The following is a 52121-nucleotide window of genomic DNA, read 5'->3' as shown; positions in this document are numbered from 1 at the left end:
TCTTACTGGAACCTCCTATTTTACTTTTAATCCATTCTTCGTCAATAGCATTTTTCTCTTAATTTGTATTACTCCTTTTCTGTCTGTTTCATTCTAGTTTATTGCTGTTGATTTTGAAGAAATTAGCGGTCTCTGGTATATTATATTATTCAGATGTTAGCTAGGTTTTAAAGAACTGCATAATTAGTCTAGAAAGTAACATCCCACCTTCCCTTGCCAAGAAATTAACATTTGTGCAAACCATTTTAAAGATTGGGTTTAAGGAAACACATAATTTTTATAAAATAAAGCTAATTATGAAGAGAATAAAGAAATGAAGAACAAAAGTTTAAAGAATAGAAATCAATTTGTGTTCCTATTGTTCGAAGAGGGAGAAATGTATTTGGTTTTTATTTGGGGGGTTTACCCACTTTTGGTATTTCACCTACCACTTTCTTAGACAAATTTGTATCTTCTTCTCTCTTCAGACACTCTGCGAAATTAAATATAGAATTTCTTCCACTTTTTCTAAGACCTGTCTCATTATCTATATTTACTCTAATTATATTTCAAACATGCTTATCAATCCAAATTAATTTTCTGCTTTTATTTTTACAATTAGATTAAAATAATAATGTATAAAGAAGAAAAAAACATTGAAGATTATTATTTCTTACATATAGTTATGAGAGAAAAAAAAAAACTAGTGATTTTTGAAGATTATTAAAATTATTTTTTCAATCTCTTTGATAAAAGAAGTTACAAGATTTAGTACTAAACTATAAATACTTAACTAGATTAATTGCAATTACTTTTATTTATATTTGTGATCGCATTAAAAATATTCCATGTCAAGGACTGAAGAAAATATTAAATTACAAAATAATAATAAAAGATATATCCATATGTTTTATCTCTTAACTATATAAATATAAATTATTTATTATGGCTATTGTACTACGATACTGAGATTAAGGATTTTTTAGCTCCTTTAAATGAAAATGAAATTTAGATAACAGTGTACAGTAATAATTAAAATTATATAAAAGTATATATATATATATATATATATATATATATATATATATATATTTATATTTAAAATATTTCTATATTAATACATTATTGACTAATAAGAATTTAATTAAGTAGAATGTGTTAATGTCTTTAATTTTTACTAATCAAATAAAATATATTGTTGATCTGGAAAATTAAATATAGGTCTTGTTTTAAAATGGTCAGTTTCAACCTTTTCAAAATAACTAAATAGAGTAGTTAATTGAGTAATAAGATAGTTGTTAACGGGTTAACAGTTTATTATAAAATAATTGTTAATTGTTTATTACTACGTAACTTATTTATTTAAAAGTATTTCTTAGAGAACAAGTAAGTTAGTTTATAAATTATATAATTTTTATTATATGTCAAATTTATTCTTTTTTTATTAGTTATCTTATCAAATACATGTTTTTAAAATTCAAATGTCTCACAATAGACTAAAAAATTATCTCTGCTAAATAAATTCATTTTAATAATTTATAGGTGGTAGACATTTTTTTTCTTAAGTTAGCGGTTCTCAAGAAAATAAGGTTTTAGATAAGAGTGATAATATGACCTGACTTGACAGACTGGTCCACATGCCTGCAAAAAAAAAATGTAAGGTGGGTCAGGTTATTGAGCCCGTTAATACATAGAAGTCTGGTCTATAAAATTTCTCAGTTCGTGCAAGCTGGCCTACGGTTTGTATGAAACAAAAAAATAATTTGCACTTGTGTATATCAGTTGTTTCCGTTATGGACTTAAGTCTTTCAATTTGTTGAGCATTGAAAGTTTTATTATCAATTTTTTTTGGTTAAAAAAAAGAGTAGGATGGTCCACGAACCTATAGGCCCGCACTTATGCAAAACGGACCAAAATTTTCAATCCGTATTGAAAATATGAGACGGGCCAAGTGCGGGTCGAGGCCCACATTGCCATCCCTAGTTTTAGATAAGAAAAAATATTTTAACTAATCATAATTAACGTAGACAATATAGAGTTTTGTTCTTTGATGAAGGTCTTAATGACATAATCATTTGTTGTTTGTAATTTTAAAACTATTTTATTAAGTGTTAATGTTATATGTTATGAATAATTTTGATGTCCTTCGTTTATATATGAATTTGAATAACGTTAGTTGTACGGTAATTGATAATTGGTATTATTATGTCTTATTTTATTTTATTTTTTATCTTTTATTGTTATTTTATTATTGTCTCTTTAGATATTTTAGTTTTTATTTATTAAATTTAAAAAAGATAAATATTTGGTTTACACATTTAATATTTTGTAGATAAGTGGATATGTCAAAGAAATTCAAAAGAATATCAACTGAATTCGATTATCAAAGTTAACAACAAGAGAAGATTATAATTCTTTTGAAGAGAATGACCTAGAAGGAGAGGATCAAGAGAGGCACATTTTGAAGGTTGAGGGTATTTTGTCTTTATTCTTATTGTAGTATTCGAAAGGTTCAAGAGTACTTAATTCTCTTATTCATATGGATTGAATGTAATGTATTATTAATTTTTTGAATTCCACTATTAAATATGGTTTTTTTCCACCAATCTCGTGTTCTATTCTTATTTTAATTGCATATTGTAGATTGATTGCATATTTGTGAGTACTAATTGAAAGATAGTTTGGGAGGTGTCGCAACCGAAATCGCAGCAGGACGATGAAAATAATTTTAAAAAAAGTAATCGCCACCGTAGTTTATTATGGAAAATTATAGAAAAACCTTAATAAAGAATAGTCTTCGAAACCAAATTTGGATTCAGGAGTCGGTTACGTGTGGGAAAGATATTAGCACCCCACAACGTCCGTCTTAAGATAGTTTCCTCTTTAATTAAGTGTGCAAGATAAAAGTAGATGTTTAAAATATTTGTTGTTCCCAAAAAATCAAACAAAATAAAAACACTTACAAAATAATAAAGTTTAAAAACAAAATTATTCTTTTATTTTATTGGTCCGACGAGGATTGTACCTTGCTCTTATATATTTCATTTGGAAAATCAGGCATAACGTAGTTCTTTAAAAAAAGTTGTTTGATATTATTATTATTATTATTTTCTAAATTTTAGATTTATATATATTATTAATATCAAAAGAATCCGAGATTCTACATGATACAAAATTTACTTATCAAGCAAATTTGAGACTTGACATGATATTCAAAAATAATTTTATAATTTTTATTTATTATTATTATTAATTAAATAAAAGAATTAAAAGCCTATGAAGGAGTGTTTTAATTATCAAACAAGGTTGAAACTTGACATGGTTTTCAATACTTATATAAACAAAATAATATAATTTTTTATATATTTATTTATTTATTATTTTTTTAAGAGAGAATTAAAGCCTAAAAAAAAAACATTCCTACTTACCAACTAATGAAATTCCAAATAAAAGGAAAAGAGATGGGTTGACCTTAAACCCAAACCCAAAATCATCTAAGGTTCGAACCCCAAACACATTTAATCATACAACAGGTCAATCAAAGTACATGAATAACATTAGGAGCTCTGGTGAGGGGTTTTTTGGGTTTTTTTTTTTCTGTCTTGCATTGGAGAGGTTTTGTGCTTATATAAACACCTTGGGATACCACTGAAATCCTAATCTTTAATTATAATAAAATATATGAGAAAGAATTGGTTCTGATGAGACATATTATAGAAATTAAATCGTTGCATAATATGCAGATATTGATTATAATTAACAAAAGATTGTTTGTAATTACTAGAATCATATATTTTCCGGTACATGAAATCCTGATCCAATCATAACATATTATTCATATAATTGATTCTAATTATTACCAGAAATATTTTCTTCCAATTACTAAAAACCTACCATTCTCTTAAAAACATTATTATCAAGAATATTTGCTTCTAATTATTAAAATAATATCTTCTGTAACTCTGAAAAATCAATGAGACACATTACATAAGCATAAATTCAAGATATTTATTATAAATATTATGAAGAATATTGCTTCTAATATTATACCCTTCCCTAAGAAACAAAGATTATAAAATGTTCTTCTTTTGTGACATGTCATGTTGGAGTGTAAATAGGCAAACAATGGGGTGAAAGGATATGCAAAACATTTGGGTTCATGAAAAGGGGTGATAATTAAAGACAAATTAGATTCTCCCTTCTTTTTCTTCTTTCATGGTAGAATTAAAGTTAAAAAAACTACCATCAATCAAAAACACATTTTTTATTTTATTTTTTTAACAAAACAAATGCATTTATCCAGACGAAATTGAGTGTTGACAGGAGTTCTGCTTAAATATGGAACATTTAGTCATTCACAACATCAAAATCTTAATTATTAATGCGAATTTATAATAAAAATTGCCAGACATGGAGTTTTTATTATGCAAATTTAGATTTATCGGTAAGATAGTACAATTTGTTACAAAATGTGTGAATGCTAGAGAAGGAACTAGAAATATATTATTTAGTGTTTTGGCTTTGAATTGAATATATTATGAAATTCAATCCCAATGAAGTCTTTATCATGTATTGTTGCATACCGTATGTTTGATAAAAATACAAAAAAGAGTTTTGTTTTATTTATAGATATTATATATCAATCATATGAGTGATTGTATCAAATCAATGGACGACAATTAATTCATAACACTTCCCCTTAGGTGTCCATGATGAAGTCTAATTTTGTGAACCAATTGTTTAAAAGTTCTTCTTGGTAAAGACTTTGTAAATAATCTGCTAGATTTTCACATGAGCGAACCTTTTGGATCTCTATATCACTATTTCTTTGAAGATGATGAGTGAAAAAGAATTTTGGTTGAAGATCATGAATGAAAAAGAATTTTGGAAGAATATGTTTTGTTCGATGTCATTTAATATATCCTTCAATTGAGCAATGCATGCACTATTGTCTTCATATATGATTGTTGATTTTATATTTTCAGAGGATAAACCACAAGTTTGTCACATATGTTGAATTATATATCTTAACCAAACGCATTCACGACTTGCCTCATGCAATGCTAAAATTTTCGCATGATTTGACGATGTTGTTTTTATTGTTTGTTTCACAGATCGCTATGAAATCACTCTGCCACCACATGTGAACAAATATCCTATTTGTGATTGACCATTATGACGATCTGAAAATAACTTGTATTTGCATAACCCATTAGATCTGATTTTGAATCATTTGGGTAAGCTCATATTTATAGTACCCTTAAGGTAACAAAATATATGTTTTAATCCAATCCAATGTCTTCTTATAGGTGAAGAATTATATCTTGCTCACAAATTTACAACAAATGTTGTATCGGGTCGAGTGTAACTAACAAGATACATTAATGCTCCTATAACACTAAGATATGATACTTCAGAACCAAGAAGTTGTTCATCTTTTTTCTCGAGGTCTAAAAAGGGTTTTTATTAACATTTAACGACCTCGTTATCATTGAAGGGCATAATGAATATGATTTGTCCATATAAAACCTTTTAAGCACTTTCATTATAATAAGCTTCTTGATGTACAAAAACACATTTGTTTAAATATTCAATTTGTACTCCCAAAAAAATTTTGTCCTTTCAAGATCCTTCATCTCAAATTCTTTCCTTAAATAATCAATTGCATCTATGAGCTCATTAGGAGTTCCAACGATGTTTATCTTCATAAACAGGAATTATGGCGAATTCATTTTCGGATCTTTTCATATAAATACAAGGAGAAATAGGATCATTTTTATACCATTCCTTTAACAAGCACTCACTAAGACAATTATACTATATACGTCCTGATTGTTTCAAACCATAAAGGAACTTATTCAATTTTATTGAATAATCCTCTTTAAAATTTGCTTTGTTAGGCAAATTAAATCCTTCAGGAATTTTCATATAAATATCATTTTCAAGAGAATCACACAGATAGGCTGTAACATCATCCATTAGATGTAAATGCAGACCTTGTTGTGCAACTAGGATAATCAAATATTGCAATGTTGTTGCATCCGATACCATTGAATATGTCTTTTCACGAATCAATATCAGGGTTTTGTGAAAAACCTTGAGCAACCAATTGTGCTTTATATCTAACAATTCCATCATTATTAATTTGTTTTTGCGCAAAAATCCATATGCACCCAACGAGGTTTCACACCTTCAGGTGTGCAAACTATAAGTCCAAAACATTTCGTTTAGTAAGCAAATCTAATTATGTTTCTTTGCATATTTTCATTTTGGCCAATCATTTTCTTGTCGGCAATCTTTAATGATAATTGATCATTGGTTATTGATCATCATTTTCATTCATAGCATTCATCGCTATATTATATGTAAAAGTTTCGTCAATATTGACTTTATTTTGGTTCCATATTATATGATTGATGACATAATTTATTAAGATCTCATCATTTTCAACAATTTCAGGTACTTGATGTTCTTCTGGAACCAAATCATTAATTATGTCAAATGAATCTTTTGGGATTTCTACCTTTTTTATCAGGTCTTCTTGCATTTTAGCTCCCTTTCTCATTCAAGAGTTTTTATCTTTGGAACCAATATGCCTACCACGCTCAAACGTGTTTTTGGAACTAACAGGCCTACCACGCTTTAGGCGTGTTATGAATTAATATCAAATATCTTCGGAGCATTAGCAGTTGATATTAATTACCTTTTTTCTATCCATAAAACATAAGGTAATTAATTGACTAATTTTGTAAATGAATTATCCTTTAAACTTCTAGTTCACATTCTTTTGTACAAGGATCAAAATGAGATAATGATAATTCATTCCAACCAATACCTTTTTCCAATTGTTTTATTTCTCCCCCTAATGTTGGAAAAACTTATTCATCAAAGTGACAATCGAATAGTCGAACTATAAATAAGTTTCTTGTTGGTAGTTCAAGATATTTCATTATTGAGGGAGAATCATTTCCAACATATATTGTCAATTGTCTCTAAGGACCTATCATATTCCTTTTTGGTGGGGAAAATATATACACCACACCAAAAAAAAAATTCTTACATGAGAATATTAGGTTATTAACCAAAAACCAACTGCACAATAGAATATTTGTGATAACTTGTTGGTTTGATGTGAATCAATAACATGCAAAATTGCATATCCCCAAGTAGCCATTGGAAGATTAGCTCTCATAAATAATGATCTTGCAACCAATTTTAGATGTTTTAATAATGATTTTGCAAGTCTATTTTGAGTATGAACATGTGCCACTGGATGCTCAACTTCAATTTCAATTGATATACAATACTCATGAAAAACATGAAATGTAATTTCATCAGTATTATGAAAACAAATTTTCTTAATCAGATAATTTGGGAGGTGAGCTCTTAACTATACTAATAACAAATACTTGATTGCAAGTTGATAGTAAACAAAAACGTGACTATCTAGTTGATGCATCAATTAAAACCATGAAATATATAAATAATCCACATGGTGCGTGTATTGGACCACAAATATCACTATGTATTCGTTCTGAAAATGAGATTGACTCATTTCTAATTTTTCTGGTGATGATCTTATTATCAATTTTGTGAACGTATAGTACATGAGAAGTCATTGGTCCGAAGAAGGTTCTTGGCTCTTAAGTGGGTGTCTACATGAGTTTTTCAACTATTTTTTGTATCATGATATATCAAGGATGACCTAACCGATCATGCCAAAAAAGAAATTAATTTCTATTTATAAGCTTCTAGCTTACAATGATATGCGTCTCAATTACATTACAATATGTGTAGTATAAGCCATAACAATTTCTTCAATACACATTTTATATTCAACTCATTCGAGTAATATAAAGATATTCAATATCTCCTTCATTATTTGTCTCAATATGATATCCACTAAGATGAATATGCTTGAAACGTAATACGTTTCTATTAAACTTAGAAGAATAAAATGCATTTTTAATATGCAATCTTGTACCTCTTGGTAGAAGTACAATAGCTCTTCCGGAGCCTTCAATTGTATTTGTAGTACCAGAAATAGTACTAACATTGACTTCTCGCATTACAAATAAGAGAAAAATTTATTACTCTTGATAATTGTATGAGTTGTTGTACTATCAATAAGACATATATCTTCATCATTCGTGCTACTGCCAACATTCATTCTTTTTACAAACATAAATATCAATATGAGAAAATCTTTTTTTTAACACTCTCATAACTAATGAGGTGATCAATGCTTCCATTTGGTTTAGCAAAGAAAATAATAATATCAAGAGGAGTAACATCCATATGGCTATAATCAGAATCACCATCTTCATAAGCAAAGTGTGTTTATATGTTCTTCTCATTATTTGTAAGATGCTTTTGTATACGAAATGTACAACTCAAATGACCTTTACTATCGTAATGATAATATATACTTTCATCTTATTTGCCAATATTTTTACAGTTTTTCCCTTTTTCACATTATTGTGCTACTTTTGGTGACAAAATATGTCTTTGAAATTTCCTTTATAATCATGTCCATAATCAATATCACGATCATGAAAATATAAATCAAATGTTGGCACATTCACTTTTGGGAATGGAGCATAACCAATTGGACAAGTTTCATGATTTTTTATCAAAAACTCATTGTTTTGTTCAACCATACAAAGACATGAAATAAATTCATAATATTTATTGCTGCATTCACTTTTAGGAATGGAGCAGAACCAATCAGACAATTAGACATGTTTCATGATTTTTGATCAAAAGCTCATTACTTTATTTAGTCATACAAAGATATGAAATAAATTCATAATATTTATTGCTGAATTCACTTCTGGGAATGGAGCAGAACTAGTTGGACAAATCTCATTATTTTTCATCAAAAGCTTTATTGCTTTGTTCAACCATATAAAGGCATGAAATAAATCCATAATATTTGTGAAATCTTTTTTCACAATATTGTTGTTGTAGGAGCAAATTAGTTGCTCAGATACTTTGTTTCTTTCTTTAATGGTATCACCAAGACCTATTGCATATAAATGTATTTCAATATTTAAAATCCAATATAATTAATTCTTTCTTATAATATCAAGGGTCACAAATTCAAACATAATAATATAAGATAAAATTGTAAATTAAGAAAGGATTAGAAAGAGCCTGGATTGAGACACACATCATTAGAGAGGAAAAATGTTTCACCAACGTTCAATTGGTTAGAACATCATGCTGATAACGCTTTATAAAATAAAGTTAATAATAAAGAGCAAAAATAAATGAAGAATAGAGAATAAGGAGAAATGAGAAAGAATCTATTTATAAACACAACATGCTAACCCCAAAAGAAAATATCAATCAAATAATTAATACAAAATGTTACATAAAGAGTTAAAGTGTAAAGATTAATGAATTATATGAGTATCATCATGTGAGTAATATCATCAAATCAAATCATTAGACGACCATTAATTTATAAAAATAATATAATATGATTATGAGTGGTTATTAAATATGTAAAAAAGTATGTAATCAGGAGTTAATCCTAACAGAATACGTTCTCATTAACCAATCGTGATATCTTAAATTTTAATTTTTTTCACCTAATCCTTGAAATTACAAATTTTTACAGTATTTTTATCACCAATTTTTATCTTTTTTATCAATTAGAATTAGAGTATCACGTATCAATAACTATATCAAGCATGAATCCCCAATCAATTGTGATGTGTTCCCAAGAATAAAATAGAACTCTAATATCATTTACCGGATTTGCGTCAAGATTCTTCTAAAAACAAAATAAAAAACTCAGCAAAGAATACAGGAACAAATTTGTTTTTCTCATTAACTATAGCTGTTTTATTCACATAATATTTTACCTTTCCTTCATTTTTTTTCCTTTCCACTCTACTTAATTTTAATCCAACATCTTAACCTTTTACTCATTTCTCCTTATTTTTTCTTCCACCTCAATTTCTTTCACTAAGTAAGACTTGCAGTGTATACTTAGAATTCAACTAAAATAAAATATCATAACACTCCTACATAATTAGCTCTACCTACATTGAGTAGCATGAAATAGAATGGACTACAAACTGCACCTTTTGTATTGCTTCCTATCCATTTTTATGCTTCTTCAATTCTTTTTATGACGACGTTTCTTGAATTTTACGGCTGAGTCACTAAACCAAAACGTGAAGGATTCAATTGTTATAGGTTTTGGTTAAATATAATGGACATGAACCACTTTTCTTTATATCTCGAGAACAACAATTACCAGGATCTTCTAATAAAACGGCTATCTTTGAAAATGGTTCCCGTATCTCATACATGCTCAAGTTTATACACCATTCACCAACACTCTCTCAGAGATGATAACGGGTAAGTTCGGACATCAATAGTGTCTACCCGCAACGCAATCCGACAAAAAAAAAAAAATTGTCCACTACCTGCTTGTTTACCTGTCGAGTATCCGTTTAAAAAATATTCGTGAATATTTTTAAAACATGTATGTACATGTGAATATCCGATACCCGTAAATATTTAAAAAATATATATTTTATAAATTTTTTAATATAAAATTATAAAAATAAAATATAAATTAAATTAAATTATAATTATAATTATAATTAAATTTGACATAATAAAATATACTGTTAATTTTAATTTTAATTAAATTTGACTTAATAAAATATAAATTAAATTTTAATTTTAATTTTTTGCGGGTAACGGGTATCCACACGGATAGTATAATACCCACACCCGATCCATTTATAAGTGGATATTAAAATACTCACTACCTGCGAGTAATAAAAACTCGCAAGTATTAACTATTGGCCGCAGATTTCACAGCAAACGCGAGTATTTTTACCATCTCTACTCTCTCTCACTCATTTCGATTTTTCCCACACATAACAAAATTCATTTTATTGCCAATTCCTAACATCACATCCTCTATTAAATTTTCACAATCAACCATCATATTAAATAACCAAATAATAGCAACAATACTGCAAGCAATTATAACCAATGTCAATAAAATCGAAAGCATATCGTTTCTTACTTGGTAAATTCCACGTAGAAAACAACAAAGACTCAGTGAAAATAAAGGAACAATATATGAGTTTCATTAGTTGCATTTAGGTCACATAATAATTAAGTGGAAAAGGTAAAATGTACAACCATTTTTTCTTTCATGATCTCATTGTTCATATTGATGCATTACATAGTCCCTAGTGACATAATTTTTAACTACTTTTGTAATATTTCTTTTTATCTATGGTTAATTAATGACTAATGGGTTTATATTATAAAATAATTAAAGAGTTAGAATAACGAATTAATGTTTTGAATATAAAGTTGAATCAGAATATAATTTCTTGACGGAGTTTTACTTTATATTGAATTAGATTAGCTCAACACCAAATACTACTGAAACAATGGTAGTGCTTAGAGAAAAAAGTTTAAAAGACTAAAGGCAATAATATTAATTAGTTTTATTGTATGTATATTGTAGATATACTTGAACCTATAACTAAAATAACATATTCAAATTAAACTTAATTTTAATGTTTAATATTTATGTAAAGTCAATAACATTATTTTTGAAAGGTAATAGATTATTATTATTATTATTATTTATGAGATATGAATGTAGTATATAGATACGGTGGAAGTTATAAATATAATTTATAGTTTTTTCAAGTGAACGAGGATATAATAATAATCTATATTAATATTTCATGTACTGTAAAAAAATATCCTTGACCGATAACAAAAACGACAATCTAGACTAATACCATTTACTTTTAGGTTTGAATGCAGTTTTCATTTTTCAAATATCTTAATTATAGAATTTGAATCCCTCCATCAATTTTTACTTTAAAAAATTAGGAAAATTTTGTTATTTATGTGACAGACAGAAGGAAAGTTCAGGAAGTGCTTCTCTTCTGCAACAGCTAGTCATAGCTTTTATGCATAATTCCTTGCTCCCATCAATTTCCAATATATGTGTACCCATTACCATTGAATACCACTCTATAATGATTCAAATTTTCTTTTACTTGTGCAGGTAAATATTGAACATTTGAAATATTAAACACATACACAGGTAGGATTTCTTCAAACAAATATTTTTAAATTTGATTTGGCTTTTGATGCTGGTAGAAATAAATTTGGTGTATGGGTTGAGTGGGTCCTATGGTTTAAAGAACTAAAATTACACTGTTCATAATGAAGGTAAAAACAAGACGTAAAGTTGTTGCGTGAGTTGTTTAATTAGTGAATACTCTCTATAGGGTTCATTCCCAAATCCCAAAGACATGCCAACTAATTTAATTTATGACTTGCTGCTTCATTTCAAACGTTAGAGTTGAAGTCATGCAAAGCCATGTTCTTTTTTCCTCTTACGTTGAGCTAATCTCAACTGCAAAAAGTGGACATTAATGTGATTGTTAGTGACAGAAAAGAGTTTGTAATTTGGTGTTGGTTAGCTCCCTCATTATTGCTGCCAGAGTAGATTTGTAGTTAAGTAGGAAAATCATCACCAATTCCTAAGTGCTTTGTTTCAATCTCTATTTATTTCATGCTTTCATGTCATATGTTGCGTGCACAAAAACTATAGTTTTGCTCTGTTGCTCACCAATTCATTAGATCTTCATTACAGATTTTGAATTTCATTGCAATTCTCCTCTTTTTGATGAACTGGATTAAACATCTCCTGATTATTTTTGTGAAGTGGTAGTGCTGCTTCTTTTCTTGGTATCTTCACACTGAATTTCATACACAGGTATGTTCTCTTGGTTCCTCTAAACTCCAAATGTGAACACTTGCTTGATTAAGGATTGGAAAAGAAGGCATTTTTTATGAACATGGTCCATTTGTCGGTGGTTGCCTCTGTTGCTCATCATAATTGTTTTTGGAACCTGATCCTTTGCTTTTAGCATCTTCTTCACAAATCTGTATAACATTTGTTTCTGTGTACAATGGTTGCAATGATCTATTTATCTCTGAAAATCTGGTCTTTAATTAAGTTGAATGGAGTCAAGTGATTCATATATGTAGCCAATGAGAGTTATTCTGGTATGATCTGCTGATTCTGTCACTTCCTTCTCTCTTAACTGTTTTGTTTGTTTAATATTTCTGGCATTGCTCCTAAGGTGACTGATGTTATGTTTGTATGACTTCACTGGATGAATCAGCAAGTTTGTATTAGTTAACATTTTGGTGGTATGCTTCTTTTGAGTGTGAAATTTTTTACCCATCTGCATCCCTTTTGAATGTCCTTTGTCACAGTAAATGTCTCAATCTAGCTCCAAAGAAAAAAAAGTAGTTTTTCAGTATTTGATGGTGAACTTTTAGAGTATGCAATGACCAGTTTTGGTGGCAAAAACTAGAAATCAAGACTCATGATTCACGGCATCATTTTAAATTAGGAGATTTCAGCCTACTTTTAGCGACAATGCCTTTTCTTTATGAAGTACAAAAGTGAGTCAAACTTCAGCTTTTTCTTTTTTGATTTCTTTTTTTCTTGGATTCTCAATCACAACCCTCCTTTTTCCCCCTTCCTTCTTGCTTGTTTTTTGTTAAAGGAATACTTTTTTTGGTAAAGGAATCTTCTTACTTGTTTTGAAATGACTGATTTGTTTGAAAAAATGTACCAATAGAAGACATTCTCACTTTAAAATTCAAGTTCTCTAAGAACGGAATTGCTGAAGTTTTTGACTTGATTTCTACTCAATTTCTAAATCCACTCTGTAAACTAATAATCTAAACCACCATTTCATGTCTAAGTTCTGCATCACTTTCCAAGTGGCACATCATTGTTGTTAGACTAAACTCTTTCTTACTCAAGTAACTCAATGTCACTGAACAAAAAAGTAGTTCATTATGACTTTCAACATTTTTATCCTTCTCAGCCATATGATCAGCTAACACTTTACCATAATTTTCCAAAGCTGAACCAAGCAAGGATGAAGAACAGCTAAGATCAGAACTTGGAACCATCACTTGCCTCCACTTCACACCAAACAAGAACCAATGAAGTTCCAATTCCGTGCTGTTTCATTTGTTCTGCTAAGCTTCACAGTGTCTCTCTTTGGCCTGATTGTAGCTGACTTGAACTCCGACAGAAAAGCTCTCCTTGAGTTCTTCTCAAATGTTCCTCACGCCCCAAGGTTAAATTGGAGTGAGTCCACTCCAATTTGTACTTCTTGGGCTGGTGTGACTTGCAACCAAAATGAAACTAGTGTCATTAGCATCCATCTTCCAGGGGCAGGTTTCAAGGGCTCCATTCCAGAAAATAGCTTAGGAAAACTAAATTCTCTTAAAATTCTGAGCCTTCACTCCAATGGCCTTAGAGGAAACCTTCCTTCTGACATTCTCTCTATTCCTTCACTCCAATATGTAAACCTGCAGCAAAATAGCTTCTCAGGCCTAATCCCTTCTTCTATCTCCCCTAAACTCATAGCATTAGATATTTCCTCTAACAATTTCTCCGGAAGTATCCCACCTACCTTTCAGAATCTCAGTAGACTAACCTGGTTGTATCTCCAAAACAATTCCCTCTCTGGGGCTATTCCTGACTTCAACTTTCCAAGTCTCAAGTATTTGAATTTGAGCTATAACAACTTGAATGGCTCAATTCCAAAGTCCATCAACAATTATCCGTACACTTCTTTTGCTGGGAACCCTCACTTGTGTGGACCACCTCTCAATAACTGTTCTGCAGTCTCCACTCCATCTTCATCTTCTTCCTCCCTTTCTCCTTCTCCTGTTCATCAACCACTCTCTCCATCAGCAGCTCCCCAAAATAGAAGTGCTACCACTTCAAAGAGTTACTTTGGCCTAGCTTCTATACTTGCTCTGGCAATTGGGGGCTGTGCTTTCCTCTCTCTCTTGGTTTTGATGATGTTTGTATGCTGTTTAAAGAAGAACAAAAGTCAAAGCAGTGGCATACTTACAGGAAAGGCACCGTGTTCTGGAAAGACCGAGGTTTCAAAGAGTTTTGGGAGTGGGGTGCAAGAGGTTGAAAAAAACAGGTTGTTTTTCTTTGAAGGTTGCTCTTACAGCTTTGACCTTGAAGATTTGCTAAAGGCTTCAGCTGAAGTTCTTGGAAAGGGTAGCTATGGAACAACATATAGGGCTGCTTTGGAGGATGGAACAGCAGTGGTAGTTAAAAGGTTGAGGGAAGTTCTAGTTGGAAAGAAGGAGTTTGAGCAGCAGATGGAGGTTGTAGGAAGAATTGGTCGGCACCCCAATGTTTTGCCCCTTCGAGCTTTTTACTTCTCCAAAGATGAGAAACTTCTAGTATATGACTACATGCCTGGAGGCAGCTTGTTTTCCTTGCTGCATGGTACGTTTTTTCTTCACCTTTCTTCATCTGCATTATATTTATCTAGCTACTTGGTGTGATGAAGTCAATATTTATTCTAGTTATTAAAGGAAAATTTCACTGGCCAGATTGATGTCATGGAAAAAGTAGCCTGTTTTTCTATTTCTATCACCATTGAAGATTGTTTAGCAGTAGTTTTAGGGATTAGGCAAGATAATGGACAACATATGGTGTCTTTTGCTCACCATTCAACAGCTGCATTATGTTACTTATGTAGCAATAAGCAATTCATCATGCAACTAGCTGACACATAATGAACTATAACAAAGCTACATCTTTGCCTAATTCTTCCATCCTTTCCTAAAAAACAACAGGGAACAGAGGAATTGGAAGATCTCCATTAGACTGGGATTCAAGAATGAAGATTGCACTTGGAGCTGCTAAGGGACTTGCTTCCATTCACACTGATCACATGGATTCGAAACTTACTCATGGCAACATCAAGTCCTCCAATGTGCTCATAACCAAAGAATGTGATGGCTGCATCACTGATATAGGACTCACTCCTATGATGACCACCCAATCAACCATGTCAAAAGCCAATGGCTACCGTGCTCCCGAAGTAACCGAGTACAGGAGAATCACTCAGAAGTCTGATGTTTACAGCTTTGGAGTGCTCCTTCTTGAAATACTCACTGGAAAGGCTCCAATTGGATATCCTGGCTATGAGGACATGGTTGATCTTCCAAGGTGGGTGAGGTCTGTGGTTCGAGAGGAATGGACTGCTGAAGTTTTTGATGAGGAACTTCTTAGAGGGCAGTATTTTGAAGAGGAAATGGTGCAGATGCTTCAGATTGCACTTGCATGTGTGGCTAAGGTGGCAGATAATAGGCCAACAATGGATGAAACTGTTAGGAACATAGAGGAAATTAGGCTTCCTGAAATGAATAACCGTAACACATCATCTGAGTCTGAATCTAATGTACAAACTCCATGATTATTTTGTATTGGTATGCTTGCCCTGCAATGGATTTCTTATTTTCTGTACCACACAAGGAATAACCTTGTTGTGTTTCTAGAGTATTCAAGTTATGATAAATGTATTGTATCATGATATGTTCAGATGACTTAGTAGTAGTTTCTTATTCCACAAATGCAGTGAGAAACGTTGTATCAAGTGAGTGACACTGAAGAAGTAAAAATTTTCAAACCTTGCAGTTCAGTATCACTCATTCGTGTATCTTGCATGATCTTTTATTGTCACATTATTCCACATAAGAAAGTTTGGAAATCAAAGAATTCCCATATCAGGGTATGTGTCAAATGCACACAGTTTACACCTACAGTTGAATTCGGAAAGAATGTTTTGCTCATAAAATTTATTGTAAAATTGATCTAGGATAAACCCAAAGAAATGGGATCTTATTTCCACAGTTAAAAGACCAAGAATGGGTACTCAATTGATCAAGGAGCACGCTCTTCAACAGAATTTTTACTAGACTCACAAAATTTTAAGTTTCACTTATTACACATTTTTTCCTGGTTTTTTGGTTTGTAATAAATTTTAATCAATAAAGAAGGTTTAAGAAAGTGTTTTACGTTTTTTTTTTGTTTTATAAAAAGTGTGCTACTAGAAATGAAGTTTTTCTCCTTTGGCTATATACAAAATATTATTATGAAAAAAAAAAAATTCACCGTTCCTCATGTACATTGTATGAGGGGTTAGAAATTGAAATTCGTATAGGGTTGAATGCTTGTAACATATTAAAGGTGTTTAAGATTAACATTTAAATTATTTGTATCGTTTGATTCATTCCGGCTCAAATACTCAATTAGAATGTCATTTAACAAGCCCAAACAAATTAATGACATTGGGTTAAACTGACTATATTTATTCATTTTTAAAAATTGGGACCAAAATGTATTAAAATTTGGGACAATGACAAATTCCAATTTCACGACAAAGTTTAGAGATTAACCCTTATTATACATTTTAGTAGAAGAAAAATTATTAACTTTTTATAAGACATTTTACAATTTCTATATAAATACCTGGGTTATGGATATGATGACCCTACAAAAACAAAGCATGTGTAGAAGGGTGGGGATCCAAATTCCATGTTCATGCCTTATGATTGTGGCACCATTGGATCAGTCTTTATGTTGAAGTTGAAACCTCTTGTGTCTAAATCCTACAACCAAGTGAGTTGCAACTATTTGTAGCACCTAAAAACCTAAATTTCTGGGTGTTTTGCATGATAATAATGGATGGTGGCAAGTAATTAAGGAAGGTTGACAAAGGTCAGCTTGGATGATATGATTGTAGCCTTATTCAAATTCCACACATCTGGCAAAGGTGTTTGCAGTAAATATGAGAACACGGAAGGTAAGAAATGGACCACAACTTCAATTCTTGGAGCCCCTAAACATTTATTTGTTGTAAAATTTGATCTAAGAATTATTTGTGTTGCATTCTTACACACGTTAAGACTTAGTTAAAATATATAACATTGTTAGACGTAAATTTTACCCATGATTCATGCATCAATCCTAATTCACTTTTAAAGCAACTTTCTTTCTATTGATGCATCGAATGAATGAGTTGATAAGATGTGGTACAAAGTGGGTTTGACCCAATACATAATGAAACAAGATTTCAATTAAAATAAGACTCTTCAACAAGTCTTTAAAACTATTCTAAATTGCAAATTGATCTCCAAAGTATTTATATTAATTGTGGATTGGTTGCTAATTAATTTTCATCATTTGCTATTAATTACAAGGTTAAGACCTAACCCACTTGGGTCACCAAGCTTGACTTGGGCTTGGTTTGACCTAACCTGAATTTGTATGATTTGGTTCAACTCGATTAAACTTTTTTGACTTGGGTCCAACCTAACATATACCTAACATGATCAACTTGACCTCAACATGACTTGACTTGAGTAGACTTGACTTGAACTTGACTCGTTTTGACTCATCCTGATCATAAGCTCGACCTAGCCTAACTTACACCTAACATGACTCAATTTAATCTCGACATGACTTGACTTCAGTTCGGCCTGACTTGACCAAGCTTGACTTGGTCCGATTCATAAGCTTGACCCAACCTAATATGGGCTCATCTAGTCTAATCCAAATTAACCTAGGCTCAACCTAATTCAATCCCATATTGACCTAACCCATTTCAACTTGATTTTCTGATTTTACCTTGTCCCAACCCAACTTGTTTAGGCAAGCTTGACCTAGCCTAATTTGGACTCGACCCAACTTAACTTTCCTAATTTTGAAGATAACTTTCCTTATTATCGCATTTGCTTATTAAAGAAAGAATTAATATTAATATTAGGGCTGACAAATCGAGACGTGTTGACCCACATGCTTGCAAAAAAAAAAACACGGGGCGGGCTGGGATGTTGAACCCGTTGGCCCGTACAAACCTGCAACCCATGCAGGCTAAAGGCAGGGTGGGGACGAATTGGCCTGCTGGCTCGTTCACAAAATTAAATATTTTTATTTATTTTTTAATTCTCACATCATTCATCATGTTATTTTTGTAAGTTCCTTTTTTTTTAATTATTGTTGTTGTTGTTATTATTATTATTATTATTATTATGTATAATCATTGTATATAAGATAATGATTTTAGTTCTTGAATATGGAATATCTTTTTATGCATTTTTAGGTTAACAAATTTGTATATGTCTTGTAAGTTGACATGTTACTATTGTACTTTAGTTATAATCTTCGTTGCTATTATTTCTTGTCTCTGATTAATTAGACAAATTAAAATTATTTTGATAGGAAATGAATATAAATTATTATGAAAAATAAAAAAAGTTTTTATTTTGTTCATCACAAAAAATAAATTTGCTAATCACAAATGTAGGTCCACGAGCTAGGAAAGTAAACCTGATTTTGAATTGCAGGGCGGGCTGTTTGAGGGCCAAAACATGAGGCGGGCCAAAACAAACTGAGCTGGCCTGCTTTGTCATCCTAATTAATATGTCCTTAATTTTGAAATATCAAATTAAAAAAATCAAATTAATTCGATTCTTAAATTTTTAACACTTTGAAATGGTTTCATTCATTGATCTACAAATGGAAAAAATACCTCGAAATATTAAAGACTCGTTATTAGATTTTAATACCTAAGTAAGAGAGATGTACCAAAAATTGATGATTTACTCAAATTTGATTATTCTTTCTCGGAAATGAAAACTTAATTTTGTATTATATATAGATTGATGAATGTTTGAGGCCTATAATGTCTCATTAAAGAAATCAATTTGTTTGTCGCGCCCTCTCACATGAAGACATGGTAAGTACCTGCAGGTGTGGATTTTCTACTCTGCATAGTTTACAACGCAATTGGACAAACTCAAATCATCAAAAGTTGGAGTGTGATATCCTCAAGACCAATGTGCTCGGAACTCCAAAGTCATTAAATTAAACAAAATTGATGAATACAAACAATTCGTGTTTGTAAGTAGATAGAAAACACAAAACTTCAGAAGATTCTGAGCATCTTGAAGAGTATTTTAACCTGTTGTTCGTCCACTCAAATGGTTTAAAAGGAAAAAGAAAAAATTAAACTACAAAATGTTAAGAAGTAGACTTTAAACCTAACTTAACTTCACAAAACTGACTTGTAAGGTGAGGTTTACACTTATTTATATACTATGAAATTCTCTTATTTTTAGTCCACGTGGATCTCCGACCCAAAACCTGTCTAACACTGTTCTTTTCCTAACACATCTTTGCTTGAAATGTGTTGAGAATACATGTTTATATGTCTGTAATTTAAATTAGTCTTTTAGGAAAGAAGTTACATCAATCTCCCCACATCTCTAAGGCATAGTTCAAAGATGTACATTTTTGTGTCAACATTTGTAACCATTAGAAAATTGAAAGTTTTGCCTTGAAGGATACGCGGATTTGGCCCTGTAAACAATCACGTGTCAACTCAACAGAGGAAAAACATGTTTGGAGATTACGTGCATGGATTTCATCAAACAATCTCCATGCATATCGCAGAATATCCAAAGGGAACCAAGGAATCCGAATCCCTTGCCAAGGAACAAAGAATGGTGAAAGAAGGCACTAAGATGAAAGACACAAGATAATAACAAAGCTATACTTTTTTATATTATGTTGGAAGCCAACTTAAGATAGTAACCAATTGCAACTTAGCCATTAAGGAGGAGGGCTTTTCAAGCTTCAACATAAACATTGTGTGTTCTCATATATCAATGCATTTTCCTTGAACCAGACGATATATGAGACGCGATGTTACCAATGATGTTATTCCAGCTTTAAGAAAGCAATGTCTGAATTGTCAAAATCCAAGAAGACAAGTGAACTTGTTTCATGAATATGGCATATAAAACTGTCATGTTTCTAGCCTCTTCTCCTGCTCCCGTTTTACCATCAGACACCAACCTTTGTTAAGAGCCATGGCCACCAACAAAGGTGTCCTCTCAACACTTGACAAAGCCAAGACACAAAGATATCACTACAAGGCAATTGGGATAGCAGGGATGGGGTTCTTCACTGATGCATATGATCTCTTTTGCATCACTGCAGTTATCAAGCTCATAGGTCGCTTGTACTACTATGACCCCATGAGTCAGAGTCCAGGGAAGCTTCCAAAGAATGTAAGCAATGCAATAACAGGAGTTGCATTGTGTGGCTCTCTTTTGGGGCAGCTCTTCTTTGGCTGGCTGGGTGACAAACTCGGCCGAAAAAAGGTTTATGGCATAACCCTTGCCACCATGGTGGGGTGTACCTTGGCATCAGGACTTTCTTTTGGCTCCACAGCCAAAAGTGTGGTGGCTACTCTTTGCTTCTTCAGGTTCTGGCTAGGATTTGGCATAGGAGGAGACTATCCTCTCTCAGCTGTTATAATGTCTGAATGTGCCAATACGAAGACTAGGGGAGCTTTTGTTGCTGCTGTTTTTGCTATGCAAGGGGTGGGAATATTGTTTGCTGGAGGTGTAGCCATGTTGGTCTCCAAATTGTTCCTATGGGCTTATCCAGCCTGCGTTTATGCAGTTAATCCAGTGCAATGTACTCAGCCACAAGGAGACTTTGTTTGGAGAATAGTGCTAATGTTTGGTGCATTTCCTGCTGCATTCACTTATTACTGGAGAATGAAAATGCCAGAAACTGCAAGATACACTTTCTTAGTGGAAGGAAATCACAAGAAGGCTGTTGAAGATATGGCCAAAGTTCTTGAAAATGATGTACCTTTAGAAGAATCAAATATCAGGGTTGCTGCCACTGCCACACCTAGTCTCTCTTATGGATTCATCTCTTCAGAGTTTCTTGAGAAACACGGCCTTCACCTTCTAGGAACAACCAGCACCTGGTTCTTCTTGGATATTGCCTTCTACAGTCTTCAGCTAACACAACAAGATATTTACCCTGCGACTGGGTTTTTACCCAATGCTTCCCAAATGAATGGCATAGAGGAGGTGTTTCAACTCTCCAAAGCAATGTCTGCAGTGGCACTGTTTGCCACTGTCCCTGGATACTGGTGCACAGTGTACTTCATTGACAAGATTGGAAGGTTCAAAATCCAACTTGGCGGATTTTTTGCTATGTCTGTTTGCATGCTGTTTTTGGGACTCAATTATACAAAATATAGGGAAGATGAACGCAACCCAGATGAAAATTATGATGATAGTGCTGGCAAAAACACCCTCTTTGTCATTCTTTTTGAAGTCACCCTTTTCTTTTCAAACTTTGGACCCAATAGCACAACATTTATAGTGGCGGCAGAGCTATTCCCTGCCAGATTCCGTTCAACATGCCATGGGATATCAGCAGCAGCTGGTAAAGCAGGAGCTATCATTGGTGCTTTTGTTGTGCAAAGCTATATAAATAGTACACAAGACAAATCAGAAGCTATGAAGACCGCGCTTATGACACTTTCAGTGGTGAATATGCTAGGATTCCTCTGCACTTTCTTAGTGCCAGAAACACGAGGTCGGTCACTTGAAGAAATCTCTGGAGAAGATAAAGAACTCACTGGCAATATTGCTCAAGACAATGCAAACGAGAAAACAACTGATACAGAAAAGGAAACCAAAAACTCTAACGCTGATATAAGTCCAGCAAACTCAATGGTTTAGCTAATCTTAATACCCCAACTAGAAGCTTCAATAATAAGAAGGTGCAAAAAGGATAATGTTTGTTTCAGTTTCACGTTTCTGTGTTCTGCTTGTCTTTTAGTTTCCCCTTTATATTGTTGTCTAAGAGATTAAAGAATAGTAATGTTTGCGTGGTGTGGTTGCTAGAATAAGAGCTTCTTCGTTAACTGTGCGAATGTGTTTGCACCAGTAGAAGAACCAAAATGAATACTTATACTGTAATCTCTGCACCTAGTGCTTCTGTTTTTACCATATTAAGGTGTTGGACATTCAGTTAAAGTCTCAACTTTAAAAAACATATTTTGACGGATCCACAGTTGAACATGTTTCAGAACTTTAGATGAATAGATTAAATTCGTTTCTGCATAGGAAAAGAAGTGTTGAACTGGTTATATTTGACTAAAATTTCTGTAAATGATTTTAAATATAATGTTCATTATCAGTTTAAATGATTCATAAGAATGTTCAATGTATGCACATGTGGCTGTATTCTATATTTTAAAAATTATAGGTGTGGAGTATCAGAGAGATATATTTTTCTAAGCCATCACAGATTACATGAATTGGCTGCTCTGATTGGACCTTTATTGTAGAAATCATGCATTTCTATCATTACTGAACTGGAGCACCAGTATATGAGAACTTCTTGAAGGTACTGTGATCCTTTTTGGGAGTAGAAGCTGGAGAATCCAGCAAAGGCATACTAGTCCACCTCTCCTCAAAGTTAGCAACACAGTGCTTCCCAGCAACATCTGGCACAAAGCTTGGCCTGACTTCACGGGCTTCCAGTTTCTTCCAGTTCACAGACTTAAACCATTTGTGGCTTTTAATCTCCTCACTGCTTCTTGATCCACTGCCAAGGCGTTTGCTGACATCTTTCTGCAACAGCTGTAGAAGAAAACTTCCATTTTGTGAAGCCAATGTGTAAAAAAAGAATACTTCACTATCATACAAGTAATGGATTTTTCAGAATCATATATACATACAGCAACAACAAAAGCCTTTTCCCTCAAGAGTGATTGTTTTTCATAACCATATTATTAAAAGGAGGGAAAAAAACTAATGATTAGATGTAGGAGAAAATATGTACCCCTTTTAACAGTGAATGTGCCTCATTTGACAAAAATGCTGGGAGCTTTATTTTGTCTTTAATTATCTTCTGCTGGATCTTATGTCTATTTCCGCCGCAGAAAGGAGGCTGCAATTAGAGTACACAGTAATATAAAGTTTAGAGAAATTATAAAAGTTGCAATAACTCACTCAAACATCAGCAAACTTATGTATCAGCTTTACATAAATACATCCAAGTGACTTGTAAATCTCCAGAAATATGTCACAAACCAACACCTAATCGCATGATCTAGATAACTTTCTCAATCTCTTGAGCAAAATGATAATTATTGGCAGTTACTTAGAAACAGGATTTTCAAATACAATCATGTTTAAACAATCAAAGTTGACGCAGCACCATAATTTAAGGAAATGTAAGATATAATTTTCTGAGAGTTACAGGTCATTGACTGGCTAATAGAAATCATTCACCATAATCTTAGCAGAATTCAGTTGGAGATTGATATCATTAGCCACCATTCTAGGGTTAATTCTCATAGTAATACTTTTTTTTCATAATTGTGATCTATTGGACATAGATCCAATTTTTCATTTTTTTTTATCCTTTTGAATTTTTTTTTACCATTCTCGGTGATATCAACATGGCACTGTGCCGGGATATCTTATCCATCTCTCCGGGAAAATAGATATTCCAGGAAAATATTTTTAATTAAATCTTTTCTTTTCTTCTCCAATCGAACCAATTCGCTTACTTGACTTCTTATATTGACAGCGATTGGTGTATTTACTTCAATAATACTATTATTCCGTACCATTATGGAAGAAAATTCTGATTAACTTATGTTTCTTGCTCCAAAAGCAAAATAAATTTCTGCAGATCAGACATACAAACTTATTTTTGCAATTCATTAGAAACCAGAGTAAAATTATGTAATCCAAGTATAATGAACAATGAATAACTTTCAGTTATTTTCATGAAAGTAGAAAACAGTCAATTGCATTTCAGATAATCAAGTTTATCTATCAAGTTCCATGAAATTGGAGCTCCATCTTCAGTAGTAAATGCTTGAGAGAGATATTTCGAGTTGGAAAAATAATAGAAAAATATACAAGACAAAAAAAATACTAAGATTCTAACCTTTCCGGTAAGCATTTCATATAGTAAAATTCCCACACTCCACCAATCAGCTGCCTTATCATGACCTTTTCCCATTACAATTTCAGGGGCCATGTACTCTACAGTTCCACACATAGAATTTGATCTTTCAGTGCCATTGAATTGCTTAGCCAGGCCAAAATCTGTTAACACAGCCTGATATCAAGCACATATAGAAGTTAGAAACAAATCACGAATCCCTTCAGAATAGATACGCAGGCATGTGGCATGCCTAATGCAGAGAGACAGAATCAGAGACATAAGTTTATGTTATCTTACATGACCATCTGCATCGAGAAGAATGTTTTCAGGCTTAAGATCCCTGTGCATTACATCATTTGCATGAAGATAAGAAACGGCACAAATAATCTCTGCGGCATAGAAGCGTGCCAAATCTTCCCTGACAAAAGTTGTGTGAGTGAGACAGATATGTATAAGCATTTCATAATATAGTCATACCATGCAACTTACAAATTACAATACCTGAATAGGCCTTGGTGATAGAGCTGAAAGAAAAGGTGGCCACCATTGACAAAATCAAGCACAAGATACAGCCTATATTTTGTCTGTAAGTCCAACAAACAAAGGTTGTCGTTATGCAAATATGACAGCACTGTCCATTTTCCTAACCTGAGACTGAAACATATGATATGATCAAAAGTATTACTTGGAAAGCGTATCTGAGCCGCACAACAAACGGGTTGTCCACCTTTGTAAGTATATCCCTTTCAGATTTTACATATTCAGCATGGTTTCTCTCTATGATCTTATCCTTGCGCATGACCTTCATAGCATATATTTCAGAAGTACCTGTCCTCTTCACCTGGTACACCTTTCCAAAAGCACCTTGCCCAACAACCTTCAGAAGTCCAAAATCCTCAACTCCAATAGTCTGATTGTTCAGACAGTAACCATTGAAATGTAAATTATGTCTCTCTACTGCTGCATTGTTAACAGAATGTTCAAGTTCTTTCTGTGTTTCTGTTAAAACCTCCACAAGGTCCAATGCATCTTCTGTCTCATGTAAGGTGAGCTTGCTAAGCTGCAAGGACTGACCAATACAAGTTGTGGGAGCAAATAAAGATTGAGAGCGGATGTTAATGCAATCAGGATCATTGCAAACCTTTCCACCAGAAGGAGATGGACCAAACACATCAGAGAATTCAAATTCCTCAGAATTCGAAGAAGGCAAAAGATCAGGTGGTCCATTTGGTAGAACCAGTTGGTTGAGGAAAGACTTTGGTGAACTGTTTTCGTTTAAGACAGAGAACTGGGAAGAAACCATGGCTCTTTGATGAAACAAGGAGAGTGCAGAAAATGGGACCAAGAAGCTTCAGAACTGTAGGTGTGATTTGCCCAAAGATTCCACCCCAAATGGAGGAAAACGAAAACCCAATAATGAGCTTTATCAATTGGGAATGAACATATACTTCAGGAGCTCCCAGAAAACTTGGTAGCAAGAAGCAAACCAAAATCCGGAAAAGGAAATTGTTGTTGCTTCCCGCTCTACAGGAAACGGTGAATGTATCAACACTTGTCAAATTCATGAAGAACGGGTTGCCAATTCTGTAATTCAGGACAATAAAACAGTTAACTCAAGTTTCTTGCATTAAAGAATGCAACAAACGTTTAAACTCAGAAAAACGAAATGAATGAAATTGCAGCAGGGAAAGTGGGAGGAGGAGGAACCCAATGAATATCGTCGCTTGGCAGTTTCAAATTAGGTTCCAAACAAACGAAATTGGGAGTTCATGGGATCAAACATCAAACATGCATTCACAGATCACAACAAACACTGATAGAAAACCACAATTCAGAGAAGTTCAAATGATGAGATAACATAAACTCCAAAAAGGCATTATTGTTTCAGTCATAATCAACTCCCAAATGATCAAGAAATCGAAAAAGGGTATAAAGAACAAGAACAAAAGTATAATTTTACAAGACATTCCAGAGGGAAACTTGATCATCATCCATAAAACACAAGGTAGGAAAGATTTGTTTTTATCACAAAAGCAAATATGATTAACAAAACCCAAATACTAACACAGAACAAATTCTGGACAGAGTTTGAAAGCTAACTTAACTTACATTGAGGAGAATGCAGGTCAGAGCCGTTAACAAACGAAACTATAAAGGTTTTTCTTTTTCTACCTTCTTTTCATAATATTTTTTTTTTAAAATGTTAAATTAGTTTTGGCGGCGGTTATTCTTTTTCACGGCTTCGGTGTCGTGTACAACAGATCAACATAAGTTGACTTTGAGGAGAAGAGGACAACCTTAAAGTATCAAAACATGTATAAATAGTGTTTTAAAAAATAATTTTTAGTAGAAAAAAAACACGTTTAAAATAAGATTTTACCTTTTTCTTTTAACAACATCGAAATAGTGTTTTATAAAAATTCTTTTAAGGATTATTTGAGTTATGATTGAAAATTTTCCACAAAACATGTTTCATTATTTTTCTAATTATTGCAACTACTACCACTAACTTTTATATTAACATTAATATATATAAAATTTGAAAAAAAATTATAATTGAAACTTCTATCTGTGGCTTTGCGTTTGGGATCTGATTAAATGAACCTCAAGCAAAGCAACAGAATACATTACCGCGTGGATGTACTTGTACGCAATTCTTTATCATGTCTTTTCTTTTCTTTGCGTATGCAAATCAAATTCCATGTTTTTGTTCTTCAAAATTTCATATCTAAATTCATTATATTATTTAATCCAAAAATCATGTGTGAGAACTTTTTTTTTGTTGCATCATTGACGCGTGTGTTGATCTAATCTTGTTCAATAATGCAATAAATTTTGACATGAACAAAACTAATATAGCATGTGAACATGTCCTACTCCTTTTGTTTGATTCTTTTTAAGTAGTTTTCAAACACAAGTTTTGCTGAACTTTTTTTTCCTCTTTATTTGCTTATAAATGAATATTTTTCATTTTTCTTATCTTTAATAAGCAAACAATAATTTTCAGTAAGGTGATTTTGATCCCTAAAATATAAACTAAATATCGATTTAGCTTTTATATAACCAAAACTCTTATTTGGTCCTTTAATGTTACAAAAGTGTGGCGATTAAATTGTGATATATATATATATATATATATATATATATATATATATATATATATATATATATATATATATATATATATATATATATATATATAATATTAATTTGAAACTAATTTTTTAAAAACTCATTTTGTAACATCCCATTTAATAGTCTAAACCATCAAACAAAACATTACATATCTGATAGTTCAAAACATAGAACCCAAAATATAAATAGTATGTTACAGTCATCTCACATAAACTAGATAAACTGTTATACAATTTATATACACAACTTGCACTAAAGTTTTCAAAAGAGAAAACACAAGTCTAAATCAAAAACACTAAAATTTTCAAAGAAACTCTACTATGTAGCATTTCCTGCTCTTCCCTGCACGGGACTAATAGCAAGATCTTCAACTGCTCACACCAATCAGGTGATCATGGCAAGAAATAACAGACACCAAAAACAAAAGAGACAAAATAAGGGTAAGCTAATGATTTAAAAAGAGAACTTAAATCAATTCTATAGTTAATAACATACAACAAGCACAAATAATCAATTAGTTTCACACAATTTAATAATCTAAGACCCAATTAATCCGAATTCATGCATTGAAGTTGGATCCAGACAGTTGTGCACTTGTAGTGGCATCTCATGTTCTGTAGAGCGACAAATACAGAGTAAAACTCTACCACATACAAGGTTAGTTCGTTAACACCTATGGTCAAGGGAAAAACCCTAGGCTAGAACCTCCTCTCACCACATACCTCATTCCTCTCTACTTGAGAATTTGAATGGTTGTTAGAGCGTCAAGATAACTGCCAAGACAATCCCTACCTCAATGCATACACTACCACAATCATTGCTAATCCTCCTTGGGTTAGCATCAACCAATCTCAACTCAGTATCATATAAAAAATCTCATATCATATACTCATCATTCATAATAATTAAAAAGCTTCTATAACTACAAAAATATCATTCAAATTACTCAAGCATGCAAGTTTCAATTTCGTACTTACTCGCCCAGCTAGAATCATTCGCCTAGCTAGTAGCACTAACCCAGCCACTGGTACAAGTATGGAATTTCCTACTTGGAAATTCGCCCAGCGAGTATTACTCGCCCATCCATTGGCCTATGCTCGCCCAGCTAGTAGCATTCACCCAACCACTGGTCCAGGTCTGGAATTTCCTAACTTGGAAATTCTCCCAGCGAGTATTACTCGCCCAACGAGTCTGCGAATTTGCATAATTCTACAGATCAGTGTTCTGCATAATTCTACATAATTATACATGTACAATTATGCAAAAGTTGATTTAAGCAAAATTATACCTATTCAACCAATCCATACAACCCCAAAACCTCTACAAAGACCATTTGAGTATCACACATTAATTCTATCAAAATATTCACACAAATTGAATCCAATTGCACCTATAGCATACAATTATTCTCAAACAACAGATAAAACATAAGTATTTATCATTTTCAAACATCACAACTCAGTCCACATATCAAACACATCAGTCAATTACAGAATAATCATATAATAACATTACTAATAGGTTTGTGAGACATGATAGATATTAGCTTCCCTTACCTGAGATACTATACAGACAATTCATAAAGAGTTCAAATACACCTCACAACCCGACAGAGTCCCCAATTCTCCCTAAGAACAACAAGAACATGATCAGAGTGCATCAATGGAACCATTGACTAGTGGAAACATAAGGAGAACTCAGAAGGCACATGCGGTCTAGAATCATCCACATGCAAGAAGATTTAGACAAAATCAGAGAAAAGAGCAGAAAATCAACTTACTCTGTTTGAGAAATTGATCGGACAAAGACGTAGGGCGTGTCGCAGGAATCCCCTAGCGGTCTCTAATCGTTGTATAGATGATTACAGGAGTAAAAAACTTAGAGAGAAGGCAGCGAGAATTTTAGAAACAATTCTTAGAGAGATAAAGTGTTTATAAATAATGAAACTCGTTTATTAGATTTCTATTTATATTTAAGATTTTTAATAATAAAACAATCAAGTTCCATTATTTTAAACACTTACTCATTCTAAACTACTATTTTCTATGTTATCACACACTTGCCATTAAGTTATAAAGTTCAGAAATCAATTTTTATTTTTTATAAATATATTTAAGTTTAAATTAATTATTTTCTCTCTCAAATACTATTTTTCCCCGTTTACACATTCATGAATCAAATAGTTACTAATAATAATGATTGCATATTGCTCTTCAAGTCATAAACTTTCGAAGATAGCAAGCAACTTTGTTCTCCAAAAGCTTGTCAAGTCAAAACTTTAAAACCTGAGATTGATGATGACAAAGCGATCCTTTTTAGGGCTACATATGGCATATTCCAAAACATTTATACTTTTTTTTAACTATAAAATAAGAATTAATGTTTATCAAACCTAGATTTTCCTCCAAAATGGAAAATATTTCAATATCATCGTAAGTCTTGTATTAGAACATTACATATATGTTTTTAACGGGTTCTTATATCAGCTTATAAATACAAGACATAATAATTTGTATAATATATGACTATAATTTTTTTTTCTTCCTTTATTCCTTTGTTTTGATTAAGGATGTCAACGGGACGGATACGATATGGATGGTAGTTTCTCTTATTCTATCCACTAGATAAATATTCGTCATGTATTGTCTTCATATATATGCGGGTATCCGTATATTTTTTTAATACCCTCGGATATTCACGGGTGGGTATTTACAAGATTTTTAAAAAAATATTTAACAACATATTTTAACTATAAATTCAAATAGAATACAATACATAACATTCATAAGTTTCAAACAAAGTCTAAATAACTAATTTAAATAGTGTTGAATGACAACTTACAAAGAGATAAAGTTTTTTTTATAATCAATTGATAAAAAATAACTCATTTACAATCAATGTGTTAATATTTTACACTACAAGAAATTTGTTAGTTATCTACGGATTATTACATACGGATTATAATCCGTAGGTAATTTGAGATCTATCTACTGATTTACCTACCGATATTTTTCAGCAGGTAATATTTTACTTACCTACGCTTTTCCGTATGTATCTATGTAATATTTTAGGGTTCTAGATCCGTATGTAAGATCCGTACATAACTTTGGCGCATTTAAGCGGGAAAGTGTTTCGAAGGATATTTTCGTATGTAATAATATTAATATCAGCAGGTAAATATTTTTTTTTACCTGCTGATATTACCTACTGATCAACATAAATGAAATTTTAAATGATAAATCAATATTAATTAACACTTTTTCTATCTGCACACAGACTTCGTAGCCCTAAGTTCCTTTCTTCGACCATTTTTCCCCAACTGTTTTGTGAGCCTTGAGCTGAAGATTGTGTGCCCTAAGCTGAATATCGTGTGGCTGGAGCTGAGGATTTTTCGCGCCCCTTCAAATATTTCACACACAGGTCGAACTCGCACAAGCTTAAATCGAAAGTCTTCATTGCTAAACACTGAAGTTTGCTCGCGCATCCCAAACTCGTGTGCTCTGAATCAAGGATTTCTCGTTCGCCATCAAAGATTTGTTGTTTGCCTCATACATTTCTCGCGTAACAGAAGTCATCAATTAAATTGGAGTTGAATCGAAGAAGAGGATCTCGGTTCTTTATCGCGATTGAACTTAGGTGAGAGAGGTCATTGATTATTGTGTTTTAAAGTTTATTTTTGTGTTAAACTTTTATCTTTAATTGGTTGAAGGGAATCGCATGCCCTAGCCCCAAGTCGTGCTTGAATTTGGAGTCCAAGTCAAAGCTTAGTTGTTCATCAGAAGTGAACCCGATGAGGATAGTGATAAGTTGTTGTGTTTTAAAGTTGATGTGAACAATCGAGTTTTTGTGAGCAAAGTAATCTTGTTGAAAAATTGTATTTACTAAAAATTTAACTTTTTCATTATCTTGCAGAGAAGAAATAATTTTAACCAAGGAGAAGGAGGGTGAGTGGAAGATCACTAAAGGCTCAAAGAGAAGATAGCATTAAAAGAATAGTATGTGGTAAAGATAGTCTTGTAATCGATGTAGCCAATCACATAGTGGCATAGGGCTTTTGTTGCTCTAGTTTGTTTACTGTACTGTTCTAATCATGGTAAACAAAATTATTTGAAGAACCTTTTGTCTTGGTTTAGGTTACTGCAGAGAGGCTTGCAACATTATTCAGCAGTTGTGGACAAGTAAGTTATGAGCCTTGTTCATAGCTTGATTAGTCTTTGTTTTTAGTTTATAATTAGATCAAAATATTACATTGCAGAATTTAAACTTTCTTTGAAGTTCTTGTTGTGATTGCCATTTGTCCCCATTATCTTTTCTATGATAATCACATAGCTTTATTATCATTTATAGTAAACTTTGTGCCTAGGTTGCTAGAATTACCATTCCCTACCATTATGCAATATTTTTAGCATGACCAACACGTCCTTGTTCTGCTAATTTCTTTCTGGAAATTTTAGTTGTCTACTTTTCACCTAATTGGTTGCGTTATACCTCTTTGTGGGACATGAAACCTGTTGGTTGAATAAACTTTTCACTCCATTTTATACATGATTTTTGCTGTCATTTTTTTTCCAATCAGCTATTCAAAACACTTATTTCCCTTTCTCTTGTTTCAATTTACGGTTACACTCATTCTTAAGTACAATTATTTTGGTTAGTTTTTAGGCTTTGGTTGTTGTTATTGCTATATTTTTTCTATTTAAACACATTAAATTAGTTTGGACCTGATATAAAAGACCACAAAACTGGTATGAAGTTTTTATCTTTTAAAAAATGTCACTGGCTTGTTTTGGAAATATTTCATCAAGCAAATTGTTATATAGAAATATATTTTTTTTGGAGAAATAATCTTTTATTAATGTTACATATATACAATCACTGAAAATATGAAATCCTTAACAAAAATGAAGTTGTTAATCTGTTTATCTGAAGGAATCTTAATTTAATCACTTTCATTGACCTTCTAAGTCTGACCATGATTCCTTTTTAGTTTTTGTTCATATATTTATCTTTAGTCAAATAAAGAATTATAGCACACAGATTTCAGTGTTATTGAATTAGGTAGAGGTGGGGTGGAGAAAGCATTAGTCTGTTAGTGTCTCACAATGCACCCCTTTAGACCCTGTTGAGGAGGAGAGATTGAGGAACAAGTGTTGGTTAGAGGCAGCAAGTGGAAGGTACAAAGGACGAGTATATGGAGTTGTACATGTGCACTCTCGAGATGATTGTGTTCAGAGTCTCTTAAAACAAACACAGGCGTGTTCTAGTCAGCAAGTTCCTTTGGAAGAGATTAATGAACTTCGACAGTGACTAACAACTACCGAGGATCGAATGTCAGAACAAATTCGTGAAATGAGTACTCAATTTCAAAACCAAATGCAAACCCAATTCCAGACGTTCCAAAATTTACTTGGTACACTCATGCAGTATCTCCCACCTCCAGTAGCAGTTGCTGCATAGAATATTCTTCAACCACCAAACACTCAACAACAACAACAAAATCAAGAGCAGGAGGACAATCCACAAGTGCAACAAGATGAAAAAGGCCAAATTAATCCACCTCATCCTTATACTGATTATTAGTCTTAGGGAAAACATTATGTTATATTAGGAACCTTTATATTAGTATGCTTGGATGTTTCTGTAAGGTTTGGATTATGGTAGCTTTAACTTAAATAAAACATTGTGTTTGTAAGGTTTGGAATGTGTGTTATTTCTGAGTTATGTTACTTGTGTGTTAGTACTATAATTCCTCTACATAATGTGTTGATACAATATTATTTTGAATTGTATTAAAAAATATATCCAGGATAAACAGCAGGACAAACAAACCAAAACGATATTTTTTAAAAAGGGTAGTTACCTTCGGATATATCGGTAGGTATTACCTACGGATATATCGATAGGTAAGTACCTACGACATTATCTACGGATTTATCGGTAGGTAATTACCTACGAATCTAGATTTCCGTAGGTAAGCATTAGCTACGCCTATATTACCTACGAATTTTTGCCGGTAGATAATCCGTAGGTAAATCTGTTTTATCTTCGAATTTTAGCCATTATCTACGGATTTGGGTGGTAGGTAATACCATTTTTTCTTGTAGTGTTAATAATATTTTTTAAATTTTAAACTAGATTATAAAGGGTACAATATTCACGAGTACAATATTATGGTACTCGTACCTGTCCTTTTAACACGTGGATATAAAAAATATTTGTACATATTATCTGCACATACCCATACATAATATTTATTTTCTATCCATTGAAGGTTTTATTTACAAATATCCACGAATAGCAATTTTTTGACATCCCTAATTATGTTAACATGATCTTAAATAAATTTATATAGATGTTAAAGTTAGTTTAAAAACATTTAATAAAAATGACAATTTTAGTAAAAATAACAATATATTATACAAAATAAATTTTATCTCAATTTCAAGAGAAACAATATTGGTTAATTTTTACAAAAAGTCGGGACTAAATTGAATTTAAAAACCAAATGTAGAGACTAGATTGAGATTATGCTCATGTAGCTATGTCAGCCACATCACATTGTTATTGTCACATCACAATGATCATGTCACGTGACACAAATGTGAAGTGACACATGAAAAAAATTATTTTTTTAAAAAATTTTAAAAAATTAAAAAACTTTAAGAAACAAATAACACTAACTTTATGACTGTCTGTATACTAATGAAAAATACAAAATTAAATCATTTTTACAAAAATTAGGAAAAAATTCAAAACCAAATTAAATTAATTTAAAAAAGTTAAGACCAAATTGAATCAATTTAAAAAAGCTAGGACTAAATTAAGAAAAAAATTGAGGATCGATTAACAATTTTGACAAAAACAATGATTAAAAAATAATAATTAAACTTTTATTTTAAAAGTTCAATCTAGTATAGGTCATTCACTCTATTTTTTTGTTTAAATTGAATTATTAAGTAGAAGTAGAAAAAAATTGAATTAGAATGAAAATTATTTGAATTAAAAAAATAGAAATGAGATAAAAGTATTTTTATTATGATATTATTTACATAATAAGAATAATAATAATTATTATTATTCTTATTTTTATTATTATTTTTATTATTATTTTTATTTTTATGTAATATATTTAAAACAATATTGGAAGAAACTTAACATATAGGCAACATAGTCTACTATACTTGTTATCTAACACACAGCGAGAGACACAATGGTTTTGTAACACTTCTCATTAAGATTGTCATTACTTTCTTATATTATTAATTAATCAGAGTTTTATTAAACCCCATCCTTCCCTATTTAGGAAATATCCTGAAATTGTGATCTCTCACAACACATGGGTTGGAGAGAAAACTTAGGAAGCTGGGTTAGAAAAGTTGCATCCAAAGTGAAGAGTTGCAGCTTTTACAAGTAACCCAAAGAGGAGGAAAGGGGTGGAGAAGAAAGGGCTATGATCACTGTCTAGTTCACACACACTCAATGGTGGCCACCTCTTTATCATGGCTTCTTGCTGCTCTGCCTTCATCACATGGTCATGACTTGTCCTTATGTACATCCTTGGCACCTTCTCCACTTCACCATCCTCCACAAACCTTGCACTTCTCAATGCCTCAATAGGTCCTGGCCTCAACAGCATACAAGCTAGGGTTGAATCCTATCATCAACAACATAATTAATCATCTCCACTTTCATTCAGAATAAGTAAAAAACCACCTCTTTATGGCTACAATGTTCTCTTAGGATGTTTTGGATAAATGTTGTGTGGTTTTATCTGTTTCCAAGAAGTTGCCATAAAAGGTGCTACAAGTGGAAAAAAGCAGATGATAATGAAGTTGATGATAGTAAAAAGTAGATGGCATGTGGGGTACCCTAGAACAAGTCCTGACCAAGTGAACATGGGTTAAATAAACAGTTTGTGTAGATAAAGCACGACATGCATGAACCTTTTTCTCCCTTTTGAATGCATACCTCATGTGGACTCAAAGGATAGATGATTTTGCGTTGAAATTCTTTCTTCACCAAAGCACTGGTTGGAGGCTTATCCTCTCCCAATCCAAATCCTAGCTCGTATACATCTCCAAACTCAGATAGATCAGGTACACCCTGCTTCACACAGATCAAAATCACCATTCTCATTGTGTTCATAATGAGGCACAAGAAGCGATTAACTACTCTATTGTCATGCAAAAATGGTGATTAGGATCACTGATTCTTTTGTTTCCTTTCAATCATTGGAGATACTTTTCAACACAGTGAAAATTTTATTCTGTCATTCACACACATCTTCAGGAACACAAACATTACATGTGGAACAGGTTGTCGGGTAAGTCATAGTATAAGAAAGAAAGAAAACTCTAAGACTTAGACAATTTCCATGTCTCAAACTAAGTAAACATGGCTAAGAGAGATGATTATAAGTGTTAGATATAATAGATAGACATTTTGGTGAGGGTTTAGATTGCACAAGATTGTTGACCTTGACAAGACCCATTCTCATTTCCAAGGGTTAAGTTATAAAATCAGCTTACCAAATAAGATTACTTTATTTTCAAATATTATTAGTGCTAATTGTTTTTAGTTCGATATTTGTTTATGTTTCATTTTTTTTCTTCCAAAAATAATAAATAAATTAATCGGTAAAAAAAATACAGACAATAGAAAAAGAAAGAAAGTCAGAAAAAAAAAATACACAGAATGGAGTAAAAAGGAAGAGAAAAATAAGAAAAGTATGTGACAGAAATAAGAAATGCATGTGAGGTAAAAGATTGTAAATAAATTACGTGCTCAGATTCTAACTTCATAACAAAGTATTTTTAAGCTTATATAGGCTTCTGAGTTGAAGAGAAATTTTTACTTTCATCTGACTAAAAAGGGTAATACCATTATTGTATAATATAAAGGGTAAATATTTGGTTTTGTAAATCTAAAAACAAAAAAAATCTTTCAATAAGTAAAATATAAAATTAATCTGTAAATATTATAGACAAATTTAATAAAAGAATGTAATGGAGAATCTAATTAAGATTTTTTAAATTCTTAAAAATTAAATTAATCAAACATTTAAGAATCAGATTGGTTATTTATCCTAGAACAAAGTCACTGTCAAAAAATTACAACAAAATAGAGAGAGAAAATATTGTGTTTTGGTTTAAGACCTCGAAAGTGTTGCTGAACAGCTACTGGCTAGTTTCTTTGGGTGTGGGAGTATTCTTTTGAAAAATGTGATAGTTGGTGCGTGTGCCTCAGATTTACAAGACAGTTGGCCACCATATTATTTCAACCCAGCATCAACATCAAGATTGTTGCTCACACTTTAAAGTCTCCAAAACTTACACATCAATGGAAACCTATCACCAACACTATCACATACCAACTTTTACAAACAGTCAGAACCACACCATCAATTTTTTTGTAATCAGTACTGTGCTTCTAACTATCACTGCATAATCATATTTATTGTTCACATCACACTAATATATCTAAGATTATACTTTAATATCACAGTGTGTGTATGTATATATATAACATATTATTTTGGAGGATGTTATTATCCAGATATATTAACATCCATTAAACTTTCTCTCGAATTCTTAGGATATTGAAAAATTCAATGAAGTGAAAATGACTCACATGTTTGAGATCTTCATCTGTGCAGAATCCTAACTTGAGCATAGTTGCTGCCACATACACAGCTAAACGGATCTTCTTGGCAAATTTGTGACAAGCCTCGGTAACACTCAACCCTCCTGCACTGTGTCCCACCAAAATCACCTGCATAACATATGGGGTCAGTTTTCATGCCAAGGAAAGAAGATAAACTAATTACAGTGGTTGATCACGATTAAGACCAAAACCTGTTCCTTTTCAGGCAGAGCAGACAAGAAATCCATGAGGGGTTGGTTGTAATCATGAAAAGAAAGAAGAGAATCAGCATGAGAGTGGTCAATTCCTGCACTCTTGAGGTCTATGCATGAGACCTTGTAGCCAGAATTCTCCATGAGACACCGGATTTTGTACCAGCACCAAGCTCCTCCACCAATGCCATGCACCAGCACAAAGTGTGGTTTCAATAAGGGAATTGTTCCTCTTGGATCACCACTTTCCTCACTCACTGCCATGGCTTTCTCTTCCTTCACCAACATCTCACCTCTTTTCAACTTTGCTGTGGGAAGGATAAATATGGTGAGAGAATAAATAAATACTCTGCTCATTATTTTCCTTTTTTATTTCTTTTTAAGACAACTTCATATTTTGTATGCATTTAATTTTATTATTGGTCAAACAATATTTATAGCTATATAAAAATAGATTTATTTTTCTGTCTATACTTTATAATTTTAATTTTAATTTTTATAATATAATATAATTATTTGTTAAATTTATAAAATTTAAGGGTTATTTTTATATGTTTTTTATAAAAGATAATTAATTATAAATAATTATTTTTTATTTTTTTTCTGTTCATTTATTTTATTTTTAGTAAATATAAATTTATTTTATATATTAACTCAATAATTCAGTAACATTATAATATTATCAACTTAACTTTTAATATATAATCATATATAAAAAATTTGTAAATGTGTATTTACGCCGGTAAATATCCAAAGTAGATATTTTGAAACAGTTATTATAAAAGTCAATAAAATTATATATTGTAAAACAAAATGTTTCTCCAAAAAAAAAAGTTCTTATCAATTTGAAAATTTGTTATTATTGTTTTAACATATTTCAAACACCAGTTTATTTGGGTTATAATCTATTACAACCATATTATTATCTATTATACGTATTATTAAAATAATTTAAATTGATATTTTTATTTATAATATTAGTAAGTTTTCATTTACATTTTTATAAATGTTTTCTATTTTTCACTTCCGCAAAATTTGAAATTATTGTCACTTTTTATTTCTAATTAATTATGTGTCTTTTTTCGAAAGAAAGAGTGATAGATAACCTTTTTAAAAAACAAACAAATCCTATATTGTTGGTTTACTTTGCTTGAATTCTTAAATTCATAATAAATGCGTCTGTCTTAAATTAAATACTAGAGAGTAGAAATAATGATGCAAAATATTTTAGAAATGAAAAATGAGAATATTTCATAACAAATAAACTTAAAATTAACATATTTTACAACGACGAAAAAGAGTTATTTCACATTTTATAAAAAGGAAAAACAAAAAAGATGGGATAAAAACAAAATCAAAAACTTATTATTTTGTTAATAAACTAACATCATATTTATTTAAGTGAATAATTTAATTTCAGAGTTACCTGCTACTTGGACGTATTTTTCTACCTGTATTCCACATTACTTATAATTTTTGTTTAAAAACAATATAAAGGAAAAAGAGAAATATAATATATCATGATTTATACACGATGAAAAACAATAAACAAAAATATTATTGTGAAAAATTATATATTGGAAACACTTTTTGGGTTAGGGTCATTTTCATCCATGATAAGAAAGTTTGAAAATGTAAACATAAACTAGAGTAGTGGCGTGGGATGCACTCAGATGAGGTTTGAACTCGAGAATCATGATCATCAACACAATCATGTGGTTCAGAAAGGTCTCAAATTGTGCGTTCTATAGGACGCGCACACAGGTAAAAGTAAACCTCTTTAAATAATTGCACATACATTCGTGCAGTGAATAGTATTTGCATTGGAAATGGAGATTTGTCCTTCCATCACACACCTACCACTTCTATTTTCCTTTTTCTATCATAAAACTTCAGCAAACAAATTACTATTAATAAATTATAACTTTAATTGTGGAGTATAGTTTTAGTGTATGTGAATATATAAATATACATCAGATGATGTAAAATAACTATATAATATATTATGTATTGTATTCATTTTTTTATTTACAAATGATCTTTAAATTACCTATAAGAATATTCCATAGCAACATATCACTATTAGTGCCACAAAATTTACTAAAAAATAACATGATTTATAATTTGTATAAATACTCACTCAATGTAAGGTTTGACTTGAAGATGATTAAATAAGACATTGATGGGCTTGAGCTTTCTCTGTGGTTGACAACTCAAAGCTTGAAGAAATACTTATTAATCTACCAAAAAGTGGAAACATGGATGACAAATGTGAAGAATCTCTATTAGGGTAATCATCAATATGTGTGGTCCTATTGATTCTTCACTCAATTCATTTCTATATATTGAGAGCAAAACATGTCAACCTCTTCATCTAGGTGTCCTTCAACAGTAGAACTTTTTGATTGTGATTTATTTTGGACGTAGGATTTTAAGTATCTTGGATGCCTATGAAATGGTTTGACGATTAGTACTAATGAAATTTACAATTTTCAATAACATAAACATACACCCAATAATAATGTAATGAACCTCAAAGTTTTTCATCACTAATTAGGTGTCAAGTTGTATGAACCATGATGTAAAAAAAGGTAAGAGAAAATAATATTTCCAAGTTATCTAGAGTTTGAGTGTAAGACTCAAGGTAATCAAAATCTAATTAACTTAAATGTTTGTCTCGCAACCTAAATCGTTACGAGACAACGAACCGAAAAGAAATTATGTTTAGAAGAAGATATTTTGAGTCGCCACTATAATTTATTTTGGAAAACTATGGAAAATCATATAAATAAAGCATAACATGCGAAAACTAGTCGGTTACGTGTAAGGAAGGGTATTAGTACCCTACGGCGTCCGCACAAAAAAGATATCTTTAATTAAATATGCAAAAAGAGAGGTGTTTATTTTAAAATATTTATTTTTTCCAAAAATAAGAAATTATTGACCAAAAATATTTTTTATTGAAAAGGACTTGACAAGGGTTAACCTTAGTCCTACCTATTCTCATTAAGAATTAGAAATCATGGTTATATAATTCTTTGTAAACTTTGGAAATGACATTTTGAAAGTAAATCTAACAAAGTCTGACATCGCTCCTACGTATTTCTATTCCTACTGAAAAATTAAAGATCACATAGTTATTGACAAAAAAATTGATGGGAATATTTGATTTTTATGTTTTGTAATATGAGTGTCATATGATGTGAATGGTCGAGTAGACACAAAAAGTATTTTACATTTAATATTTAGAAAATAAGTGTCATATGACACGACTAATCGGATAAATACAAAAAGTTTTTATATATTTTATATTTCTAGAGTTACCGAATAAACACTAAAAAAAATAATATATTTTTAAAAGCTATTTTAATTAATTTAAAATATTTTTATTATTTTAGAAAAAGTGAGATATACGAAAAGTTGATGAGGTAAAAATGCAATAAAAAATAAAATACTACAAAATAAAAAATGTGTGAAATGTAAAATTTAATTTGGAGAAAATAGTAAAATTGGAAATGGGAGTGCATATAAGTAAGTACGTGGGTGCATTAAGGAAAAGCAAAATTTAACATATAAAATAGCTGGTGCATATAAAAATCGAGCGGTGCAAAAATAAATGATTCAATTATGAAACAAATCTGCAAGAGGTGTAGAAATTAAGTTGTCGGAGTGCATGAAGAAAAATGGAATCTGCCAAATCCTAAAATAAGATGAAGGTGTTATAGTTAAGTATGGGGTACATGAAGAATTATGGAATCTGCCAAACCTAAGTCCAATTATCTTTAATTTCTCCAAAATGGGGACTTTTCCCTACACCTTCAAATACTTTTACTACCTTAAAAATTTCAAAATTTTAATAATATCATTCTGAACCTTTCACTGTTTAACGGTAAAATAAGTTAAAAAAGATTGTATGCTCTTAAAAAAGATTCTCTGCTCTTAACTCACGGCTGTCATAAATCCCTCCTCCACTTTGTGTTCAATAAAAGTTACCTTTAATCTCACACCCCCAAATTGAAAGCAATGCTTCTGCTGATAGGGGAGACCCTTTGCGTCCAAACACACACCACCCACTGCATTGAAGATCTACCAAGAAAGGTTCTTTCTTTTTCCAAGAGTGGTAAATTATTCTTCTATTTATGATTATTGTTTGAATATACTTGGAGATATGAATGAATATGCTTATTGTTTGAACATGGAAAAAATATATCGTGTAACATCGTTTATAGCATCGTTCTTATAAGTTAAAAACGGATTTAGGTAGAACGGGTTTCGAAACCCGATAAAATATTTATCCGACCTTCTAAACCCGGTAAAAACTTTAACTTTCGTAACCCATGGTGCACCGGCATTTGAAATTCAGTGAGTGATTAAACGGAATTTAAACTCCGTTTTATTTGTGGACCGGCATTGGAAACCCGGTTTAATTTTTTACCGGCATTCGAAGGCCGGTTTAATTTTCTATCGGCAATCGAAGCTCGGTTAAAATATTAAAAATCTTCTTTTTAATCGGCATTGGTAGTCCGCTGATGATTTAAATTTTCGTATTTTTTTATTCATTTATTTATAAGTTTTAATTTCTATTATTTTATAATTTATGTATTAATTATTTATATTTTATATAAGTACGTTAAATAAAATTTTATTATTTTAAATTCTGTAGTTATTTTTACTTTGTTAATTTTTAATTAATAATGATAAATTTTTATTTAAAGTATTTTACTTTATAATATCTAGATTAATAATATTTAATTATTTTAGAATAATTTTTACCTATTTATTATTTGTTACCTCTTAATTTTTGATTTTATATTAAATAAAACTATATACCGACAATAGAAATCTGGTAGGTTAACTATTTTTTTATTTAAAATTGATATTTGTATACAGGCATTTCAATTCCGTTAGTTTATTTATTTATTTATTTTAAACATAAAATTTAATTTCAATTTAATTAATATTATTTAGTTATTGTTTAATTGTTTTTAGAATATATTTTATTAATATTTATTATTTCTTGAATTTTAAACTTCAGCTATTATGTATTTATTTTTACTTTTTTTAATTTGTTAATTTTTTTATTCATTTAATTACTTTATTTTTAATTTTATTTTTCATATATTTTTTAGTTACATATTTTATAGTTATTTTTATTTTGTTAATTTTTAATTAATAATGATAAATTTTTATTTAAAATATTTATCTTTATAATATCTAGATTAATTATATTTAATTATTTTAAAGTTATTTTTAGTTATTTATTATTTGTTAGCTTTTGATGTTTTTATTTATTTATCTGATTTTATTTATAAAATTTAATTTCAATTTTTTTAAATTTATATATTAATTATTTAATTTTAAATTTTTTATATTATATATAACTATATTAAGTAAAATTATATACGACAATGGAAATCCGTTTGATATTTGTATACCGGCATTCCAATTCCAATAGTAAAATTATATGATACACAATAAAAAAACTTTAAAAAATAAACAAAACATAAAAAAAATTATTAAAACAATAAACCTTAAATATAACATTTAAAAAATAACAAATAAAAAATTATTAGAAAACTATTTAACATTAAATTAAAAGGAAATTAAATTTTCAACCAATTAATAAAAATAAAAATAAAAATATAAAACAAATACGTTAAATAAATAAAATATTATACCTAAAGCTAAATAAAAAAATCCAAAATAAATATTGAATTTCGATTTCCAGTTTGTGTAAAATAAAATCCGTGATTATCATTACCACTGGAAATTTGGTTTGTATTAAAAACAAATAATTAAAGATTTAACGAAAGATTTTATTTTTAAAAGTTGGAAAAAGAAATATAAATTAAATAAAATATATAATGAATAACAAAAATTTTAAATAATTTAAAATTTTAATAATTAAATCATTTTTATGAAAATCGAATATCGAAATCCGTGTAATTTGAGAATCGGATTTCTAAATCCGTTTTTGGTTAATCAGATTTTGAAAGTCGGTGTACGTGTACATGGAAAATCGGATGCCAAAATTTGTTTAAATTTTTAACCGGATTTCTAAATCCGTTGGTATATGTGTACAAATTCGTTTTGTGTAAAATCGGATACCAAAATCCGTTTAATTTTTGAACCGGATTTCTAAATCTTTTTTGTGCATAACCGGATGTCGAAAGTCGGGTGTATGCTTTCTAAGTTTTTTTTCTCTTTTCAATCTCGTTATCTATCAATGTCTAATTGTCTATCAACATCTTCAAACACAAATCACTCATTCATAACCATTCACAAACATGCATTCACTATATACAAAACTTTTAGTTCACTTAACTCAGTAAATATTTTAATTACTTTTACCTACTTAAGAGAGAAGTGAGTCAAAAGAGTAAAATAGATTATACAATTAATATTTAGGGGTGCAGTAGAAGTCTTTGGAGGTGTAGGGAGAAGCCCCTTCCAAAATTAAAACATCAACTTCTTCCCCATTCTCATCTTCCACCTTACGTCAACCCCTACCATGTGTGGCCACCAACCAAAAACGCACAGCCACCGACGTTTGCTCCCCGTAGGCCGCCGCTGCCGCCGGTACTGATCACCGTCAAAAGCCTTGTCGGCGTCATCGCCGTTCTTTGCTCCGTCTCTCTCAGTCTGTTGCGACTGCATAGCCCCATGTTCGCGCGCCTCCTTCGTCGGGCCAACACCATTGTCGGGCAACTCCGTTGCCGTCCAGGCCGTTGCCAACAACATCTGAACAGGGGCGCTCTTTTCCCCCTCTTGTTAGGGTTTCGCTTCTTCTCCATGACCAAACCCCAAGGGTTTCTTCTCCAATCATCACCGTCCGCGGCACGGAGACCACCACCGGAGCCACCATGCCGATGTAAACGCCACTAGAGCCCCGACGTCTCTATAACGTCTTCATCAATCCCTTCCACTACCATTTCTAGTCTTCTTCCTCCATTTCATTATTTATTAGTTTGCCAATTTTATTGTTTATCTAAAACATAGAAGTCTCTTGTTATAGAAATAAAACACTGAGATAAAAATAAAAAAAAATAACTTTCAACTATGAACTTGTAACAATAGTCACCAAAGATCACACAAAGAATTAAAATGGGGAGAAGAAAACTCTATAACTGTATTATTTCTGGAAAGAAAAACAAAGAGTTTGTCTACTATTATGAATATAGCAGTAATTACAGAGTAAAAAGCTGAAACAATAACAAAAAGGACCCAAAAAGAGAGGACGGGTCTGTCACAATCATTCTCCGCTACCCTTCCCTCACCAATCAGCATGACCTATATGCTAATTGCCTCACAAAACATAATCCCTAAGCCGTACATTTGTTATTTTGGGCCGTGGGCTCTTTCTTCTGACTTCATTATTTGTATCCATTGCCACGTGGTTGTTACCATTTGTTCCTATTTTCTCCTCATTTGCTTGTTCTGATATTGGTTTCATTACATTTCCTCCCCTATTAAGCACAACCTTGCCCCCAAGGTTGAGTTGTGGGAAAGCAGAGTGTGATCTTCCTAGGCGGCTTGCGTGTTATCCAATCCCTCCCATTAGATTAAGTGTTGTTGAACATGTTTTGTGCCCCTAATAATCACTCGAGAGTCAAGGATAGCAACTGGTTGAAGTACTGGTTGTGTGTCCTCTGAAGTTATTGGTAAGGGAATATAAGATTGAGAATGATTCCCTTTACAAGGCTTAAGCTGTGAAATGTGAAAAACTGGATGAATTTTACCAGTATCCGGTAACAGCAGTTTGTAAGCAACCTTGCCAATCCTTTCAATTATTGGGAAAGGGCCAAAGTACCTTAAATTCAATTTCTGATTTTTTTCTTACAGCAACAGAGTATTGTCTATAAGGTTGCAGTTTGACCAAGACTTTATCTCCAATTTTAAATTCCACATCCCTCCGCTTCTAATATGCTTTTTTCTTCATTATTTGCTGAGCCCGTTGAAGATTTTGTTTAAGATGGAAGAGAATAATGTCTTTTTGTAGCAACTGTTCTTGAACTGAAATAAGATCTGCTGGGTCAGGCACATACTTAACTAATGGTGGAGGATCTCTTCCATATACTGCCTTGAAAGGAGTCATGCCCGTACTGTGGTGATATGAAGAGTTATACCAGAATTCAGCCCAAGGCAAGAACTTAACCCACTCTTTAGGGTTTTGAAATGTGAAGCACCTTAAATACATTTCCAAACACTTGTTCACAATCTCAGATTGGCCATCGGATTGCGGATGGTAAGCCGATGACATACTAAGTGTGGTACCACTCAATCGAAACAAGTGTTGCCAAAATTGGCTAGTGAAAACCTTGTCCCTATCCGAGACGATACTCTTTGGAAATCCATGTAGTTTAATTACTGTGGACACAAAATTTTCTGCTACCTGTTTACTGGTGTAATCTGTTTTCAGAGGAGAAAAATGGTCATACTTAGACAATCTGTCCACAACGACGAAGATCACTATAAAACCATGGGATGGTGGAAGTCCCGTAATGAAATCTATTGCTATGTCTTCCCAAATCATATCAGGAATTGGAAGTGGTTGTAATAACCCCGAGGGAAGAGTATTCAAAGTCTTTGCTTGTTGGCAGATCAAACAATTTTGAACAAATTCTTTAATTGCAGTATTCATCTCGTGCCAGTAAAATTGAGAAGAAATTATGGCCAACGTTCTCGAATAACCAGAATGACCTCCTGTAGCAGAACTATGGAATTCTTGTAATACTTGTTGGACTAAGTTATGGTCAGCTGGAATAACTATTCTGCCTTTCCAAAAAAGAAGACCTTGCTTCACTGAATAATGAGGATTTGGAGGTTGGTGCTGCAAGCAAGCATCTATAATCTTTTTTAATTTAGAATTTGCCAGTAGTTCTTCTTTCAAGATAGGAATGAATTGGATTTGAGGCTGGGATAACGCCACATAAAAGGATCTAGAAAGGGAATCAACAACAATATTATCTTTTCCCTTTTTGTATTCTATTGTGAAAGTATACCCCAACAACTTGTGGAACCACTTCTGCTGCTCCGGATTCTGAAGTACTTGATTGGAAAGGCTTCTCAAACTTTTTTGATCTGTTCTTATGATGAATTTATGACCCAGCAAGTAGTGCCTGAATTTAGCCACTGCTTCCGTAATGGCATAAAGCAACTACATTCCCGTATTTAATTTCTTTGAGAAGTATGCTATAGGGTGAGATTCTTGACTCAGAACAGCTCCTATGCCCAAACCTGAGGCATCTGTTTCCAAAACAAATGGTTTGGAAAAATCAGGAAGAGCCAAAATTGGGGCTTGAGTGATGGCCATTTTAAGCTTCTCAAAAGCTGCAGTGGCTCCGACATCCCACTGAAAGTTATCTTTCTTTAACAAATTAGTTAAGGAGCTAGCTATAGATGCATAACCTTTGATAAATCTTCTATAGTATCATGTGAGTCTCAAGAAACCCCTCAATTGCTTCAAATTTAGAGGAATAGGCTAGTTTATCACCGCTTGGACTTTCTCTTTCTCCATGGACACACCTTCACCCGAAACCGTGTGACCCAAATATTGGATTTGTTGTAATCCGAAGGAGCATTTGGACATTCTTGCAAACAACTTGTGCTGCTGTAATAATTTTAAAACCACTTCCAAATGGTGCAAGTGAGAAGACCACGAGGGACTATAGACAAGGATATCATCAAAAAATACTAAGACAAATTTTCTGAGGATACCTTGAAATACTCCATTCATAAGGCTCTGAAAGGTTGTCGAGGCATTAGAAAGACAAAATGGCATAACAAGCCATTCATACAAACCTTGATGGGTTCTAAAAGCTGTTTTATACCTATCCTCCTCTTTCACCAGTATTTAGTGATAGCCCGACCTTAGATCCAACTTGGAAAAAAATTTAGCACCAAATAACTCATCAAGGAGTTCATCCACAGTAGGTATGGGAAAGCTGTCTTTAACAGTTATAGAATTGAGGGCCCTGTAATCTGTGCAGAATCGCCATGTTCCATCCTTCTTTTTCACCAAAACGATAGGGGAAGAAAAAGGGCTAGTGCCGGAACTATAATTCCTCCCTCCAACATCTCTTTAATCATTTTCTCAATCTGTAATTTCTGACTGTGAGGGTATCTATAGGGCCTCACCTTGACAGGTCCGGATCCTGGAAGCAATGGAATGGCATGATTTTGCGATCGAGGAGGAGGTAATCCCCTAGGAATAGCAAAGACTTCGTTATATGTGTATAACAAAATGGCGACTTCCGGGTCTAAATTAGTCGGGATGTCGATCCCTTGATCCACTGGAGATAGAGAAGATGCTACTTGCAATGTAAACAACTCATCAATAGCATTGGTTTGGTGCATTCTACACATATGATTGAACTGGGCTTGAGTGGGTAATTTGGTTTGTTCCCCTTGCAAGGTGACAAACTGATTGCCCAAACAAAACTTCAATACCAATTTGCTATAATCGGAAATATGTGCTCCCAAGGTTGCTAACCAAGCTGCTCCTAAAACTAAATCAGCCCCAGATACGGGTAAAAGATAAACAGGCAGCTTTAACGAATGTCCTTGGATTGTTACTTCTAGCTCCTTAATCAATCCTTCTGCTATCAGAGCATTGCCATTCCCCACTAGCACTTGGAAATCTGGTATGGGCTTAACCGACAGTTTCAAGCATTGAGTGATTCTGGGTTGCAAAAAATTATCCGAGCTTCCACTGTCAAGTAAGACCTGCACTTGCATACCCTTAATAGATCCACAGAACCTCATAGTACCTACTCCAAAAGAACCTTTTAATGCATTATATGATAAGTGGTGCTCTTGTACGTGCAAGTGGTCTACCAAATCAGAGATATCAGGTGGCTCAGGTTGAATATCAACGTTCTCCTCATCTTCCAATTGCAGGAACAAATACTGCTTATTTGGGCACCTATGGCTTGAGGAAAATTTTTCGTCACATGTAAAACAAAGTCCCTTCTCTCTACGTAGTTGCATTTCCGCTGTGGTAATTCTTTTGATGTTGGTATTTTTTTGATTGGTCACAGGTTTGAGCAATAAGGGTGGTAGGTTGGTGGATTTGAGTGATTGGGTCACCTGTTGGCTAGTGTTTGGGGTTTGTGTTTTGGTCTGAAATTGTGGGTAAGAAGGTCTGGGTTTGGGTACATATTTTTCTTCGTAAAGCTTAGCTAGGGATACTGAATGAAGTAAGATTGTTGGGGCTTGTGCAATAACATCTCTGCGAATATCTGGTTTAAGACCCCCCACAAAGCAATCCAACAGAGCCTCAGTGGTGACTCCTTGGACGCGATTGGCTAAGGCTGTGAACTGGGTATAATAGTCCTGTACAGATCCAGTTTGAGTAAGCTTGAACAAGGTTGATCGAGGGACTTCGTAAGGAAAGGGTCCAAATTCTAATTCAAGAGCTCTCGTGAAAGCAACCCATGTAGGAAACGCATTTGCTCGTGACATCATTTGGAACCATGGAACCACGTCTTTGTCGAGATGTATCGCTGCAATGGTTAGACAATGAGCATATGAGGTATGGTAATAATCGAAAAATTATTCGGCCTTGAAGATCCACGAGAGAACATCAACTCCATCAAAATGGGGAAAATTTAGTTTGACATTGCAGACCTGGAAGAGTGGGTTCGACAAACTAGGTTCCACCGGCGGTGACCGTTTGAGCGTGTCTTCTACCGTTGATTCTATCGTTGCAAAACGAGTAGAGTACTCCTTGTCACGTGCATCCATCCTTTCTAACAACCGCTTCACATCGGAGGTAAGGTCCTTCAGGCGAGTGTTTTCCGCCATACTCAATGGAAGCACCAAGGTAACAGTAGTCACCAAAGATCACACAAAGAATTAAAATGGGGAGAAGAAAACTCTGTAACTGTATTATTTCTGGAAAGAAAAACAAAGAGTTTGTCTACTACTATGAATATAGCAGTAATTACAGAGTAAAAAGCTGAAACAAGAACAGAAAGGACCCAAAAAGAGAGGACGAGTCTGTCATAATCATTCTCCGCTACCCTTCCCCCACCAATCAGCATGACCTATATGCTAATTGCCTCACAAAACATAATCCCTAAGCCGTACGTTTGTTATTTTGGGCCGTGGGCTCTTTCTTCTAACTTCATTATTTGTATCCACTGCCACGTGGTTGTTACCATTTGTTCCTATTTTCTCCTCATTTGCTTGTTCTGATATTGGTTTCATTACAGAACTCTTTGATATGAAAGAAAACAAAAACATATAAAGTATGTTTAATGAATTTCAAGTTATATTAAATGAGTTTAATTCCTTATGATAATTATGTTCGCATTCAAAAACACTAAAAAGATTGTTGAGAATATGGAGATTAAATACTATCATTTTGAAGAATTGGACAATATATCCATAAAAGATCTCATAAGCATGCCGAAGGTGCATGAAAGTTCACTTGACATCAAAGTTCACAAGAAAAACATATACCTACCAAAGCTTTCAAGGTGGAAGAACGTATGGAAAATCTATTAGAAGATGAAGTCTCTAAGGTTGATGGTGATATTTTCTTTATCACTAGAAAGATCCATGGAATGTCACTAGAGCAAAATATTTTTTCACAATCTATTTTAACGATGGTTTTAGAGCCAATATCATAAAAAAAGACATCATGCCAATGTTGTTAATAAATATAACTTTTCAACAATTGCTCAAAATTGTCATTAAAATTAGAAAATTTTGAGAAACAATGATAATTTTATATAAGAAACTATTGTTAAAAGTAAAAGATTATTTGAAAATCGACAACGATTACTTGTAAAATCATTATTAAAAGTAAAAAATTTGAAAAACAACAACGGTTTTTCGCATAACTGTTGTCATTTAAGTTATTTCTTCCTTAAAATTTTGAAAATTTAATTGCTCGTCGTTTTTCTTTTTTCATTTTCATTGTCATTTTTCTATTGTTGGTGAAACTTTTACGTCTCATTGGGTCCTCACTTATCGGTTATCATGCCCTAGTTGCATCACTCTCTATGTTGCATTTTGTCTTTTATACCATGTTGCAATCGTTGTTCATGAGAAACTAAATGCTCATCTCTTCGTCCTCCTCCCTATTCGGTCAAGTGATCAACCCACTGATGTTCTTACTAAACCTTTACACAATGTTAATTTTAAAACTATTATATCTAAGCTAAGAATTATTAACATACATTCTCCAGCTTGAGGGAAGAGTTTTGGATAGTTTAGCACATGGCATGTGTTTCTTATGTGTCTTTCTTTATGTGCCTCATGTGTGTTTTTTTCTTCTCTTTCTTTCTCTGTTTTTCTTTCTGTATAAATACTCTTTGACTAATACATTATTAATACGATGATTGATTTCTATCCGATATAACACACTTTTCTTCCAGGTGCTACCTTCTCTTTTGTCTCTTACATCCTTTCTTTAATTTTACTATGAGTAATTTCTTTAGTCTTGTTAGGAAGATATACCATTTACATTAGAGTGAAAGTTACCGTTATAATTATTTAATGATAGATAAAAGGATTGTTGAACAATATAACTAACAATGACACCTTTAATAACAACATGCGTAGAACCGTTGTTAAAATTTTGTAACCTTGTTAAAGAGTTTAGAAGAATAAAGGAATTTCTGAAACAAAAATTGTAACCTAAATAAAGAAAAACTTTAAAAAATTAAACTTGTTATTATGAATGCAAGAAGTTAGAAACTTCCGTATAAAAATTCCTTAAGACAAATTAGAGAGAAAACAGAAAAATAAATCTTAAAAAAAAATGTTAAAAAAGTCCACATAAAAAGACGATGATTCACAGTAAAAATTCCATATGGTTAAAACTAATTTTATAATATAACACCTAAAAATGACGAGGGTTGCATTCATAACATTTATTGACATAAATAAATTGCAATCGGTGACCAATAAATGTTATGTTATGTGTGGTCTTGTTAGAGTTTGCTTTAAAAGTGATAATAGCTATGACTTTTACTTGGTCAAATGTCAACTCTCCATGCATAGAAGTCAAAACCTGTTACTTCTACAGCTTCTTGATGACTATATTATTTTGAAAGATCTTATTCTTCTTCTAGATATAGGAATTAAAAAACTAAAAGTCACAAAAAAAAAAAATCAATTTACTCTACTTGGATCACGAAACTAAGCCACTTAATAAATGAATCTTTAAAAGTCACTTTAATGTGCTTATAAATTTAAGTTAAAAAAAAAAACCATTATTTCCTAAACTCCTACAGCAATCAGCAATGTTTAATCAACAAGTTAATGAATCTCTTATATAAATGAATAAAAACAATAATATATAAATATACCAAAATAAAGTTAGTAAAAATATTAAAACACATTAAAAATAGAAAATTTAGACAACTTTCTTAATTAAAAAAAAAACTTAAACAACAATGTTACCCGTGAGTATAAACTTATTCCTATCCAATTTTATATTTGGGCGAAATTTG

General features: G+C 32.0%; 4 protein-coding genes across 6 annotated transcripts; 2 read left to right on the top strand and 2 right to left on the bottom strand.

Annotated features, from left to right (window-relative positions):
* The first annotated feature begins 12345 nt into the window (after positions 1 to 12345).
* LOC114192991 (probable inactive receptor kinase At5g58300) lies at positions 12346 to 16532 on the top strand. The gene is made up of 3 exons (XM_028082676.1): positions 12346 to 12760; positions 13929 to 15325; positions 15679 to 16532. The coding sequence occupies exons 2-3, from the start codon at positions 14011 to 14013 to the stop codon at positions 16299 to 16301; spliced, it is 1938 nt and encodes a 645-aa protein (XP_027938477.1). The 5' UTR covers positions 12346 to 12760; positions 13929 to 14010; the 3' UTR covers positions 16302 to 16532.
* A 3465-nt stretch (positions 16533 to 19997) lies between these two features.
* LOC114194472 (probable inorganic phosphate transporter 1-2) lies at positions 19998 to 22769 on the top strand. The gene has a single exon (XM_028084722.1). The coding sequence runs from the start codon at positions 20761 to 20763 to the stop codon at positions 22438 to 22440; it is 1680 nt and encodes a 559-aa protein (XP_027940523.1). The 5' UTR covers positions 19998 to 20760; the 3' UTR covers positions 22441 to 22769.
* A 148-nt stretch (positions 22770 to 22917) lies between these two features.
* Positions 22918 to 26878, bottom strand: LOC114194473 (serine/threonine-protein kinase AtPK2/AtPK19-like). Of its 2 annotated transcripts, XM_028084724.1 has the most exons (7): positions 26777 to 26878; positions 25353 to 26251; positions 25169 to 25251; positions 24965 to 25085; positions 24668 to 24841; positions 23549 to 23656; positions 22918 to 23346 (listed from the first exon to the last, which is right to left on the bottom strand). In XM_028084724.1, the coding sequence occupies exons 2-7, from the start codon at positions 25968 to 25970 to the stop codon at positions 23071 to 23073; spliced, it is 1380 nt and encodes a 459-aa protein (XP_027940525.1). In that variant the 5' UTR covers positions 25971 to 26251; positions 26777 to 26878; the 3' UTR covers positions 22918 to 23070. The 2 variants fall into 2 exon arrangements, with proteins under 2 accessions (XP_027940525.1, XP_027940524.1); XM_028084723.1 differs by lacking the exon at positions 26777 to 26878 and having other exon boundaries at positions 25353 to 26764.
* Positions 26879 to 35012: 8134 nt separating this feature from the next.
* LOC114194050 (methylesterase 17-like) lies at positions 35013 to 37978 on the bottom strand. Of its 2 annotated transcripts, none has more exons than XM_028084086.1 (4): positions 37657 to 37978; positions 37433 to 37573; positions 35771 to 35908; positions 35013 to 35456 (listed from the first exon to the last, which is right to left on the bottom strand). In XM_028084086.1, the coding sequence occupies exons 1-4, from the start codon at positions 37942 to 37944 to the stop codon at positions 35157 to 35159; spliced, it is 867 nt and encodes a 288-aa protein (XP_027939887.1). In that variant the 5' UTR covers positions 37945 to 37978; the 3' UTR covers positions 35013 to 35156. The 2 variants fall into 2 exon arrangements, with proteins under 2 accessions (XP_027939887.1, XP_027939888.1); XM_028084087.1 differs by having other exon boundaries at positions 35015 to 35456; positions 35771 to 35905.
* Between the last annotated feature and the right edge of the window lie 14143 nt (positions 37979 to 52121).

This window comes from Vigna unguiculata, chromosome 8, assembly GCF_004118075.2.
Source record: "Vigna unguiculata cultivar IT97K-499-35 chromosome 8, ASM411807v1, whole genome shotgun sequence".
Taxonomy (NCBI): Eukaryota; Viridiplantae; Streptophyta; class Magnoliopsida; order Fabales; family Fabaceae; genus Vigna; species Vigna unguiculata.
Note: the sequence above shows the minus strand (reverse complement) of the source record. Positions and strands in the feature narration are given on the sequence as shown.

Bases quoted from the DNA above. Each gene is read 5' to 3' on its own strand.
- LOC114194472 (XM_028084722.1), top strand. From the start codon at position 20,761: ATGGCCACCAACAAAGGTGTCCTCTCAACACTTGACAAAGCCAAGACA.
- LOC114194050 (XM_028084086.1), bottom strand. From the start codon at position 37,944: ATGTTGGTGAAGGAAGAGAAAGCCATGGCAGTGAGTGAGGAAAGTGGT. The intron at 37,574-37,656 runs GTTTTGGTCTTA...TATGTTATGCAG, and splicing joins CTCTGCCTGAAAAGGAACAG to GTGATTTTGGTGGGACACAG. The intron at 35,457-35,770 runs GTATGCATTCAA...TGTTGATGATAG, and splicing joins ATCCTTTGAGTCCACATGAG to GATTCAACCCTAGCTTGTAT.
- LOC114192991 (XM_028082676.1), top strand. From the start codon at position 14,011: ATGAAGTTCCAATTCCGTGCTGTTTCATTTGTTCTGCTAAGCTTCACA. The intron at 15,326-15,678 runs GTACGTTTTTTC...AAAAAACAACAG, and splicing joins CTTGTTTTCCTTGCTGCATG to GGAACAGAGGAATTGGAAGA.
- LOC114194473 (XM_028084724.1), bottom strand. From the start codon at position 25,970: ATGGTTTCTTCCCAGTTCTCTGTCTTAAACGAAAACAGTTCACCAAAG. The intron at 25,086-25,168 runs GTATTGTAATTT...AACTTTTGTCAG, and splicing joins TATCACCAAGGCCTATTCAG to GGAAGATTTGGCACGCTTCT. The intron at 24,842-24,964 runs GTAAGATAACAT...GCTTGATATCAG, and splicing joins TTCTCGATGCAGATGGTCAT to GCTGTGTTAACAGATTTTGG.